Raw genomic sequence first — 72,089 nt, 5'->3', positions numbered from 1 at the left:
TAGCATAAGATATAAGCTCTTTAAAAATACTTTTTCTATAGATGCCTTTATCTATGCTGGTGTATACAGGGACAGTTAGGGAGGGATTAGCAATATACACCCAGAACTGCTCCTGGCTCTGAGTGCAGATTGCACCTGATAGGTTCCCTTTAAAGGAAAACTGTCACCAGAAATTTAGCAAAAAAAATAAAAGATTCCCCTCTGCAGCTCCTGGGCTGCATTCTGGAAAGGTTCCTGTTGCTATTGTGCCCCCTTTGAGACCTAAAATAATACTTTATGAAGTCTTACCTTTTTGTATGCAAATCTGTTTTTATGGTCACGGGGGCGGGCTGCCTGGCGTCCGTTATTCCCCCTCCTGCCGTTGTACGCCGTCCCCCATTGCTCATTTCCATACATGAGGACGCCTTCCTCATGTAACTGTCCTCCTGAAGTTTTGTGCATGCCCAGTGCCACTCTCGCGGGACTGAGCACTGTGCAAAGTGTGAACGCTTTTGAGGTGATTGCGCAGGCGCGAGATTATGGGCGGCGCTGTGATTGTCATCAGCAGCGTCATCCAAGTACCCACCCATAATCTCGTGCCCGCGCTTCTCACTCTGCCTCCACCGTTATGCGCAAGCACTGTCCATATGAACCATGTTACCTATTACCGTGGGCGCGAGATTATGGGCGGCGCTGTGATTGTCATCAGCAAAGTCATCCAAGTACCTGCCCATAATCTCGTGCAAGCAGTAATAGGTAACATGGCTCATATGGCCAGCACTTGCGCATAACGGTGGAGTCAGAGGGAAAAGTGCGGGCACGAGATTATGGGCGGGTACTTGGTTAACGCTGCTGATGACAATCACAGCGCCGCCCATAATCTCGCGCCTGCGCAATCACCTGAAAAAGCGTTCACATGCGCAAAACTTCGGGAGGACAGTTACATGAGGAAGGCGTCCTTGTGTATGTAAATGAGCAATGGGGGACTGCGTAAAGCGGCAGGAGGGGGAATAACGGACGCCAGACAGCCCGCCCCCGTGACCATAAAAACACATTTGCATACAAAAAGGTAAGACTTCATAAAGTATTTTTGTAGGTCTCAAAGGGGGCACAATAACAACAGGAACCTTTCTAGAAGCAGCCCAGGAGCTGCAGAGGGGAATCTTTTATTTTTATTGTGAAATTTCTGCTGACATGTTCCCTTTAACTGGTAGAGGAGCCAGGATAAAGCAGAGCTGAAGCTGTTGGGAAGCTAGGACCCAGCAGCTCTGCTCCACAGGCAGGAGACCACTGATCGGTAATAGAAGCCTGCAGATGCCACTCTGCATAGGTTATTGTCACTGCTATCTGCAGGAGAGAGAAGTGCTGATTGCACGGTCTCCTCAGCTTCCTGACTCCCCGCGTGTCTCCAGCAGTGAGAAGCCGCACACGGGGAGTCAGAGAACAGCTGCAGGGAAACGCAGGCTCCGGGACTGGGGGGGTCGGCTCTGGTGCAGGGGGGGGGTCGCTCTGCTGCAGGGGGGTCGCTCTGCTGCAGGGGGGTCGCTCTGCTGCAGGGGGTGATTCATACCTCAGCAGCAGTCACAGGAGTAGGTGCGCGCTCGGCTCTGTAATGAATAGTAGAAGGGAGAAACAGCGAGGCGGGGCTACAGTGGGTGGGTGGAGCCGGGATAAACAGCCTCACGGGCGGGACCCGGGATCAAAGGCTCAGAAGAGGGACTGTCCCGCTGTATCCGGGACGGTTGGGAGGTATGGTTCTGATATAGTCCTGGTATGTGTAGAGCTTGCTCCACATGCTGGGACCTGGGCTGGTCTCTATCCACAATTGCCTTTTTTGCAACATGGAAGCGGCTATATACAGGTTACAAGTATGTGTGCTCCATTATGGTTCTGATTTTAACTTTATCTAGGAGGCCGCATGGCACATGAAATACAGAATATAGAGTAGGACCCCCCTATTGAGATTTGCCGTGACGTTGGCAGGGGTGGCTCAAAAAATTGATCAATTATTTGCTAAAAATCTCATTTTTTTATTATAGTACAGTTGGAATAAATCTGTGAATTTTCACTTTTTATATGATGCATGCCAATTTCAGATCGTGCTGGTCCCCTTTTTTTTTTTTTTTTTCTCTGTATATATATTTGTCTGCCAGCTACATTGCTGTTGTCTTTGCTATTATATGTGCTTTTTGTATGTCTCATATTTTTAACTGAACTTATTAAAAGTATATCTTTTATTCAACACATCTTTCTCCATTTTTTATGATTGCTTCAGTGGACATGTGGCAATTATACAACACTGGGAGATTCTATATATTCACCTCTAGTAATTATCTAGTTACTTTTAATCAATGGATTCTTTGTTTCTCAACATTCTTAAGTTGCAGTGCTGCCACTCCTTAGGTGTAATCCACCTGGAAATATAGCCAGCAAAGTAGGCAGCTTGTCATGCCTCACATTCGGGACTCGATCCGATGATCTTGTGCTGTGTGGTCAGTTTCCTTCCCTGCTAAGCCACAGCCTGGTCAGTCCCTGTTCAAATGCTGATGGTCTTTTACCTTTGCATCTATCCTTTTGGTTTCTAGTTAGCATTCTCACTTGTTTATTTTCTCTGTCCTAACACATTTCAGGTGGGGCTGTTTATACTCTTCTGATACTAGCCTTCTCTGCTGGCTGTGCTGGCTATATTTCTATGTGAATTCTGCTAAGGAGTTCCAGCCCCACTGCTAGGGATATATTACTTGTTAGACAAAGACCAGGGTGGTATTTGTTCTGTGCTTTCTCATTTATCTAACCTACTGCTTTCTCCTGTTTACTGTTAGGTTGTAGGCTACCCGAGCTTGCATTTGCTATTTCAGCTTTTCCACTTGTGCACGTTTTATCTTTCTCACTTTGGGCCCTGCCTATCTCTGCATGCGTTTCCTATTTTGGTTTATAGTGCATAGCAACCTCCTCTCTGATTCCTCAGGAGATAAAAGGAACAACTTGGTGGTCTTTTAGGCAGATAGGTCTAAATTGTGGGTTTCTAGTATTGCAGCTAGGGTTATTCCAGCCTGTGCAGAAGCCATTATGGGCTGTGCAGCTGAGGATACTAGTCTGTACCGGAACCAGTAGAGCGGCTGCATTGAGATAGCCTTTATTTCCTCTTTTACCCGTGTTGGAATACTTATGTGCATAACAAAGGTGCACATAGCCCCACCTGGAATATGATAGGACCAAAATAAAATAGAAAAGGGAGAAACACCTGACTAATCACAAACTAAGGGAAGGAAAGCAAAGATAAAAGAAGCATCAGCAGTTGGACAAAGACCAATCAGGCTGTGCCTCACCAGGGAAAGAAGCTACCAAGCAGCAAGAGGCCATGGATCGACTCCCGAAACCAAGGCATGACAAACAGGTGGTGGCTGGAATATATATTGGATAATAAGGTTCACCTTTGACAATCCCTCTTGCTTTGGGAGATGGTAAAAGCAGTATTCCATAAGAAAATAATGTCACATACAGTACAGACCAAACGTTTGGACACACCTTCTCATTCAAAGAGTTTTTAACACTGTGTGCAGAATTATTAGGCAAATGAGTATTTTGCTCACATGATACTTTTTATACATGTTGTTCTACTCCAAGCTGTATAGGCTTGAGAGCCAACTACCAATTAAGTAAATCAGGTGATACGCATCTCTGTAATGAGGAGGGGTGTGGTGTAATGACAATGTCACGGGCGGAGGAGGGGACGCTGCGCTCTCCCACTGCACGGGTCCGGCCGCTGCTGCTGCTGCTGCTCGGTGGTGGCTCGAGCGGTGGGCCGGATCCCGGGGACTCGAGCGGCGTTCCTCGCCTGTGAGTGAAAAGGGGATTGATTGTGGGGATTTATTGTCCATGACGCCACCCACGGTTGTGGTGATATTGTGACACCACCGCTGCTCTGGACGGGGAGCGGTGACAGTGAGCAGCTTTGATGTTAGTTCTCCCCTCCGTGGATAGGGGGTTGATGGTCCCGGGGCCCGGTGATGGGGTAGGGATGGATGGCAGGCGGGTTACGGGGCCTGGAGAGGTGCAGGGTCGCGGGGGCAGCGCTGTGCCGCACGGCACGGTGGTACTCACTCAGCCCAATGATGCACACAGAGTCTCTGATGAAACAAACGGCTGGATGGACGGGTCCCACAGACGGCTGCGATGTTTTTCCCCTGACCCCTGGTTGGTAATGTAAGTCCTTTTCTGCACCTTCCGTACACTCCTCCTGCGCTCCGGTTTCCAGCTGGCTCCCTGGTTCGGTACCGGTGGGCCACCGCCCAGCCCCGGCTACCTACGGTTCTACCAAGACTGTCTTCCCGGCTCCTGCAGACGGCCACTACCATCTGCCTGACTCTCTACACGAGGGCCCTAGGCTCCAACCTAGGCCCCAGTCTGCGTCTGCCTCTCTGCAGACCTCCTCTCTCTTCCTCTGCCTGGACTTGTCTGCACTTGTTTCCTGCCTCAGGCCAGCTAAACTCCTCGGTGGGCATGCCCATCTCCTTAACTCTGCCCACCTGGTGTGTCTGTCTGAACCCGAGGTAAGAAATCAGGTCTCACTGGGGATGTCTGTGTGAACTGCTGGGGGTGGGTGTGTGTGTGTGTTGTTACCTGTGGCCCCTGGCTTGTCCAGGGCGCCACAACAACAACACCCTATATAAGGTGTGCTTAATTATTAGGCAACTTCCTTTTCTTTGGCAAAAATGGGTCAGAAGAGAGATTTGACGGGCTCTGAAAAGTCCAAAATTGGGAGATGTCTTGCAGTCTTAAAATTGCCAAACTATTGAAGCGTGATCACTGAACAATCAAGCATTTCATGGCAAATAGCCAACAGGGTCGCAAGAAAAGTGTTGGTTATAAAAAAGTGCAAAATAACTGCCCATGAATTGAGGAAAATCAAGCGGGAAGCTGCCAAAATGCCATTTGCCACCAGTTTAGCCATATTTCAGAGCAGCAACGTTACTGAAGTATCAAAAAGCACAAGATGTGCCATACTCTGGGACATGGCCAAGGTAAGGAAGGCTGAAAAACGACCACCTTTGAACAAGAAACATAAGTGTCAAGACTGGGCCAAGAAATATCTTAAGACTGATTTTTTAAGGGTTTTATGGACTGATGAAATGAGAGTGACTCTTGATGGGCCAGATGGATGGGCCAGAGGCTGGATCAGTAAAGTGCAGAGAGCTCCACTCCGACTCAGACGCCAGCAAGGTGGAGGTGGGGTACTGGTATGGGCTGGTATCATCAAAGATGAACTTGTGGGACCTTTTCGGGTTGAGGATGGAGTGAAGCTCAACTCCCAGACCTACTGCCAATTTCTGGAAGACAACTTCTTCAAGCAGTGGCACAGGAAGAAGTCGGTATCGTTCAAGAAAAACATGATTTTCATGCAGGACAATGCTCCATCACATGCATCCAACTACTCCACAGCGTGGCTGGCCAGTAAAGGTCTAAAAGATGAAAAAATAATGACATGGCCCCCTTGTTCACCTGATCTGAACCCCATAGAGAACCTGTGGTCCCTCATAAAATGTGAGATCTACAGGGAGGGAAAACAGTACACCTCTCGGACCAGTGTCTGGGAGGCTGTGGTGGCTGTTGCACGCAATGTTGATTGTAAACAGATCAAGCAACTGACAGAATCTATGGATGGTAGGCTGGTGAGAGTCATCATAAAGAAAGGGGGCTATATTGGTCACTAATTTTTTGGGGTTTTATTTTTGCATGTCAGAAATGTTTATTTCTAAATTTTGTGCAGTTATATTGGTTTACCTGGTGAAAATAAACAAGTGAGATGGAATTATATTTGGTTTTTATTAAGTTGCCTAATAATTCTGCACAGTAATAGTTACCTGCACAAACAGATATCCTCCTAAGATAGACAAATCTAAAAAAAACCCACTCCAACTTCCAAAAATATTAAGCTTTGATATGTATGAGTCTCTTGGGTTGATTGAGAAAATAGTTGTTGATCAGTAATGAAAAAATCCTCTAAAATACAACTTGCCTAATAATTCTGCACACATTGTATATTTTCACGACTCTGAAAATTGTAGATTTACATTGAAGGCATCAAAACTCTCCTTCTTAGTCAAATAGCCCTTACACAGCCTGGAGGTGTATTTGGGGTCATTGTCCTGTTGAAAAATAAACGATGGTCCAACTAATCGCAAACCGGATGGAATAGCATGCCACTGCAAGATGCTGTGGTAGCCATGCTGGTTCAGTATGCCTTCAATTTTGAATAAATCCCCAACAGTGTCACCAGCAAAGCACCCCCACACCATCACACTTCTTCCTCCATGCTTCACGGTGGGAACCAGGCATGTAGAGTCCATCTGTTCACCTTTTCTGCATTGCACAAAGACACAGTGGTTGGATCCAAAGATGTCAAATTTGGACTCATCAGACCAAAGCACAGATTTTCACTGGCCTAATGTCCATTCCTTGTGTTCTTTAGCCCAAACAAGTCTCTTCTGCTTGTTGCCTGTCCTTAGCAGTGGTTTCCTAGCAGCTATTTTACCATAAAGGCCTGCTGCACAAAGTCTCCTCTTAACAGTTGTTCTAGAGATGTGTCTACTGCTAGAACTCTATGTGGCATTGACCTGGTCTCTTATCTGAGCTGCTGTTAACCTGCGATTTCTGAGGCTGGTGACTTGGATAAACTTATCCTCAGCACCATAGGTGACTCTTGGTCTTCCTTTCCTGGGGCTGTCCTCATGTGAGCCAGTTTCTTTGATGTTTTTTTTCCACTGCACTTGGGAACACTTTAAAAGTTTTGCCCAATTTTTCGGACTGACTGACCTTCATTTCTTAACCCCTTAACGACCACGGACAGTAATATTACGTCCCAGCGGTCATAATGTTACTGCCCGCGGTCTGCTGCCAGCAGCATGCTGCGATCGGCGCACATCTCAGCTGATTTTCACAGCTGAGATGTGTGCTTGCTAGGCACAAGCAGAATCGTTATCTGCTCGTGCCGTTTAATCCCTTAAATGGCGCTGTCAATATGTGACAGCGCCATTATAACGGCATCGGCGGTAAACTTTTACTTACCGCCTGATACCGTAAGTCACGTGATGTGATCACGTGACTTCCGGTGGTTGTCATGGTAGCACAGGGTCATGTAATGACTCCTATACTACACATGAATTACTTTCAGTTTCACTCGGCCCGGAGCCGAGTGAAGCAGAAAGTGAGCATATCTGCGGTTTACAGCTGTGTAACTGTGATCAGCAGATAGGGCAGAGTGATCGGATTGCTGATCGCTATAGCCCCCTAGGGGGACTAGTAAAATAAAAAAACAAAAGTAAAAAAAAGTTTTAAAAAAAAACCAAAAAAACCTAAAAGTTCAAATCACCCCCCTTTCGCCCCATTGAAAATTAAAAGGGTTAAAAAAAATAAAAAATATACACACATTTGGTACCGCTGCGTTCAGAAACGCCCGATCTATCAAAATATAAAATCAATTAATCTAATCAGTAAACGGCGAAGCGGCAAAAAAATTCCAAACGCCAAAATTACGTTTTTTTGACGCCACAACTTTTGCGAAAATGCAATAACAGGCGATCAAAACGTAGCATCTGCTCAAAAATGGTACAGTTAAAAACAACAGCTCGAGTCGCAAAAACTAAGCCGCCACTGAGCCATAGATCAAGAAAAATTATAACGCTACAGGTCACGGAATATGGCATAAAACGTGCGCCACTTTTTTCTGGCAAACGTCCGATTTTTTTTAACCCCTTATATAAAAATAAACCTATAAATGTTTGGTGTCTACAAACTCGCACTCACCTGAGGCATCACATCCACACATCAGTTTTACCATATAGTGAATACAGTGAATAAAATATCTCAAAAACAATAGTGCTATCGCACTTTTTTTGCAATTTTTCTGCATTTGGAATTTTTTTGCCGTTTTCCAGTACACTGTATGGTAAAACATATGGTTTCATTTAAAAGTACAGCTCGTTCCGCAAAAAATGAGCCCTCAAAAGGCAAGATTGACTGAAAAATAAAAAGGTACGTCTCTCAGAAGAAGAATGGCGAAAAAATAAAAAAATGGAAAGCGAAAAATCGGCCGGTCGTGAAGGGGTTAAAGTAATGATGGCCACTCGTTTTTCTTTGCTTAGCTGCTTTTTTCTTGCCATAGTACAAATTCTAACAGTCTATTCAGTAGTACTATCAGCTGTGTATCCACCAGACTTCTGCACAACACAACTGATGGCCCCAACCCATTTATAAGGCAAGAAATCCCACTTATTAAACCTGACAGGGCACACCTGTGAAGTGAAAACCATTTCCGGTGACTACCTCTTGAAGATCATCAAGAGAATGCCAAAAGTGTGCAAAGCAGTAATCAAAGCAAAAGGTGGCTACTTTGAAGAACCTAGAATATAACACATATTTTCAGTTGTTTCACACTTTCTTGTTACGTATTTCATTCTACATGTGTTAATTCATAGTTTTGATGCCTTCAGTGTGAATCTACAATTTTCTGTGTCATGAAAATAAAGAAAACTCTTTGAATGAGAAGGTGTGTCCAAACTTTTGGTCTTTACTGTATTTTTCACATAAGAAAACCACTCAAAAAGGTTTGGTGAACTATTTAGCAAACTAAAGCATGCATACAGACACAAGTCTCTTCTGTCTCACTAAGGCCTTGTGCACACTAGCTAATGGTATTTTCTTAAGAATATTCTGCAGGCTCTGAAAGATTTCCGCACCCGCAGAAAAAAATGCACCGAAATCCGCATGCAGAAAGAAGTAATTGAGAATTCAGCTCACCGAGTTGCTGTGATCCGCTGTCTGTCTGGACCTGCGCACGGAAGGTTAGGCTGCCAGTTTCACAATCAGAAGGAAAAAAAAGTCCAGCGCAGTTTTCAGAGTAGAAGTTAAAAATTGTCACATTTATTTAGTAAATCCATTAAAAATGAGTAATATATAAAGCGGTCGGCTGGAAAATTATAAAGCCAGCTTTACACCTTACAATTAGGGATGCGATCTCGTATGCGATGTGACACGCCCAGGTCGCATATGCGATCTAATGAGATTGCACGTAGGTCGTTCATTTGCTGTCACACGTGCGTTAGTAGCCTATGTTAAATTGATCAATTTTGTGTGCGATCCTTTAGATCAGGGGTGGGGAACCTCCGGCCCGCGGGCCGTATACGGCCCGTCACGACTTTTTATGCGGCCCCCAGGCACATTCCCAGGGACCGCTGTGCTCTGGCAGCAGCCGCGCTTTTCCCGGCTGCCGGCCCTTTAAATCTCACTGCCTGATGCCTTGAGGGTAGATGCTAGAATATACGGGCTCTATCCAGATCCTGACTTCCAGGACCTGACTGCAGCCCATACATTCTAGGCTTAACTCCGGCCTGTGCTAGTGTGCTCTGGTGGGCGGGGTAAGCAGCACGCTGCGATATGTCTCAGAAGAGCTGCAGCAGATTTACCAGCCTCCCGGACCTGCTGTGTGTGTGATTCCTCCTCCCCCTCACTGTGAGTACGCAACCCATCGCTACCCATCCCCCCCCCCCCGGCTAAGTGCTGTGTACTCCCTCGTGTGTACCCCCTAAAGCAGTGTGTACCCCCTACTGCAGTGTGTACCCCCTAATGTTGAGTACACCCCTAGTACAGTGTGTACCCCTTAGTACTGTGTGTGCTCCCCTAGTAATGTCTGTACCCCTTGGGTGAGGTCTATGCCCCCCCAGTGCTGTCCGCACCACCTAATGCTGTCCATGCTGCCACCAGTGCTGTCCATGCCACGGTCAGTGCTGTCTGTGCCCCCTTATGCTGTCCGTGCTCCCCAGTGCTGTGTGCCACCCCTCAGTACTATGTACCCCCCCCCAGTGCTCTGAACTTGCTACTGCTGTCTGTACCCTCCCACTGCTTTCTATGCCCCCCAGTCTGTGCCCTCCTGTTGATGTCTATGCTTCCCCAGACTTCTCTGTGTCTCCCTAGTGATGCCACCTAGTGCAGTCCGTGCTGCCACCTAGTGCAGTCCGTGCTGCCACCTAGTGCAGTCCGTGCTGCCACCTAGTGCAGTCCGTGCTGCCACCTAGTGCAGTCCGTGCTGCCACCTAGTGCAGTCCGTGCTGCCACCTAGTGTAGTCCGTGCAGCCACCTAGTGTAGTCCGTGCAGCCACCTAGTGTAGTCCGTGCAGCCACCTAGTGCAGCCACCTAGTGCTGTCTGTGCCCCCTTATGCTGTCCGTGCTCCCCAGTGCTGTGTGCCACCCCTCAGTACTATGTACCCCCCAGTGCTCTGAACTTGCTACTGCTGTCTGTACCCTCCCACTGCTTTCTATGCCCCCCAGTCTGTGCCCTCCTGTTGATGTCTATGCTCCCCCAGACTTCTCTGTGTCTCCCTAGTGATGCCACCTAGTGCTGTCTGTGCTGCCACCTAGTGCTGTCTGTGCTGCCACCTAGTGCTGTCTGTGCTGCCGCCTAGTGCTGTCTGTGCTGCCACCTAGTGCTGTCGGTGCTGCCACCTAGTGCAGTCCGTGCTGCCACCTAGTGCAGTCCGTGCTGCCACCTAGTGCAGTCCGTGCTGCCACCTAGTGCAGTCCGTGCTGCCACCTAGTGCAGTCCGTGCTGCCACCTAGTGCAGTCCGTGCAGCCACCTAGTGCAGTCCGTGCAGCCACCTAGTGCAGTCCGTGCAGCCACCTAGTGCAGTCCGTGCAGCCACCTAGTGCTGTCTGTGCCACAGCCAAGGCTATCCATGCCCCCCTACTGATGTATATGCCCCAGCCCCCTCCTGTGATGCATATGCCCCAGCCCCTCCTGTGATGTGTACTCCCAGTGTCTCCTGTAATTTATGCACCCCAGCCCCTCCTGTGATGTATATGCCCCAGCCCCTCCTGTGATCTATATGCCCCCAGCATCTCCAGACCGAGACAAACCTGGAAAAGCAGCTGTGAGAAACAAGATGATCAATATCACCGAACACACAGTCACACCAAACAGAAGCAGCTCCTGCCTCCACAGTAAGGGTGATTTAATTAATCGTTTGACCAAATTTTTCAAGTTGATAATGTTGTGCGGCCCCCAAAGGTTAGTAGGAAATTCCAAATGGCCCCCGGCAGTAAAAAGGTTCCCCACCCCTGCTTTAGATCATGTGTTCTGTGACGTATGCATTGGGCACCCTTTTTTTTTTTTATTTATTGACTTGACAAGCGTGTGTAATGTGTAGGGATGCGTTTTTACTATGTCATCTGCCATTCAGCTCTGCTACATGGCCGCTAACAGCAGACACAGACAGCCATGTAGCAGCGGTGAATGGCAGATGACAGCAGACAGAGCCGCACTGTCAGAATGAACTCGGGTGAACCTCACCCGACTTCATTGTCATGCTGCGGCTCTGTCTGTGTCGCGTCCTGATTAGCGGTCACCAGTGAAGACTCATCGGTGACCGCTAATCTCCTGAGTAAGTGAATTGAGCTGCCCTCTCTCATATACTCACCGATCCCCGATCCCCGGCGCTGCACAGCATTCACACTGCTCCGGCGGCTTTTACTGTTTTGAAAAAGCCGGCCGCCCATTAAACAATCTCGTATTCCCTGCTTACCCCGCCCACCGGCGCCTATGATTGGTTACAGTGAGACACGCCCCCCACGCTGAGTGACAGGTGTCACACTGCACCCAATCACAGCAGCCGGTGGGCGTGTCTATACTGTGTAGTGAAATAAATAATTAAATAATTAAAAAAAACGGCGTGCGGTTCCCCCCAATTTTAAAACCAGCCAGATAAAGCCATACGGCTGAAGGCTGGTATTCTCAGGATGGGGAGCTCCACGTTATGGGGAGCCCCCCAGCCTAACAATATCAGCCAACAGCCGCCCAGAATTGCCGCATACATTAGATGCGACAGTTCTGGGACTGTACCCGGCTCTTCCCGATTTGCCCTGGTGCGTTGGCAAATCGGGGTAATAAGGAGTTATTGGCAGCCCATAGCTGCCAATAAGTCCTAGATTAATCATGTCAGGCATCTATGAGACACCCTCCATGATTAATCTGTAAATTACAGTAAATAAACACACACACCCGAAAAATCCTTTATTGGAAATAAAAAACACACACACATTCCCTGGTTCACCACTTTAATCAGCCCCAAAAAGCCCTCCATGTCCGGCGTAATCCAGGATGGTCCAGCGTCGCATCCAGCGCTGCTGCATGGAGGTGACCGGAGCTGCAGCAGACACAGCCGCTCCGGTCACCTCCACGCAGGTAATGAAGACAGCCGCGCGATCAGCTGCTGTCAGTGAGGTTACCTGCTGTCGCTGGATCCAGCGGTGGCCGCGGGTAACCTCAGTGACAGCTCAGCTGATCGCGCTACTCACCGCCGCTCCGGTCAGCTCCAGTCAGCAACTGAGGTGAGTAGCGCGATCAGCTTAGCTGTCACTGAGGTTACCTGCGGCCACTGCTGGATCCAGCGACAGCGGGTAACCTCACTGACAGCAGCTGATCGCGCGGCTGTCTTCATTACCTGCGTGGAGGTGACCGGAGCGGCTGTGTCTGCTGCAGCTCCGGTCACCTCCATGCAGCAGCGCTGGATGCGACGCTGGACCATCCTGGATTACGCCGGACATGGAGGGCTTTTTGGGGCTGATTAAAGTGGTGAACCAGGGAATGTGTGTGTGTTTTTTATTTCCAATAAAGGATTTTTCGGGTGTGTGTGTTTATTTACTGTAATTTACAGATTAATCATGGAGGGTGTCTCATAGACGCCTGACATGATTAATCTAGGACTTATTGGCAGCTATGGGCTGCCAATAACTCCTTATTACCCCGATTTGCCAACGCACCAGGGCAAATCGGGAAGAGCCGGGTACAGTCCCAGAACTGTCGCATATAATGTATGCGGCAATTCTGGGCGGCTGTTGGCTGATATTGTTAGGCTGGGGGGCTCCCCATAACGTGGAGCTCCCCATCCTGAGAATACCAGCCTTCAGCCGTATGGCTTTATCTGGCTGGTTTTAAAATTGGGGGGGACCGCACGCCGTTTTTTTTAATTATTTAATTATTTATTTCACTACACAGTATAGACACGCCCACCGGCTGCTGTGATTGGGTGCAGTGTGACACCTGTCACTCAGCGTGGGGGGCGTGTCTCACTGTAACCAATCACAGGCGCCGGTGGGCGGGGTAAGCAGGGAATACGAGATTGTTTAATGGGCGGCCGGCTTTTTCAAAACAGTAAAAGCCGCCGGAGCAGTGTGAATGCCGTGCAGCGCTGCGCTGGAGATCGGGGATCGGTGAGTATATGAGAGAGGGGGTAAGAGGGATAGACTGACATGGACAGAGAGTGAGGGACAGAGATAGTGACGGACTGACAGAGATTAGTGCATGACAGACATTGTGAGGCGCTTCAGAACGCAGCTTTTCAGCTGCGCTCTGAAGCAGACCTTTTTTAAGCTGCGGTGCAGAGCGCACACCTGCGCACATAGCCTCAGACATCAAAATCGTATGATGGATGTCTCACGTTACAATTGACTAGTTTCGTACTACCAAACGTCCAATGTATGAGGAATAAACGACGTGTACGCGATCACCGTATTTTCGTTCAATATCGATCGCATGTAGGTTTCACACGCAAATACATCACGAACGATGCCGGATGTGCGTCACTTACAACTTGACCCCAACGACGGATTGAAAGATCTATTGAAGTGTGTAAAGCAGGCTTAAGGGACATAGATTGAACCCCACAGAACTACGCGTTTCGACACATAGTCTTAATCATGTTCTGAAAAGGAAAGAGTGTCGGTTTCCTATAAGGTGTAACACACACCCACCTTAATTACAGGCACATGTCAACATTTAGAAATCCATGCCAATAGACGATCACATTAGTAAGTGCATGCAATGCGGTTTTCAGAAAAAATGAGAGTTGAATAAAGAGCAGAAAGGTGAAAAAAAAGGGGAGGAGAGGGGAAGAAAGGGAGGAAGAAAGGGGAAAAAAGAGAAGAAAAACAGCATTTCAAAAATGAATAAAGGGGGTGATGAGTGAGACAAGTACTGTTAAAATATATCATAGATAGATAAATATTTCTAGTAAAGTTTAAATTACACTGTTCTGAAGAATGATATATTAATCATAAATGCATAATGGTTGCAACTGCAAGTCCGATCCCGATCCACATATTAAATATTAATCAATAGAAAGTTATGTCTAATAAATGATTACCTTTTGTCATACATATTTCAGATTGTAAAAATTCCTATATTAAAAATATCAATTTTTATTAGTCATTTTCTAAAAAACTGTCAGTGCAGTCAAAAGAGGAATAGCCACTTAAAAGTGGTTGGGCGGGTGAAAGAGGACACGTGCGCCAGATATCGATATTGAGTATAAAGTAGGGGAAGGGGGCCTATCCTAGTCCTATGAATTTCCCCTACCTACCAGCGGAGTGTAAACACCCTAACACTCGGTGCCCCCGCTCCTCGGCGGCTGTCCCTTACTATCCCTCCAACCATAAAACCACCATCACCAAATAGTGTACGTGCAAAAAACGGTGCAGGTCAAAAAAACCTAAATAGTCTGGGTAACCGCTCTTATATTGTTAGTAAAGTAGTTCCCCTATCAGGGTAAACCCAAATTGCAATGGTTCCCTTAAGGATAAACAGGCAATACTCCCATCCCAAAGGACACAAACCTAAATAGTCTGGGTAACCACTCTATATTATTAATACATATCCAGTCAAGTAGTTCCCCTGTCAGGGTAAACCCAGATTGCAATAATTCCCTTACGGATAAACAGACAATACTTCTATCCTAAAGGGCATGTTAATACAAATACCAGCTTAAACGCCTGCACACCCATCTCAGATTATAATTATTTAACATCTCAGAATGATTAAAGTACTTATCATATCCCTTGTCATGTTATATCATAATGTTTATCATCTCAAAATGATTAAAGTACTTATCATATCGCTAGCATATCATCTCAACGCGTTTCTCCCTCAGGATGTCTGGGGGTTTGTTGTGTCCCATGAATGGGAACAACCTGTTGTATGTAATTTTTGCATTGCATATTTTTCCTCCTATCAGGAAATTCCTTTATTGTTACTAGGTAGATTAGACTGTATGAAGTTTGTCCCTATGTACCTCCCTTAGTTGGCTTCTGTATAGAATGCTCCTCCCTTCTCCTTCAGTTTAGTCTAGAGAAACCATTGCTGAAGAGACATGCCTGAAACCCTGTACAGATTATTCCTTTTCACCTGCATTTACTTTGTACTTAATACAAGATTCTAGAAGAAAACTACAGCGTTTCTCCTTGTCTTCCTACAAGTCATCGTTGTGCTGAGTTAACACTATCTGTGGAAGCCGTAGAGTGAGTAAATCATACAGTTATCTAAGGAACTGATAATTAGAGCGGTTGGATTCATTGCTACCAGGAAGAGACAGAATAGTGAAAAGGATTAGCTGTGACCGGGATTAGTATACATATATCAGTAAATAACCTGTTTCCAGGAGTGCTATACTGCACACAATCCAGAGAAAGGATTACCCCAAGGGGCTGATAACAAGCCACAGCATAAAACTTTATAGCAGCTTCTTACAAAGTGCCCTGTAAAGTATTTACCTGTTATCAGAACTGTGTGCAGCTATAACCAAGAATCTCCCATAAGCTAATTGTAAGCTGCAGCCAGAGACTCAGTAAATACATCCTGCAAAACAGACTGCAGAGATTGCAACATTGTATTGTTTCCCTGACAACCAGTGCAGAGCAGCATTCACTCTTCCTGATGGAGTCAAAGAGAACAATTTCTCTACCTGCTTTAAAGCAACAAGAGGAAGACATGGTCTCACACTCAAATTACAGTGAAAGATCTAAGCGGTTGACCAAACCAACATGGAAGGTTAAAGAGAACCTAGAAACAGCCAGAAGTGAACTGTTTACCCAGACAGCATTATTGTGGCAAAGAGTGCAAAAACAAGTGACTGTTTTATCTGTGCCCGGTGCTCATGAGCTACCATCAGAGGGAGCCCTGGAACAACTGTACTCAGCATACCAGTCCTACAAAGAGATTTGTAAAAAATATTCCTCTACCCTGCTGAGAGCAAATACGTCTGAGTCTGAAAAAGAACTACAGGACTTCCAACAGCTTAATGCTGAACGAGACCGCACCGTGCGCGACATTGTGAGCGAAACTGAAGCAAAAATTGCGCAAATGTCAGGAGCGGCATCTTACAAATCCAGGTCCATTAAGAGCTCAAGGCACTCACTCAAATCAGGCTCATCAAGGTACTGAACCCTCAGCGAGCAGCTTATAAAGGCGCGCGCTGAAGCAGAAACAACAAAAGTACACGCCATCTTCGCCCAGAGAGAAGCAGAGATGAAAGCAGAATCTGCACGCAAGGAAGCAGAGATTAAAGCAGAATCTGCACGCAAGGAAGCGGAGATGAAAGCAGAATCTGCACGCAAGGAAGCAGAGATTAAAGCAGAATCTGCACGCAAGGAAGCAGAATCTGCACGCAGAGAAGCAGAGATGAAAGCAGAATCTGCACGCAAGGAAGCAGAAATTGAAGCCCTTCAGAAGGAATGTGAACATGTGGCGGCCATGGCAAGGCTAAAAGTCTTCGAGCAAGCTCTGGGTGGGAGCCAGGAAGGCAGCGCCAGTTTGTGTGATCTCGACACAGAAGACTCACTTAAGCGTACAAGAGATTATGTGCTGAGCCAAGCCGACGAACCGCCAACTACCATCAACATTCCCGTCAGTGCTAACACTCCAGAGCCTCAAGACACTGATCCACCTACAGCTTCCAGCCTTCCAGGTCAGTCCAATGCACCTCAGACTTTTAAGCCTGAACCAGCTTCATATTCCAATGCACAGCCACACCCTGCGCATCAGCAACCTCCGTATGCCCATGTCTACATGCAACCTAACATGCCGGCAAGGCGCTACACTCCCAACAACTGTGTAGTTCCAGACCCGCATACAACAGAGACTGTACACACCAAACCGGCGGTCACTGGTCTAAACGCCTACGCCACTCCGTACTTTCCCATGTTCCCGAACAACGAAGCTACGAACCACGCAACCAGCATCACGCAGTCAGCAAATGTGCCCCAACTATCGGAAAGATCAGACATGTCCGACTTTGCGAGGTACATGATCCGCCGAGAACTCACCAACACTGGTCTCACAAAGTATGACGACCAGCCTGAAAACTACAGAGGGTGGAAGTGTGCCTTCAAAACCGCAACGCGTGACCTCGGCATTACAGCTGCTGAAGAGCTGGACTTGCTAATCAGGTGGCTAGGGCCACGGTCTACTGAGAGAATCAAGAGACTCAGATCCGTCTACATCAGCGACCCAACAACTGGTCTCGCAACCGCATGGGACAGGCTAGAGAAAGGCTTCGGCAGTCCTGAAGCAATTGAAGATGCATTGCTGAAACAACTATACGATCTTCCCAAAATATCTAGCAAGGATGCTTCAAAGTACCAGGAACTCAGCGACCTGCTGTCCGAGCTCCAGCTGGCCAAAACAGACACACACCTACCTGGCCTCAGCTACCTGGACACCGCTCGTGGGGTGAAACCCATAGTCGCCAAGTTACCTTACAACGTGCAGGAAAGGTGGACTACGGTAGGAACAAACTATAAAAAAGAGCACCAAGTCTCCTTCCCTCCATTCTCCTACTTCTGCGAGTTCATCAACGGCATCGCGGAACGTAAGGCAGACCCCAGCTTCACCTGTGGAGAACCAACCGGCTCCACTTCACCAGCTCCCGGATATGAGAGCCCTCATCAAAATGACAGAAAACGTAGGGGCCCAGTATCAGTCAAGAAGACCGACGTTCTACCACCTACACCATCAGCACCAGACAATGGCACTGAAGGCGGAAAGGCGGAAAATCCAAACCGCCAATGTCCTATTCACAAACTGCCACACCCCCTGAAGAAGTGCATTGGCTTCAGGAAGAAACCCCTTCAAGAACGAAAGGAACTCTTGAAAAGGTTTGGGGTATGTTTCAGGTGTTGTGCCTCTACAGAACACCTTGCCAAGGACTGTAACGTTACAATTAAGTGCATGGAGTGCGACAGCACGGATCACGTACAAGCGCTCCACCCATCTCAGCCTGATCCTGCACCCACACCTTCTCCTACCACAAGTCATGGCGGGGAGAGTACAGGCCAAGCTGCAAACCACCTCACAGTATCCTCCTCGTGCACCGCAGTCTGCGGAGAAGATCTCTGGGACAAGTCTTGTGCAAAAATATGCCTAGTAAGGGTATATCCCAAAGGTCACCCAGAACGAGCTGTGAAGGTGTACAGCATCCTGGACGACCAGAGCAACAGGTCACTCGCCAGGTCTGAACTCTTCGACTTGTTCGGCTTAAAAGGAAATGCCTACCCTTACACACTAGGCACTTGCAGCGGCATCTCAGAAGCTTGCGGAAGAAGAGCCAGTGGTCTCGTGGTAACATCTCTGGAAAATACCGTAGAGATACCTCTACCGACACTCGTCGAGTGCAACCAGATACCGGCTAACCGGGAAGAGATTCCAACGCCAGAGGCAGCTCTTCACCACCCTCACCTGAGAACTATTGCCAGCAAGATCCCACCTCTTGATCATGGTGCAAAAATCCTGATTCTGATTGGAAGGGACATCCTCCGGCTACACAAAGTACGCCAACACATCAACGGGCCACACGATGCGCCATTCGCTCAGCGCTACGACTTAGGCTGGGTGATCATAGGAAACGTCTGCGTAGGCAAAGTGAAGAGTCCCGACGCGATCTCCTCCTACAAGACGCACATCCTCCCAAACGGTTGCGGCACTCACTTTCAACCATGTCCGCATCACTACGGGGTGAAAGAGAGGCTGAGCGACACCAGGTGGCGACAGCAGCCTCCCGACTGCGTGAACGCATACCATCTCTGGGATGACGACTTCGGGTCAACAGCGTTCGAGTCTACAAATGAAGACAACAAATTGGCTTCGATGAGAGAAGACAAAGAATTCATAAAGATTATGGATAAAGAGTTCTCTCAAAATGACTCTAACAGTTGGGAAGCCCCATTACCCTTTCGGTCTCCAAGGTCAAGGTTGCCAAACAACTCCCAGCAAGCAACCGCAAGGTCCTCCTCTCTAAAACGCACTTTGGAAAGACAACCAGAGATGGAGAAATGCTTTGTCGAGATTACGCAAAATATCCTCGACAGAGATCATGCTGAACAGTGGCACCACATTCCCACCGAACAAAATCCAGCTGACCGAGGAACGAGACTCATTGCTGCGTCCAAACTCGGCGACAACATGTGGCTGACACCTCCAAGTATCTTATACGAGGAGACCTGCGATAACTACGCTGACAACATGTATGAGCTGGTGGAACCAGAATCCGACAAGGAAATTAGACCAATCGTCTCCGCTCGCTACACTTCAGTGACATCAAAACAGAAGTGGAGATCTCATCACTTTGAGTGCTTCTCAAGTTGGTCATCTGAGGTACGAGCCGTAGCTTGCCTTGTTCACACTGCTCACTGTTTCACCAACTACAAGTCTTCAACGTGCCACGGCTGGCGCATGTGTGTGATTCGTCCAGTCACCGAACTCGTGCTACTTTTACCAAAGGAGGACGTTACATGAACTAACTTTGTCGTTGGACACTGCCACGGCGGGGAGCGTACCTTTCCTTACCCCTGCTGTACGGAGACACAACTGTCCGCGTCCAATTGAACCTTGAACTTTTCCTTTGGATTAAAACTTTACCGTTGGATTATTGGGTTGGAGGAAGAGTTGGCATGTTTGCGGCTTCCCCAATCTGAAGATGGGTTTGTTGAACTTGAATTCATGTTTAACATTTTTCTACTTTTTCATTTTTTATGCAAGGACAATGCGTCATCAACAAAGCATGGACTTGAATTCAGTGCATTACGTTGCATTTTTTGTGTTGTCTCTTATCTCGTTACAGGTTTCGTGACATCGAGGGACAGGATCGACTCCTTACGTCGTGAAAGGACTTGTGAAATCATATGATTTCAGACGGGGAGTGTTGTGTCCCATGAATGGGAACAACCTGTTGTATGTAATTTTTGCATTGCATATTTTTCCTCCTATCAGGAAATTCCTTTATTGTTACTAGGTAGATTAGACTGTATGAAGTTTGTCCCTATGTACCTCCCTTAGTTGGCTTCTGTATAGAATGCTCCTCCCTTCTCCTTCAGTTTAGTCTAGAGAAACCATTGCTGAAGAGACATGCCTAAAACCCTGTACAGATTATTCCTTTTCACCTGCATTTACTTTGTACTTAATACAAGATTCTAGAAGAAAACTACAGCGTTTCTCCTTGTCTTCCTACAAGTCATCGTTGTGCTGAGTTAACACTATCTGTGGAAGCCGTAGAGTGAGTAAATCATACAGTTATCTAAGGAACTGATAATTAGAGCGGTTGGATTCATTACTACCAGGAAGAGACAGAATAGGGTTCATCAGGAGATTTTCAGTCTGTAAAGCCGATATCACAATGGAGATACGGTTGCTGTGCCTGGTAGCGCCACTCTGGACCACAAAAATCAGGGTCCTAGCTCATTAGTGGTATCAGAGGTAATGCCTTGTTGGGCCATACACCACCTCCACTTTTATCAGCTCGATCAGTGCCGTTTTACCCCGCCCCCATGCGGCTTACCGTCCATATTACTTTAAAGCGCCACGCCATTTCACCGGCGGTCACTTCCGGTATGAGGTCTCTGTGACGTCAGACAGGAAGTCAATATTCCCCACCAGGCCTTGCACACACTTCCAGGCCTCCGACGTGACACCGGAAGTTACGGCGAGTGGAACGCACGCTGCGTTCCACTTGTAAGGAACACCCTCATAGCAACCAGAGGGTCACATGTAGTGGGAGGACAATTAGCCAGTCACGTGACTTACCGACGAGTGGAACGCACACTGCGTTCCACTTGTAAGGAACACCCTCATAGCAACCAGAGTGTCACCTGTAATAGGAGGATAGTTGGCTAGTCACGTGACTACGAGTCTGATAGGGCTATTCATAGCAAATAGAGAAATGCGATATCATTATCTCGCCATAAGATTAACCATTGCTCGTCCTATAGGGACAATAAGCACATAGGCGTCAATGTCAGCTCCACTCAATAACTCATCCCATGATAGTGTAAAGGAGGATTCCCAAACCACCATGAATCATTCCAAAGAAGAATTATATAAAACTGGTGAAATTTAATTGTTCATTAATCCGATCCGGGGACATGCTGCGCAAAAGGTAAATCCACCTGGTTTCCCTCTGGAGAATTGTCCTATTCCAGTCACCCAGCCTCTCATGTTTTTGGACGGTCTCAATTACCTTGAATAGGACATTTTTTGTATCTCCATTGTGGTATTGGACCATATGTCGGGCAAGTGCAGTATCTCTCTTGTGGAGAATGTCCCCTATATGCTCTCCTATCCTTACTCTTAACTCTCTCTTGCTTTTACCCACATAGTTTTTGGGAGATGTGGAAGCCCTGTACAGCAGTATCCCCCATGAGAAGGGTATTGAGGCAGTAGAGTACTTCCTAAAGAGTAGGGGAAGTCATCTTGGACCTCATAACATCTTAATTATTAAACTACTAAGGTTGGTCCTGGGACACAACTACTTCCTGTTTAACAGGAAGTTCTACCACCAACTCAGGGGCACAGCGATGGGGAGCCCTTGTGCTCCCACATACGCTAACTTGCTCCTGGGTTGGTGGGAGGACACAGTTGTTTTCAGGGATGAGGATGTCATCTGGACCCCCAGGATTTTATTCTGGGGGAGATATATTGATGACATCCTCATCCTCTGGTCGGGTGACCAACACTCCTTTAGGGCCTTTGTTGAACATCTTAATGTGAACAATCTGAACCTAAGGTTTACCTCGGAGATAGGGGGGGATAGGATTTCCTTTTTGGATTTGTACATCAAGAGAAATCAGGACGGCTATTCGGATACTACCATCTATAGGAAACCCACAGCAACTAATAGTTTGCTACGGTGGGAGAGCTGTCACCCTACGAGTTTGAAGAGAGGGATCCCCAAGGGACAGTTCCTTCGACTTCGGAGGAACTGTTCTAGTTTGGGAGATTTTCAGGCACAATCTAATAATCTTAGGCGTAGGTTCAGAGATAGAGGTTACCCAATGGGAGTGATTGATGAGGCATATAGGATCGCAAAAGGAAAAAACAGAACAGAGCTAATTGTGCCCCGCCAAAAAACACAGAATGATGGTTTGACGAGACTGATTGGGACCTATGACGACCAGACGGATAAGATTATGGACATTTTGAGGCGACACTGGGACATTCTTCGGGCAGACCCAGATTTGGTAGATACCCTAACCGTAAAACCCTCAGTCACCTTTAGGAGAGGGAGGTCAATAAGGGACCATCTGGTCCACAGTCATTTTGAGCAACCAAAATCGGCAGGGACTTGGTTAGACAGGAGACCTATTGGGACCTTTAGGTGTGGGTCTTGTAGTTTCTGTAGATTCATTGACCCCTCAAAAACCTTCGTAAGTGCAGTGACAGGGAGAGTTTTTTCTAATAGGGATTTTGCGAATTGCAAGACCGCAGGAGTGGTCTATATGTGTACCTGTCAATGTCCCAAAAACTATGTGGGTAAAACCAAGAGAGAGTTAAGAGTAAGGATAGGAGAGCATATAGGGGACATTCTCCACAAGAGAGATACTGCACTTGCCCGACATATGGTCCAATACCACAATGGAGATACAAAAAATGTCCTATTCAAGGTAATTGAGACCGTCCAAAAACATGAGAGGCTGGGTGACTGGAATAGGACAATTCTCCAGAGGGAAACCAGGTGGATTTACCTTTTGCGCAGCATGTCCCCGGATCGGATTAATGAACAATTAAATTTCACCAGTTTTATATAATTCTTCTTTGGAATGATTCATGGTGGTTTGGGAATCCTCCTTTACACTATCATGGGATGAGTTATTGAGTGGAGCTGACATTGACGCCTATGTGCTTATTGTCCCTATAGGACGAGCAATGGTTAATCTTATGGCGAGATAATGATATCACATTTCTCTATTTGCTATGAATAGCCCTATCAGACTCGTAGTCACGTGACTAGCCAACTATCCTCCTATTACAGGTGACACTCTGGTTGCTATGAGGGTGTTCCTTACAAGTGGAACGCAGTGTGCGTTCCACTCGTCGGTAAGTCACGTGACTGGCTAATTATCCTCCCACTACATGTGACCCTCTGGTTGCTATGAGGGTGTTCCTTACAAGTGGAACGCAGCGTGCGTTCAACTCGCCGTAACTTCCGGTGTCACGTCGGAGGCCTGGAAGTGTGTGCAAGGCCTGGTGGGGAATATTGACTTCCTGTCTGACGTCACAGAGACCTCATACCGGAAGTGACCGCCGGTGAAATGGCGTGGCGCTTTAAAGTAATATGGACGGTAAGCCGCATGGGGGCGGGGTAAAACGGCACTGATCGAGCTGATAAAAGTGGAGGTGGTGTATGGCCCAACAAGGCATTACCTCTGATACCACTAATGAGCTAGGACCCTGATTTTTGTGGTCCAGAGTGGCGCTACCAGGCACAGCAACCGTATCTCCATTGTGATATCGGCTTTACAGACTGAAAATCTCCTGATGAACCCCCAGACATCCTGAGGGAGAAACGCGTTGAGATGATATGCTAGCGATATGATAAGTACTTTAATCATTTTGAGATGATAAACATTATGATATAACATGACAAGGGATATGATAAGTACTTTAATCATTCTGAGATGTTAAATAATTATAATCTGAGATGGGTGTGCAGGCGTTTAAGCTGGTATTTGTATTAACATGCCCTTTAGGATAGAAGTATTGTCTGTTTATCCGTAAGGGAATTATTGCAATCTGGGTTTACCCTGACAGGGGAACTACTTGACTGGATATGTATTAATAATATAGAGTGGTTACCCAGACTATTTAGGTTTGTGTCCTTTGGGATGGGAGTATTGCCTGTTTATCCTTAAGGGAACCATTGCAATTTGGGTTTACCCTGATAGGGGAACTACTTTACTAACAATATAAGAGCGGTTACCCAGACTTTTTAGGTTTTTTTGACCTGCACCGTTTTTTGCACGTACACTATTTGGTGATGGTGGTTTTATGGTTGCAGGGATAGTAAGGGACAGCCGCCGAGGAGCGGGGGCACCGAGTGTTAGGGTGTTTACACTCCGCTGGTAGGTAGGGGAAATTCATAGGGCTAGGATAGGCCCCCTTCCCCTACTTTATACTCAATATCGATATCTGGCGCACGTGTCCTCTTTCACCCGCCCAACCACTTTTAAGTGGCTATTCCTCTTTTGACTGCACTGACAAGTTTTTAGAAAATGACTAATAAAAATTGATATTTTTAATATAAGAATTTTTTCTTTTTGGTTTTTTGATAATTGGGTTCCTTCCTTTATTTATAATTTGAGGTATATATTTCAGATTGTACAATATATAGTAAGTATTATCTGTGATGGATGAATAGAGCAGGGCAAGGAACACGGCACCACTATAAATATTAAGTTATTACCTATTTATTATTTTTCTTTTCTTTTCATGGTGACATTTGATATACTTGATTTATATATTCTACGTGTTATATGCATATAGAGCAATATATAGATATGGCATTCTTATTTAATATTTAAGTAGTGAAATCTAATTTTATCACATTTGTTTTATCGTGTCTAAAAAATATATGTATAGAATATATAGAACCATGGGATGGAATGGAAAAAGTGGGGAGGGGTGAAGTTACAAACATCCCATAAAAGTTATTCCATAGTTACTTATATTTAGATAGGACTATATTAAACTATATAGACAGTTATAGTATAAATTGTGATAATGATTTGTCTATATGCTTATGCTTTTATAATAATCAAATGTCAATAGAATAGTGTAATATTTTCTTGTGAGTAGAATTTTCAGCTACCAATTGAAAACATATGTATAAAAATATAGTATACAGTTAGGTCCAGAAATATTTGGACAGTGACACAAGTTTTGTTATTTTAGCTGTTTACAAAAACATGATCAGAAATACAATTATATATATAATATGGGCTGAAAGTGCACACTCCCAGCTGCAATATGAGAGTTTTCACATCCAAATCGGAGAAAGGGTTTAGGAATCATAGCTCTGTAATGCATAGCCTCCTCTTTTTCAAGGGACCAAAAGTAATTGGACAAGGGACTCTAAGGGCTGCAATTAACTCTGAAGGCGTCTCCCTCGTTAACCTGTAATCAATTAAGTAGTTAAAAGGTCTGGGGTTGATTACAGGTGTGTGGTTTTGCATTTGGAAGCTGTTGCTGTGACCAGACAACATGCGCTCTAAGGAACTCTCAATTGAGGTGAAGCAGAACATCCTGAGGCTGAAAAAAAAGAAAAAATCCATCAGAGAGATAGCAGACATGCTTGGAGTAGCAAAATCAACAGTCGGGTACATTCTGAGAAAAAAGGAATTGACTGGTGAGCTTGGGAACTCAAAAAGGCCTGGGCGTCCACGGATGACAACAGTGGTGGATGATTGCCGCATACTTTCTTTGGTGAAGAAGAACCCGTTCACAACATCAACTGAAGTCCAGAACACTCTCAGTGAAGTAGGTGTATCTGTCTCTAAGTCAACAGTAAAGAGAAGATTCCATGAAAGTAAATACAAAGGGTTCACATCTAGATGCAAACCATTCATCAATTCCAAAAATAGACAGGCCAGAGTTAAATTTGCTGAAAAACACCTAATGAAGCCAGCTCAGTTCTGGAAAAGTATTCTATGGACAGATGAGACAAAGATCAACCTGTACCAGAATGATGGGAAGAAAAAAGTTTGGAGAAGAAAGGGAACGGCACATGATCCAAGGCACACCACATCCCCTGTAAAACATGGTGGAGGCAACGTGATGGCATGGACATGCATGGCTTTCAATGGCACTGGGTCACTTGTGTTTATTGATGACATAAAAGCAGACAAGAGTAGCCGGATGAATTCTGAAGTGTACCGGGATATACTTTCAGCCCAGATTCAGCCAAATGCCGCAAAGTTGATCGGACGGCGCTTCATAGTACAGATGGACAATGACCCCAAGCATACAGCCAAAGCTACCCAGGAGTTCATGAGTGCAAAAAAGTGGAACATTCTGCAATGGCCAAGTCAATCACCAGATCTTAACCCAATTGAGCATGCATTTTACTTGCTCAAATCCAGACTTAAGACGGAAAGACCCACAAACAAGCAAGACCTGAAGGCTGCGGCTGTAAAGGCCTGGAAAAGCATTAAGAAGGAGGAAACCCAGCGTTTGGTGATGTCCATGGGTTCCAGACTTAAGGCAGTGATTGCCTCCAAAGGATTTGCAACAAAATATTGAAAATAAAAATATTTTGTTTTGGTTTGGTTTATTTGTCCAATTACTTTTGACCTTCTAAAATGTGGAGTGTTTGTAAAGAAATGTGTACAATTCCTACAATTTCTATAAGATATTTTTGTTCAAACCTTCAAATTAAACATTACAATCTGCACTTGAATTCTGTTGTAGAGATTTCATTTCAAATCCAATGTGGTGGCATGCAGAGCCCAACTCGCGAAAATTGTGTCACTGTCCAAATATTTCTGGACCTAACTGTATATTGTAGATTCTATATTAGCAAAATTTCAGTATATTCTAATTAATTCCGTCATTTTTTATGTGTTTTCTATATAAATTATTTTTACATTGATATTTTATTTTTTTATTTATTTCATTTTTTTTATTTTTTTTATATATTCAAAGGGGTTTATATTATATTGTATATATTTATGTATTTATTTGGAAAAGTCGCACATTAATCATCATTTTTTATTTTTCAATCTGTCGATATTTATGTTACACACTTTTATATCTTTCATCTCACGAGTCTGTCGTGTCACTTAAAATTGAGAGAAAGTGAGTGGAGCAGAGTCGTTAAGTAGAGAAATATATTATTTTATCTCCTCAAAATGATATTAATAATGTAGAATGAGATCTTGTCGATAGTTCATCCCATGTGGTATTCTGGTCTCTAGGGTGAGGATCCAATAGGTTTCCCTATTGAGGAGTTTCCTCCTATGATCCCCACCCCGGATAGGTCTAAAAACCTTCTCAATAGCTGTAAATTTAAAGGAACGGAGATCTCCTCCATGCACTGTCTGAAAATGTCGGGAAGCCGCTGACACAGAGACGGCTTGTGGATTAGTTGCATCTAGTAAGTAACGTCTTATTCTAGTTTTTAATGGTCCCACTGTACAACCTGTATACTGGAGGTTGCAGATGTCACATAGGATAAGGTATACGACATGATTTGTGTTACAGTTTATAAATTGATGGATAGTATATTCTTTACCATTTTTTATTGATTTAAATGTGCGACTTTTCTGTACATAATTACAGGCTTTGCATTTTGTTGCTCCGCATTTGTAAAACCCCTTAAGATTCAGCCAGTTATTATTTTGTGATATTTTATTCTCTGTACTAGTAAAAAGGCTGGGGGACAGAAGATTGCCTAATGTAGGAGCTTTTTTTGCTATATATCCTACTCCATTTTTTATTATATTTTTCAATTTGGGATCTTCATTGAGAATGGGTAGGTATTTTCTTATGATATTAGTAATCAGGGGGAACTGGTTACTGTAACTTGTTACAAAAGTAATATTATTGAAGTGTTTATTATCTATATTATTTTTATTTTTCTCTTTAAATAACAAATCATTTCTATTCATTTTTGCTACAAGGGCAAGGAACATACGGACAGCCTTCTTCTGGCAGTGCCGCGGGGTAAGACAGGGCTGCAGCCTGAGCCCAACTCTATTCAATATCTACATAAATGGACTGGCCTCAGCCTTGGAATCCTCCCCCACCTCAGGTCTCAGCTTGCATGACCGAGAGGTGAAGATCCTGCTGTACGCAGATGACCTCCTGCTGCTTTCCCCATCGAAGAAAGGCCTCAAAGATAGTCTGGCTGTGCTAGAAACATTCAGCACCACATGGGCTTTGCCCATCAACCAAAAGAAGACCAAAGTCATGGTGTTTCAGAAGAGGAAGTATAATGAAACCTCTACTCCCTCCCTCACACTAAATGGCACCACGCTGGAGAAGACCAGCAGCTATACCTACCTCGGTTCTGGAGCTAAGCCAAACTGGGAGCCTTAAGCAAGCAGCAGAGACCCTGAAAGGGAAACCATGCAGAACCTTTTATGCTATCAGAAGACAACTGTACCACCTCAAACCCCCAGTGAGAGTCTGGCTCAAGATATTCGACAGCGTCATCACCCCTATACTGCTGTATGGCAGCGAGGTATGGGGCCCAGTGACCTATCCAGACCAAACAAAGTGGGATTCCAGTCCAACTGAAGTCTTCCATCTGGAGTTCTGCAAATATCTCCTCCAAGTCCATCGTAGCACCTCAAACATAGCCTGTCGGGCAGAGCTGGGCCGATTCCCTTTATGGCTCAGTATACACAAGCGGGCACTATCACACCAGGCACACATACAGAACAGCAACCCCAGCTCCTACCATCATAAAGCCCTGCTGAGCCGGAGCACAGAGCAAGCCAGGAACCCCGGCAGCCAGTACAGCCAAAGTCAGCAACACACCCTGACAAAAGGCCAAATAAAAGAGATCTCAGAGAGCTGCAAGATGCAATACATAGAGGTCTGGAAGAGTGAATTAGAGAATGCCCAGAAACTCACCATCTACCGGTCACTGCGGAGGGACTACACTCTGGCCCCATATCTGCAAAGGTTACGCCACCCCAAAGACAGGCAGACACTTAGCCTGTACAGACTGAGTGCCCACAGCCTAGAGGTGGAAACAGGGCGGCACCGACAGACATACAAGCCGCGGGAGAACAGACTGTGTCAGCACTGCCAGCAGGGGGCTCTGGAGGACGAGGTGCATTTCCTACTGCACTGTGACAAATACTCAGCAGTGAGGGCCTCCCACTTCCAGAAACTTACCGCTCATACCCCAGACTTTCCATCCATGGTCGAGGAGAGGAAACTCCGCATCCTACTGGGGAAGAGGAATCAATGGTGGAGATTGCCGCCCAATATGTCTCCACTTGTCATAAGATGAGGGGTACTAAAGACCTCCAAATGGGCCATCACTCCCTAATTTGTGGCCCCAACACCCCATCCCCACAACCCTAACCCACTCCCCTTTCACACTTCTTTTTTCGCTTTGGCAATGCTAATAGTTTTTTGGTCCAGCCAATAAAGCCTATTTGATTTGATAATGGATAGATAGATAGATATATGTAGATAGATGGATAGATAGATGGATAGATAGATAGAGGGATCGATATTCAATAGATAGATAGAAGGATAGATAATCAATAGATAGAGGACAGATCAATCAATAGATAGACTCCCTGTGAGGACACACTGCAGTTCTCACGAGCGGTAATGTGTTCACATTACCGACCGGGAGAAAGGACCTGTGGTTACCCCTGCATCCTCGTTACGAGGCTGCATTAACTGCAATGTGTCAGACGTGGCTGCAGAAGTCTGCAAGCGTCGTGGGACCTGCGTGGATTACGTCGGAGCTGTGTGTTGGGAGGAGTTAATAAAGGGGTGAAAGAGGGGCTTTTTTTGCTATTTTATTTAAAATAAAGGATTTTTCGGTGTGTGTGTTTATTCACTTTACTTAGGGGTTAATCAAGTAAGCTGTCTCATAGACCATGCCATGATTAAGCCAGGACTTAGTGGCAGCGATCCGCTGCCATTAACTCGTTATTACCCTGATTGCCACCGCATCACGGCAATCTGTAAGAGCCGGGGACACTCCGGGACTGTGGCATAATGGATGCGACAGTCCCGGGGCAGCTGCAGGCTGATATTCTCGGCTGCGGGAGGTGAGGGGCATTAACCATGGCCCTCGCCCTCCCCAGCCTGAGAATACCGGGCCGTCGCTGTGTGCTTACTTCGGCTGGACGGTAAAAATATGGCAGAGCCCGGGTTTTTTTTTTTTTATTTTTTTATTTTTAATATGTACGTTTGATTTCTATGTGTATTCTATATGTCTGTGTGTGAGTGTGATATGTGTGTGTTTACTCTGCTCCGCTTCCTCTTCCTGTCATAATGACATCACTTCCTTGCAAAACGCAGGGCAGTGATGAACATTATGTCCCGAAAAACTCGAAATACCACAGGAAATAACGCAGGAATACGCAATGAAACGCACAGAATTTGCTACCTGCGTTATTCCCGGCGGGATTTCACGATTACATTACAGTCAATGGAGTGAAATCCCACAGCTATCTGCAGAAAAGAAGTGACATGCAATTTTTTTGGTGCGGGAATCCCGCAGCAAAACATGCAGCTGTCAAAATCAGCCTAGTGCGCACAGCATTTTTTTTCCCCATAGGATTTGCTGGTGAATCACTGCAGAGATGTTATGAAGATTTTCTGCAGCGAAATACGCAGCAAATCTGTTGGAAATCCGCGGGAAAATCCGGCTAGTGAACACAGGGCCTAACTCTCTCTCTTCTACATTCCTTTACTACTTTAACCCTATTTTATTTAAAACTGTATCTAAAATTCTCTTCTGTGCATCTGCATTAACCTATATTAACCACTAGATGGCAACGTTTCTATCTTTATACTAAACCTGTCTCATAGAATCACCATGCAAACAGCTCAGCCCACCACGGCCTCCGATTGGATGACGTAACTGTCCATCACCATGCTGACAGCTCCGCACACCCCTGCACAAGATTGGATGGTTGAATTGTCACTCACTGTGTCCAGACAAACCACTAGGAGGAATTGTGACAGATTGGTTGTATGAAGTGCTATTAAAAATGTCAGGCCTTTTTTCAGTTATATACAAAGTTTCAATTGGGCCCAAAAAGTTTAAATATATATGTGCCGCCCCCACGCCTGTAGCAGCCGGGCTGCTCGGATCCGGACCCGCTGTGTGGTTCGAGGGATCCTCCGGACCCAGGGGTCACGCGGACACGCCAAATGAAAAGGGGACGTAGTTGTACGGGCTTGGCCTATTCAGTTCATGACGCCACCCACGGTGTGTGGTGAAGTAGGACACCACCGCTGCTGTTGTGGGACACCCCAGGGAGATGTAGTGGCAGCTGGATGTTAACCCTTCCGTGGGTATGGATGGATGCCCCGGGACCCTGTGTCTCTATGCAGGGTATGGCGATGGCAGGGGCCTGCGCGCCCGGACGTACCAGGGGATGTTTGGTTACTCACAATTAAATGAATCACACCAGTCTTTTGGTAAACCAAGGTGCTGGTGGCCGGCCACCGCGGCTGGTTGTACTCTGGTCCTCCGGCGCTGGTGGTCACCGTCCTTTCCTCTGCACTAGTTCTGTTGTTTGTTTAGACTTCCCAGTATGGAACACAGGAGTCCGCTCCTGGCTTTTTGTGTACCCGAGGAGCCGTGCCCGCTGACGCTGACCCGTGGGATCTATGGACCCTGGCGGTTGCCCTATCCCTCTCTGTGGGTGGTTGTCTGCTTTTGGGACTTTGGTTGGGACAGGACCTATAATCCTACCCTCAATCGGTTGATTAGCTAGGCCGTTGGTTCCAGTCCTGGCTTCAGGGTCCGAGTACCCCCTCTGTGCACAGTTTCCGGTCGGGTCTCCGGTGTCTGTACCGGCGGGCTCCAACCCTGTCCCGGTCCACCTCGGATCTGCCGAGCTGTCTTCCCATCTCCTGCTGACGGAGACCACCGTCTGCCACCTAGCCAAGGTGTCAGGGTTCCGACCCTGGCACCTGTCAACTTGGCACCTCCAACTTGCACTTGAACGTTAACTAATCCCTCTGTTATTCTCACCCCGGGCTGTCGAGACCCCTAGGTGGGCGTTCCCTAACCGCCTGGTCCCACCCACTGGTGTGCCTGTCTTGCCCTGGGGGAGTGACTAGGGTTTCAGGTCGGCTGTATGTAACCCTGTGAGGGAAGGTGTTATGCGGGGGCCTAATGTGTGACTACCTGGTTTTGCCAGGGCGTCACATATACTTTTGGCTACTTAACAAAATCTTTTCCTTTAGAAAAGGGAAAGAGACATACCTGCTATTTATCCCCTCTCGTTTGCAACCTAGCTATAGAACCCTCGGTATGTATTTTATCTGACATGGGCAATTTTAATGGTATTTTGATTAATAAGAAAAATTTCAGGCAGCCTTTTTTGCAGATGATATTATCATGTTTATGTCTGAAGACCACTTACCGAAAATTTACACCCTTCTTACTGAATTTATAAACTATACACAATTCAAACTCAATGTCAGTAAATTTGAAATGCTTCCCCTAACCAAGAGATGAAGAGGAATATTCCAGACTCTCTTTTTTGGAAGTATAGTAATAATATACAGTCATATGAAAAAGTTTGGGCACCCCTATTAATGTTAACCTTTTTTCTTTATAACAATTTGGGTTTTTGCAACAGCTATTTCAGTTTTATATATCTAATAACTGATGGACTGAGTAATATTTCTGGATTGAAATGAGGTTTATTGTACTCACAGAAAATGTGAAATCCGCATTTAAACAAAATTTGACAGGTGCAAAAGTATGGGCACCCTTATCAATTTCTTGAGTTGAACACTCCTAATTACTTTTTACTGACTTACTAAAGCACTAAATTGTTTTTGTAACCTCATTGAGCTTTGCACTTCATAGGCAGGTGTATCCAATCATGAGAAAAGGTATTTAAGGTGGCCACTTGCAAGTTGTTCTCCTATTTAAATCTCCTATGAAGAGTGGCATCATGGGCTCCTCAAAACAACTCTCAAATGATCTGAAAACAAAGATTATTCACCATAGTTGTTCAGAGGAAGGATACAAAAAGTCGTCTCAGAGATTTAAACTGTCAGTTTCCACTGTGAGGAACACAGTAAAGAAATGGAAGAACACAGGTACAGTTCTTGTTAAGCCCAGAAGTGGCAGGCCAAGAAAAATATCAGAAAGGCAGAGAAGAAGAATGGTGAGAACAATCAAGGACAATCCACAGACCACCTCCAAAGACCTGCAGCATCATCTTGCTGCAGATGGTGTCAATGTGCATTGGTCAACAATACAGCGCACTTTGCACAAGGAGAAGCTGTATGGGAGAGTGATGCGAAAGAAGCCGTTTCTACAAGCACGCCACAACAGAGTCGCCTGAGGTATCCAAAAGCACATTTGGACAAGCCAGTTACATTTTGGAAAAAGGTCCTGTGGACTGATGAAACAAAGATTGAGTTGTTTGGTCATACAAAAAGGCGTTATGCATGGAGGCAAAAAAACACGGCATTCCAAGAAAAGCACTTGCTACCCACAGTAAAAATTGGTAGAGGTTCCATCATGCTTTGGGGCGGTGTGGCCAATGCCGGCATCGGGAATCTTGTTAAAGTTGAGGATCGCATGGATTCAAATCAGTATCAGCAGATTGTTGACAATAATGTCCAAGAATCAGTGACGAAGTTGAAGTTATGCAGGGGATGGATATTTCAGCTAGACAATGATCCAAAACACTGCTCCAAATCTACTCGGGCATTCATGCAGAGGAAAAATTACAATGTTGTGGAATGGCCATCCCAGTCCCCAGACCTGAATATCATTGAACATTTGTGGGATGATTTGAAGCGTGCTGTGCATGCTCGGCGACCATCAAACTTAACTGAACTGGAATTGTTTTGTAAACAGGAATGGTCAAATATACCTTCATCCAGGATTCAGGAACTCATTAAAAGCTACAGGAAGCGACTAGAGGCTGTTATTTTTGCAAAAGAAGGATCTACAAAATATTAATGTCATATTTATGTTGAGGTGCCCATACTTTTGCACCTGTCAAATTTTGTTTAAATGCGGATTGCACATTTTCTGTTAGTACAATAAACCTCATTTCAATCCAGAAATATTACTGAGTCCATCAGTTATTAGATATATGAAACTGAAATAGCTGTTGCAAAAACCCAAATTGTTATAAAGAAAAAAGGTTAACATTAATAGGGGTGCCCAAACTTTTTCATATGATTGTAATATATAATATTTATTCACCATTATTACACAGCACTTTACATACAGCAGTAACACTGTCCCCATTGAGGCTCACAATCTAAATTCCCTATCAGTATGTCTTTGTAGTGTGGGAGGAAACTGGAGAACCCAGAGGAAACCCACGCAAACACGGGGTGAACATACAAACCCCTTGCAGATGTTGTCTGTGGGGGTGTGCCGCCCCTACGCCTGTAGCAGCCTGGCTGCTCGGATCCGGACCCGCTGTGTGGCTCAAGGGATCCTCCGGACCCGGGGGTCACGCGGACACGCCTAATGAAAAGGGGGACGTAGTTGTACAGCCTTGACCGTATTCTGTTTGTGACGCCACCCACGGTGTGTGGTCAAGTGGGTCACCACCGCTGCTGTTGTGGGATACCCGGGGGAAATGTAATGGCAGCCGTATGTTAACCCCTCCGTGGGTAGGGATGGTTGCCCCGGGGCCCTGTGTCTCTGTGCAGGGTATGGCGATGGCAGGGTCCTGCGCGCCCGGACGTACCAGGGGATGTTTGGTTACTCACAATTAAATGAATCACACGAGTCTTTTGGTAAACCGAGGTGCTGCTGGCCGGCCGCGGCGGCCGGTTGTACTCTGGTCCCCCACCCGGGCTGGTGGTCACAGTCTCTTCCTCTGCATTGGTTGTGGTTGTGTGTTTGGACTTCCTGGTGTGGAACACGGGAGTCCGCTCCCGGCTTGCTGTGTGCCTGAGGAGCCGTGCCCGCTGACGCTGACCCGTGGGATCTATGGTCCCTGGCGGTTGCCCTATCCCTATCTGTGGGTGTTGTCTGCTTTGGGGACTTTAGTTGCGACAGGATCTGTAATCCTGCCCTCAATCGGTTGACTAGCTAGGCCGTTGGAGCCGGTCCTGGCTTCAGGGTCCGAGTACCCCCTCTGTGCACGGTTTCCAGTCGGGTCTCCGGTGTCGGTATCGGCGGGCTCCAACCCTGCTCCGGTCCTCCTCGGATCTGACGAGCTGTCTTCCCGTCTCCTGCTGACGGAGACCACCGTCTGCCACCTAGCCAAGGTACCAGGGTTCCGACCCTGGCACCGTTCAACTTGAACTTCTCTGCTGGAGCAACACCTAGCTCCAGCCCACACTCCTCTCAACTTGAACTACTACTCAATCTGCTTTAGACTGACTGTTTTCCCGTCCCGGGCTGTCTAGACCCCTAGGTGGGCGTTCCCTAACCGCCTGGTCCCGCCCACTGGTGTGCCTGTCTTGCCCTGAGGGGGGTGACTAGGGTTTCAGGTCGGCTGTATGTAACCTAGGTGAGGGATGGTGTTGTGCGGGGGCCTAGTGTGTGACACCCTGGTTTTGCCAGGGCGTCACACTTTCATCCATTTATTATGGAGAGGTTGTTGTTGACTAATAGAAATAATCTTTTACTATGTCACTAACTTGTTCATTCCATGGTGTTGTCCTTAAAAATCATAGCGGTCATACAAAAAATTAGTTGTAGGAGCTTTTGATGTGGGGTGTACTCATTTTTGCATCAATTAATTTGAGTAATACTAAAGATTTTGCATTGAAAGTTATATTATTAACCTTACTTTTAGAAATGCAATATTAGTGTTTCGTGGTGAGAAAGTAAATTGCAGGTTTAAATGATTGGTATTTAAATAGTTAAGGAGATCTTGTATGACCCATCACTGCAATCTCACACAACATAAGTATGTAAAAAGCCTCTTCAGAAGGAAGAGGACTTGATCTCTGGCTCCAGTCAGTTTCGATCCTTTACCGAGTCTTGTCCTGTGTGTTATGAATTTTCCTTGAACTAGGTCTAGCTCATACCAACATTTTAAACTTCCTGTAAGATTTATCTGTAACCATGGACTCTCCACCCATCACGCTATCTGGATCGGAACCACATGGCTGCTGGTGAGGTTTGCTTCATTATAACTGATGGAATCAAAAGTCTCTTTGTGAAAACCGTTGAAAACCTCATATGGGATCAGGGGCATAGCGAGATATGGCATAGAATTAGAGGATATTGGGATATGAGTTCATATCCCCAACATCATCGCAGTTATCATCCCAACTCTAACCCATCTCTTCAACCTATCACTATCAACTGGTGTATTCCCTTCATGCTTTAAACATGCCTCGACCACACTCATCCTTAAAAAGCCCTCTCTTGACCCATCCTCTGTGTCTAGCTACCGCCCCATATCCCTTCTCCCCTATGCCTCAAAACTACTGGAACAGCATATCCATCTTAAACTGTCCTCATACCTCTCTGCCTGCTCCCTTTTTGACCAGCTACAATCTGGCTTCTGACCACATCACTCTACTGAAACTGCCCTAACTAAAGTCACCAATGACCTACTAACTGCCATAGCCAAGCAACACTCCTCTGTCCTCCTCCTCCTTCGACACAGTAGACCACTCCCTCCTATTACAGATTCTCTCCTCTCTGGGCATCACAGACTTGGCTCTATCTTGCATCTCTTCATACCTAACCGACCAAACTTTCAGCGTCTCCCACTCTCACACCATCTCCTCATCCCACCCTCTAGCCGTTGGTGTCCCCCAAGGTTCAGTTCTCCATCTACACCTTCGGCCTGGGACAGCTCATAGAGTCCCACGGCTTTCTGTATTATCTCTATGCCGATGATACTCAGATCTACCTCTCTCGCGATTCCTAAAGCTTAACAAGGACAAAACAGAATTCATTGTCTTTCCTTCTCCTCATTCAACTCCTCCCCCAACCCTATCCATCAAAGTTGATGGCTGCTCACTCTCCCCAGTCTCACAAGCTCGTTGCCTTGGAGTAACCCTCGACTCTGCTCTATGCTTCAAGCTGCACATCCAAGCCCTCTTCACCTCATGCCGACTACAACTCAAAAATATCTCCCGGATCCGTGCCTTCCTTAACCAAGAATCAGTAAAAACATTAGTACATGCCCTCATCATCTCCCGCCGCGACTACTGCAACCTCCTCCTCTCTGGCCTCCCTACCAACACTCTTGCACCCCTCCAATCTATCCTGAACTCTGCAGTTCGCTTAATCCACCTCTCCCCTCACTATTCCCCATCCTCACTACTCTGCCAATCCCTTTACTGGCTTCCCATTGCCCAAAGACTCCAGTTCAAAACATTAACCATGACTACAAAGCCATCCACAACCGGTCTCCTCCTTACATCTGTGACCTAGTCTCCCGGTACCTACCTGCACGTATGATGCCTCTGGACTATCAGGTCGTCACAGGGTACTGCACGCTCTTTTCCCTTAGTGCAGTATTCAAATCCCTCATGGTTCTGGGTCCCCATCTTACAGTGCTGCCTCCAACAGAAAATCAAATCCTATGAACACCCTGCACCTCACCCACCAGACACACCAGTGGGCGGCTTGAGCGGAATAGGGACGCCCACTTAGGGGTCAGGAAGGGAGGGTCAGGAGAGTGTCAGTGAAGTGAAGTGAAGTGAAGAGGATTGAAGTGGTGGAAGGAGGGAGCGGTGGCTCCCGAGAGAAGCTGCCTAGGTTGCAGGCGGTGACTGGGCCTAGAGGAGTCGGAACCCCGGTCGCAGGGGATTGAGGCGAGGTGCCTAGGACCTGTCAAGGGGACGGTCAGCAGCCTGGTCCTATCTCCGGTCCGGGACCGAAGGCACCGCGGCATTCACGGACTCTAGGTCGGGGAGAAGCTTCAGGCAACCCGGAATTTAACCTGCGGAGAGTGGTGCCTTTATGGACTGTTCCCACTAGCTCCAGAATCGGGGTTCTAGCGCAATGAGGGGGATACGGCCTTCCACATACGCAGCCCACAAGATCCCAAGCATGAGCACTGAGAGCAGGCTCCCACACTTAGCCACAGTGGGGAGCGGGGTCCGGCAAATTCCAAACTACCGGGCCACTTCAGTAAATCTCAATTTTGTGCCAGGAGGCAGGACACAGAACACCAGGCAGCACTGTAGGGAACGGGACCCGGACAAGCTCCCCGAGAGAGGCAGCGGCACCTAGAGACTTGGTTTACCCGGTTGTCAGCGTCTGTTTATTGGCTGAGTGAGTACATGAGTGATCTCCCAGTCACGGCACCTAGAATAACCTTCCTGAGATCCGGGGCCTACCCCTACCCGTGGAGCGTACTAACACCTTGCTGCCCCAATCCATCACCCCGGGTACTCCCAACAATGGCAGCGGCGGTACTCCCAATTGCCGCACACCACGGGTGGCGTCACGAACTATCATTCCCCTGTAAATATCCCCTTTCACTTTAGAGTGTGGCCCTGAGCCCCCAGGTCCGGAGACCCTCGAGCCACGAACGGACATTGCCACGGATCCCAGAGGTTCAATCCGCTGCTGGGCGGCACACACGCAACCTCAGATCCTCACAAGATCTCCTTCTCTACTCCTCTCTTATCTCTTTTTCCAACAATTGCATACAAGATTTCTCCTGTGCCTCCCCCATACTCGGGAACGCTCTACCTCAGCATATCAGTCTATCTCCTACCGTGAAAAGCTTCAAGAGGAACCTGCAGACTCATCTCTTCAACAAGCCTACAACCTACAGTAACTCTCAGTCCTGTACACCACTGCGCAACCAGCTCTGTCCTCACCTATTGTACAATCACCCATTCCCTGTAGACTGTGAGCCCTCGCGGGCAGGGTCCTCTCTCCTCCTATACCAGTCTGTCTTGTACTGTTAATGATTATGGTACTAGTTTTTATGTATACCCTTTTTCACTTGTAAAGTGCCATGGAATTAATGGCGCTATAATAATAAATAATATCCAGCAGTTCTTAGAGTGGTCTCCAGAGTCCATGTCTCAGAGCAAGACTTGGTGATGCTTTATCAGTTTGTTGTCCCAGTCCTCTTTTAGTTCCTCATTGAGAGTCCAGGCAATGGATTCAATTGACATCAGCATGGTCCGGAGGGGCAGGGTCAAAATTTCTGCTTTTGCCGGGGTTCAGGATCTTTTTGCAGTGGCTAGCACAGATCCAAGTGTCTTTACCTCGGAGTTTGACAGAAATAGCAGTGGTTAGTATGAATTAAAATTGCTCACTGTATCTAGGTTCCTGTGGTCTCCTTATGTGTCTCTTGACCATGATCCAGTCTCCTGGTGCCAGTGTGTGTGTGTGTGTGTGTGTGTGTGTGTGTGTGTGTGTGTGTGTGTCTCTTATATAGTTGGGGTCTGGGATGGAGGAAAGACACTGCTCTGCTCCGTACACATCGTACACACACTGCTCCGCTCCGTACACGTCGTACACACACTGCTCCGCTCCGTACACGTCGTACACACACTGCTCCGCTCTGTACACGTCATACACACACTGCTCCGCTCCGTACACGTCGTACACACACTGCTCCGCTCCGTACACGTCGTACACACACTGCTCCGCTCCGTACACGTCGTACACACACTGCTCCGCTCCGTACACCTCGTACACACACGGTTCTACTCCGTACACCTCGTACACACACGGCTCCGCTCCATACACATTGTACACACATGGCTCCTCCCCGTACACCTCGCACACACACGGCTCTGCTCCGTACACCTCGTACACACACGGCTCTGCTCCATACACCTCGTACACACACGGCTCTGCTCCGTACACCTCGTACACACACGGCTCTGCTCCGTACACCTCGTACACACACGGCTCTGCTCCGTACACCTCGTACACACACGGCTCTGCTCCGTACACCTCGTACACACACGGCTCTGCTCCGTACACCTCGTACACACACGGCTCTGCTCCATACACCTCGTACACACACGGCTCTGCTCCGTACACCTCGTACACACACGGCTCTGCTCCGTACCTCGTACACACACGGCTCCGCTCCGTACACCTCGTACACACACGGCTCCGCTCCGTACACCTCGTACACACACGGCTCTGCTCCGTACACCTCGTACACACACGGCTCTGCTGCATACACCTCGTACACACACAGCTCTGCTCCGTACTCCTCGTACACACACGGCTCTGCTCCGTACACCTCGTACACACACGGCTCAGCTCCGTACACCTCGTACACACACGGCTCCGCTCCGTACACCTCGTACACACACGACTCTGCTCCGTACACCTCGCACACACACGGCTCTGCTCCGTACACCTCGTACACACACGACTCTGCTCCGTACACCTCGTACACACACGACTCTGCTCCGTACACCTCGTACACACACGGCTCTGCTAACTGTGTAATTCCCTCCTGACCCCACACATAACCTTCCCCTCATCCAGCCCCATGACAACCAGCACAGCAGAGTCCTGCATACACTGAGGAGCTGACCATGTGACCCCTGACTCCTCCCCTCCATGTGACATCATCACAGGTCCTGTAAGCACAGAGCAGCCATATATCTAGTGTGCGGCTCTGCAGGAGGAGGTATGTGGAGATTCCCCATTACTGGGCTCAGGCTCTATAGGGGGAATTGGCTCCATTGTCCTGGTGTGTGTGGCGTCTGCTGCACATGCTGGGACCTGGGCTGGGCCAGGGGGTTCTTGCCCAGTAGGGTTCCGGGTTGAGGAGTGATCCCGTGCCTTGGGCACTTTAGAAATGGCAGCTATTAAGAATACTGTGCGGTTGGAGGTGGTGGAGGATGACAGGACGGATATTGGGCTGGAGTACATTGTCAGGAATGTGGTGATGGGGCTGGCCGGAGTGGACCTAGACAAGGTGTTTTGCATCCAGGAATTTGCGAAGGCCGGTAGATTTGACATCTCCTTTTACACGGAGGAGGACTGCCTGAACTTTTACCAGCTGCTGAGAGAGAACCAGGCGCACGAGTTTCTGCAGTTTATCCTGGTTAAACCACTTTTTTCTAATGTGGAGAGGCCCATCACCGTCCATATGTACAACCCTTTTGTAGACATAGCCATGATTAGAGCGTTTTTGGCTAGATATTGCTCTTCTGTTAAAGGAGGGATTAAGCAGAAAAATATGTTTGGGGTGTTTAATGGGAACATAAAATTCTGGGTGCGTTTTAAACAAGATCCAGACAACATTGGTGGAATTATGCACCCTCCCGGGAATTTTTCCATTGGGGGAGATAGAGGCTATCTCTTCTATCCTGGGCAGCCTTCTTTTTGCAGGAAATGCTTCAAATATGGACATGTGGCTGATAACTGCGAGGCCGGTGTAGCCTGCAGGAATTGCAAACAAGTGGGGCATGAAGCCTCGGAGTGCCCCTTTTCCCCTATGTGTGACATCTGTGGTGCAGGAGATCACACTTGTAGGTCTTGCCCTGGCTTGCATCGCCAGTCATTTTTGGAGAGATCTCAGTTTGTGCGGCGCAAAGACAGGGATAAGGCTGTGAAGGAAACGCCAGCTCTGGAGAATGTCGCTGTTAACCCCCAGGTGTCTGAGGTGCCAGCTGTGTCTGTAATGGGGGCTGTGGTAGATGATCTTCCCAAGATTGAGAAGCAAGCCATGTTGGTGGACATTGACCTTCCCAAGGTGGACGCCCTATTGGGGGTGGCGGAGCCCTCTGTGTGTGCAGAGCAATTGGGTGTGGTGCCAGAAACCCCTAGTGTGCCACTGCCTGCTTCTTCTGTGGATCTCACTCCTGCAGAGCTGATTGAGGAGTTTCTGAGCCCTGTGCCTGTTTCTCCCTTGAGCCCTAGTATGTATACATTTTCTGTGTCTCCAGAGGAGAAGGAGGAAGCCAGGATGCCCAGGGCAGAGAGCAGTGCTATTTTCAAGAAGGTGCTGGACAAAAATAAAATGTCTCATAAATCTGTGAAGAGGTTAAGGAGTAATCTATTGGCAAGGGTTCATGCGCCTCCAATAGAAACACATAATCCTTATGCTATATTGTCTCCTGACTTGGGGGACGAGTTGCAATCTGAGGCGCTTTCTGCAGTTAATCCTATGTCTCCCAGTGTGGGTTTTTTGGAGGACGGCAAGGTGGCTCTCTTGGAGGATATGCTTGAAGATCCGTCGTAATGTGAATGCTCTGCACCTGCTTGAATGCGGTTTCTATTTCCCCTCTTTGGTTCCCATAAACCTATACCTCTATGGTGTTACAACTAAGGATCCTATCACAAAATGTGCGTATGTTTACCTCTTTGCCTAGGCGCACAGTGGTATTGGATTTTTTGGCCTCAAAGGGCAGTGATATTGTCTGTGTACAAGAGTGTGGATTAAAGAAATTTCCCAAGAAAAGTGAGTGGAAATATGGAGACTCTATCTGGTCTTTTTCTACTTTGAATAGGAATGATGGCATTGGGGTGTTGATACAAAATAAGGACATTACTGTCAAGGAATACACCGTGATTGAAGAAGGCAGATGTGTGCTGGTTTCTTTGTGTTACCATGGATGGGACTTCAGGCTCATATGCATTTACGCAAATGTGGACAAACATGACCGTCTTTTGTTATTTCAGAAGTTAATTTCGTTTTTACACGGTAAAGTTCCTGTTTTTGTGGTTGGAGATTTTAATTGTGTATTTTCCAAATCAGCAAGAGCAAGTGCCTGTGAAAACAAGGTGGATGCAACAGGTATTTTGTGGAATAAGATACTGAAAGATTTTTCCTTAAAGGATGCAGTGGCTACTAAACCAGGACCATTTACTTATCATGCCGCGGATGGTCGCACGGACTCCCGGCTGGATTATTTTTTCCTTTCAGATGCAATTTACTGTACTAATTATGTCCAAGAGAGAGTGTGTTTTTCTGATCATGAATGTTTGATGGGAGTGTTTGAGGTGGATGAATTTTCTTATGGAAGGGGTAGGTGGAGAATGAATGTGAGTGTGCTAGGGGATGAAAGGGTTACAAGAATGTTTGCTATGAGGTTTGCTGGATGGGTGAGGCAGAAAAATGATTTTGGTGATATTTTGCAATGGTGGGAATGGGTTAAATGTAGGATACGTGGTTTCTTTCGGAAAGTTGGTTGCACCAGGGCTAAACAGAGAAGATTGGCCTTTACCCGCTTTAATAGACGGATTGCTTTTCTGCGTAGGTGTAAATCGTTTGGTATGTGTGTGGAGGAAGAGTTGCAGGGAGCGCAGAAAGAGGTGAATGACTGGATAACTGAGAAGGGTCGAGAGATTGTGTTCCGCTCTCGAGTGAAAATCAAAGAGCAGAATGAGAAATGTACTCGATTTTTCTTTAAGAAAATGTGTGGAGGGAAGAAAGATATGAGAATTTTGCTGAATGAGGAAGGTGAAGAAGTGCGTGGAGAAGGTGTGATAAAAGAAGTGGCAAGATTTTATAGAGAGTTGTATGATGTGAAGGAATGTGAGATGGGCAGGGAGAATGAGTTTCTGCAGGTGGTGAAGAACTTTGTGGATGAGGATGCAGGGCTTAGGTTGCTGGATGATATTACTATGGGGGAACTCCATGATGTGATAAGCAAATCACCTAAGAACAAGTCCCCAGGGCATGACGGGATACCATGTGACTTTTATGTCAAGTTCTGGGACATTGTGGGTAAAGAATTCTTGGAGGTGGTGAAATTCTTATTCACAGGGAAGGAGATGCCGGACTCTATGAAGAGAGGATTGGTGGTCTTACTTTATAAAAAGGGGGATAAGAGGAGTTTGGTGAATTGGAGACCTATAACTTTATTGAATGCAGATTATAAAATCTATGCAAAAATTCTGGCAAGTAGAATGAAGGAGGTGATTGCTTCAGTGATAGGTGAGGAACAGGTTTGTGCGGTGCCCAAGCGTAGGATACATGACAATGTGTGCCTGGTGAGAGATGTGATTGAGGACTGTAAGAATAGGAAGAAAAGTATAATTGTGTGTGCATTGGATTTTGAGAAAGCGTTCGATCGAGTGGCCCATTTGTTTTTGTTTAGTGTGTTGATTAGAATGGGTTTTCCTGAGCGTTTGGTTAGGTTGATTGCGTGTTTGTATGAAGGTGCTCAGAGTGTGGTGCAGGTGAATGGTTTTTTCACGGAACCTTTTAGGATTTTGTCTGGTGTTAGACAAGGTTGTCCACTTTCTCCTATTTTATTTATTTGTGTGTTAGAACCTCTGTTACAATTGATTAGGCAAGATAAGGTTGTGAAAGGGTTTTTGGTTCCAGGTAGTGATGGTAAGGTCGTGAAGGCTGTGGGCTACATGGATGATGTGTGTGTGTTGTGTGACTCTGAGTGTGATTTGCAAAGGGTGAAATTGTTGGTGAAATTATTTTGTATTGCGTCTGGTTTCAAAATTAATTGGGGGAAAAGTAAAATTAAGGTTCTTTTTAGTTCTCAGGAGGTGAGGGATGTGGATATGGAATGTGTGAATGAGGGTATTGAGGTGCTGGGTGTTAGTTTGGATGAGGAGTTGAAAGGTGAGAAAAGTTGGGATGTAATGAGTGGTAAGATAGCGAGGAAATTGGATTTTTGGAGGCTGCGTGAATTATCCTTCACAGGGAAAATATTGGTCATTAAAAGTGTAATATTGCCTATGATTATGTATTTGGCGTTGGTGTTTCCTCCGCCGTGTGTCTTTTTTAGGCGTATAAATAGATTATTGTTTATATTTCTATGGGGTAGTAACATAGAGAAAGCTAAAAGAGAGATTCTCTTGAAAAGTAGAAGGAATGGGGGTTTGGGTTTCCCTAACCTGGAGGTTTATATTGGGTTAAATTGCATTAGGTTTTTAATAACTTTATTTGCTAAGGAAACTAAAGCTGCTAGTATGGCCAGATATTTGGCCGGCACTATGGCCAACCGACTACAATGGTCTTTTCAGGACAATAGTAAGCCAATTGCTTTTCTGTGTCCGCTGTGGTATTTGAGGGTGGAAGCCTTTATCAAAAAATTTCATCTGGAGAAAATGTCTGTGTTGAGCTTTCTTAACAAGAAGGTTTTGACTAAGAGAATGTGTATGAATGATATGATGTGCGTGATTGCAGGGTTGAAGTCTGCAGAAGCGGAAGATGTCTGGCAAAAATTGGAGCGTTGTGACTTGTCTAATAAACAGAAGGATTTTGTGTGGATGTCTTTGCATGGGGTGCTGCCGGTGAGGAGCGTGCAGAAAAGAAAGGGGTTGGCTGTGTCTGAACGGTGTCCAAGAGAGCGGTGTGGAAGTGATGAGGAGGTGCATCATGTGTTGTGGTCTTGTAACTTTGCTAAGGATGTCTGGAATAAGATGAGTAGGTTATGTATGGAATTGACCGGGATACAGTGTCTGACTTATAGGATTATTATGTTTGGGTTATGTAAATTAAATAGTACGGAGGATAGATTGTTGTGGATATTTTTGGCTTGTGTGAAGGAAGTGCTCTGGAATTGTAGAAATCTGTATGTGTATAAGGAGGAGGTGATTGAGGTGACTGATTGCGTCAGTATGATCTTAGAGAAATTGCATTTCTATTATAAGTATGATTTGGAGAGAGGACTGGATGCAGAGGGGATGTGGAAGTTTTTGAAGTGGAAACAGATATTTGTGTGATTTGTATATTTGGATTTCATGGTTATAAGTTTGTAACAGTTAAGGTTTTTCTTTTGTGATGACACTGAATTAAAGGAAAACCTTATATGATGATTAAGACATGACCATATGCTGTCTTCCTATGGGAGCACAGGGCTATGGTGGACACTCTATCTTAACCTGAAAGGTTTTATAAAAAAAAAATAAAAAAAAAAAAAAAAAAAAAAAAAAATTAACCCTTTCACTACTGGGATTATGTTGACAAGTTCCCAGATCTATAACGTCTTGTCCCTTTTCTTCTGCTGTTCCAGACACATACACACACAGTAGTTGCCCCATTCATGGTGCCACACAATATAATCCCTCCGCTCCTCCTGGCACAGCTCCCCGATACGGGAATGTTTGTTATGGGACGATTTCTGGAGCAGTCGGAGGGTGTTGTCTGTTATTTACAGCATGAGCTATACATTGTAATAACATTGTTTTCGGGTTCATATGTTTCCTGAAAATATCCGTTTTTAGCTGTTTTGCTTATGCCGTTCTATTTTGTTTTGGGGTTTTTTATGTGTCCCTTCTTTTCCCCCTTGAAACCGGTGTCGAGAACGTCTGTTTGGCCTCTGGCTGCGTATGGGAAAGTGTCCTGATGAGGTGATGGCCACAATCTCAAAGATACCTGTACAATGGGATCAATATTATGCCGGACATTCACCTTCACATACTATCAACAATCTCCAGGATTAGTCCAAATGTCTGTTTATCTTATACACTTCATGAATATAGGGGTTCTGTGCATAAATTTAAGCTGTTAAAAGGCATCTGTCAGCAGGTTTTTGCTATGTAAGTTGAAGACAGCCTGCTGTAGGGGCTAATGCATAGAATTCAGGGATGCCTATCTTGTCAAGGCCGATCTGTTGTTTATTTGCAATGTTTGATTAACCAGCATGACGTATCATTACTAGGACTACAATGATACAAGCATGCTAGTCCGGCATGGCCCCTCTTCCGATTGTACATTAACCGTGAGGTGTTAAGGCCGCTTTACACGCAGCGATATCGCTAACAATTGAGCCCGCCCCCGTTGTTTGTGCGTCACGGGCAAATCGCTGCTCATGGCGAACAATATCACTTGGACGCGTCACACATACTTACCTTCCTAATGACGTCGCTGTGGCCGGCAAACAAACTCTTTTCTAAGGGGGAGGGACGTTCGGCGTCACAGCGATGTCACACAGCAGGTCACCAATAGAAGCGGAGGGGCGGAAAGCAGCCGCATTAACGTCACACCCACCTCATTGCCGGAGGACGCAGGAACGCTGTTTTCCTGCTTTCTTCGGCTCTGCTGCCTCCTGCTTCTGACCCCCGCCAATTATACTCACAGACTACTCACTGCATTAAGGAGCTGGAAGCCGGAGCATCGACGGGGACATCGCCAAGGACAGCATCGGGGACTTCATCGCTGGTGACATGTGAGTATTCAGCAAGCAATGTGTGTGCAGTGATGTCCAGGAGGTTTTGGAGTCTGATAATCTCCTAATGACACCTCCACGACATCCGCGCTAAAGCGGGTGTCACGATGGTGACTTCACAGGTTCTTCAGAGTTCATTGGGAACTCTGATGACCTCCTGGATGTCACTGCACACACACACTGCTTGCTTGCTGAATACTCAGCTGTCCCCGGCAATGCTCCCCCTAACAATGCTGTCCTCAGTAATGCTCCGGTTTCCAGCTCGAAGGTGCAGTAAATATTCTATGAGTATAATAAGCAGGGGTCAGAAGCAGGAGGCAGCAGAGTCGAATACAGCAACGCTGGATAAAGGTGAATATGGAAAATCTTTTTATTTCACAGACACGTTTTCTCCGGTATGTGTCACACAGATCACATCAATGTGCGATTCGTGTGACATCAGTGCTGCCGGAGAAAAAACGGACATGTCTCCGTGCGGAGCCATGCGGGGTCACACGGTCCAAGTGAAAACACAGACGTGTGTGTAACTTTTATAGAATAACATGGGTACGTGTGGCATCCTTGATAAAAACGGATGTCATACGTACCAGAAACACGGACGTCTGAAACCAGCCTTATTGGTTTTCAAGACCACCTAATCAGCATTTGTTTCTACGATCATGTACAGGTGAGACTCTCCCTACAAATCACCTCTGAAGCCTGCATGGCCCATAGACTATGTCAATTTATTGCTATGGAGCTGCAAGTGTTCTCCGGAGGGAGAACAGAGAGAGACCGCAGAGGCCCGAATCCTGATCCTGGACACGTGCAGCTGCAGATTCCTGCGGCGAGCACTCGCGACCCCACAGGAGAGGACATGCTACTTCCAGAACGCAGCGTGTCCTGATGGTAATGTTTGGTAAAAAAAAAGTAATTCTTCTCCATCACTTAGAGTATGTGCACATACCCTAAGTGATACAGAAGAATTACTTTTTTTTTTAAGGTATTCACCAAAAAAGATAAATAAGACAATACTTGCAGACTATAATAGTCATTATAAGAGTGACCTAACTAACATGGTGCAGTAAGTTTGCTTTCCTTATAATAAAAAATATTTCTGTTTTTTTTTTTTTTTTCCCAGCACTGGTATGGTGCTGTAAATCCAAGCCCCCCCAACAAATACACTTACCTTCTGGTGTTTGTATGTTTTACCAACGCCGCTCCGGTTCCATTGCCCCATCTTACGCCTGTAACTTCTGACTGTCCGGAAGTCAGAAGTTACGTCACAAGCTCCCAGTTCATCTCTAGGAGAGTAAAAACGAGGCTCTCATAGAGTTGTATTGAGTTGTCACCTCCAATGCGCTCCAGCAAACCCTCGAGCTGCTGGCAGGTCACAAATCGCAGGTCACAAATCGCAGACCAATCGTAGCAGTGGCAATAGAAGATGAAGCCTACAGAAGGTGAGCATAAGATGAGAGCAGGGGACTAAGGGGCACTTTGCACACTACGACATCGCAAGTGCGATGTTGGTGGGGTCAAATTGAAAGTGACGCACATCCGGCAGGTGATATCGTAGTGTGTAAAACCTTTTTGATACGATTAACGAGCGCAAAATCGTTGTAATCGTATCATCGGTGTAGCGTCGGTCATTTCCATAATTTGGAAATGACCGATGTTACGATGTTGTTCCTGCGGCAGCACACATCGCTGTGTGTGAAGCCGCAGGAGCGAGGAACATCTCCTACCTGCGTCCTGCGGCCCACGCCAGCTATGCGGAAGGAAGGAGGTGGGCGGGATGTTTACGTCCCGCTCATCTCCGCCCCTCTGCTTCTATTGGCCGCCTGCTGTGTAACGTCGCCATGACGCAGCACGACCCGCCCCCTTAATAAGGAGGCGGGTTGCCGGCCAGAGCGACGTCGCAGGGCAGGTGAGTGCATGTGAAGCTGGCGTAGCGATAATGTTCGCTACGCCAGCTATTACCATGATATCGCAGCTGCGATGGGGGCGGGGACTATCGCGCTCGGCATCTCAAGCATCGGCTTGCGATGTCGTAGTGTGCAAAGTGCCCCTTAGATTTAAAGCACCACTTGTACACTTCAATAGTGCAATACAATAAAAGAGCTGGAGTGGTGCTTTAAGGTAAATCCGATTTAATTCTTTATTCAACAATAGTTATTATTGGGATCATACAACCTGCAGGCTTTTGATGCTTAGGTAATACACTGCATTACATCATTGCAGTGTATTATGCCTGCCTGTCAGTGTAATAATAACAGACTGTCTTTCGTTGGATCTAATAGACTTTCATAATAGGCTCAAAGTCCTTTATTAAGACTGGAGATACCATTGAAACCCAGCAGCACCCTACAATTACATAGTTGAGTGGGGCGTAATGGGCTGACTCCATACCTCTGTGAACCTTCTCTAATTGCCTGCAATTGCTTTTGACAAGCGCTTAAGCTGCCAGGATCTGAGTTGCAGCTGTGCCAATGCTACAGCTATGATGTATATGTACATTGTAGTGACCAACAGAAGGTTTGTGAAAAAAAAAAACCACATCTGTAAAGAACTGTGGAATTAATAGCACTACCGTGAAGGAAATAATTATTCGATCCCTTGCTGTAAGTTTGCCCACTGACAAAGACATAAGCAGTCTATAACTTTAAGGGTAGGTTAATTTTAACAGTGAGAAATGGAATATCCAAAATAAAATCCAGAAAATCACATTGTATAAATTATATTAATTTATTTGCATTTTGCAGAGAGAAATAAGTATTTGATCCCTCTAGAAAACAAGAATACCAAACAAAAATATTCCAGAAAATATCACAATTGATTCATAAATAGAAATTTTATTGGTTAAAAACAGACACACAATTAAAAACATGATAAGAACATAAACGAAGGAGGAGAAGGTAGGGAAAAATACACACATATAATATCCGGGTGGCCAGATAATGGATATATTATATTTATTTTAAGGTCTGTAGCCAATGAAAACTTTGTGCTATAGAAAAAGATATTTTTAAGCTGGATACATCAATACAGAGGCAGCTTTCACTCAGTTGATTGCAGAGAAAACTGCTCAAACCTTGTAAATAATCAGAGCACATGAGACACAGACCAAAGGTACATCCAGGCCATACCCATTAGCAATTTTTGTCTCATCTGACCACAGTACCTTCTCCCAGTCACTCTCAGAATCATCCAGGTGTTCATTGGCAGACTTCCAACGGGCTGCACATGGGCCTTCTTGAGCAGTGGGACTTTGCGGGCACTGTAGGATTTTAAGCCATTACAGCATAATGTGTTACCAATGGTTTTCTTGGTGACTGTGGTCCCAGCTGCCTTAAGATCATTACCAAGCTTCCCCTTTGTAGTTTTACGCTGATCTCTCACCTTCCTCATGATACTGGATAGGTGAGATTTTGCATGGCGCCCCAGATTGATATCGATTGACAGTCATTACGTATTTCTTCCATTTGTTTACTATTGCACCAACATCCTTACAAAGCTCTTCGGTGTTGCCCATGTTGTAGAGGTTAGAGTCTGACTGATTAATTGAGTCTGTGGACAGGAGTCTTTTATACATGTGACAATTTAACACTGCCGTCTTTAATGCAGGTAACGAGTTAATTAGGAGCAACTAAGTGGTCTGTAGGAGCCAGAGCTCTTAATGGTTGGTAGAGGATCAAATACTTATTTCTCTCTGCAAAATGTAAATAAATTTAATATAATTTATACAATGGGATTTTATTTTGGATATTCTATCTCTCACTGTTAAAATTAACCTACCCTTAAAATTATAAACTGCTCATTTCTTTGTCAGTGAGCAAACTTACAAAATCAGCAAGGGATGAAATAATTACTTCCTTCACTGTATACAAGTGGGTAAAATAAAAAAATGTGTATCAGGCTTTCAATGACTATTTTAAAGAAAGTATTTAGAAATGCCTCAAAATGTAGTGTGTGTGTGTGCGCATCAGACATGAGATTTACTATGATGAAACATTGCATTGTTCGAGAGGTCAGACTGCGAGATGCCGACTGCAAGACCTGGTAATGGCAGATACTATAACAGCTTTTAAGAAAGGGCTGCATGATTTCCTCAATATATACAGCTTTGTCGGTTATAAATGATTTAGTGATGAATTGTGTAATTGGTGGAAGAAGATTCAACTAGTTTAAACTAGTGACCAACATAGCCACTGATTGGGGACATGGAGGAGATGTCATTGTAAACTATTCCAACCATGTTCCAGTCCTTGCGAGAAGAGAGGATACAACATCTAAATGTTTTATCTCATCATATGTTTTATCTTTTATTTTATTCAGGTTCCTACAATATAAATTCCTCCTAGTGGATATCATCTAAGATAATCTTCCTGATTGACCCATCAAGGATGGATAGGGACAGGGACAAGATGACGGAGAAGATATTACACCTCACCCTAGAGATCCTCTTCCGGCTTACTGGAGAGGTGAGAGATACTGATGACGTCACATTACATCATTCTTATCTATGGGAATAACAGATGGACAGACCTGGAGAGGTGAGGACTCTGGAAATGTCTGTAGTGAGATTTATTACTGTGTCTCTCCATAACCAGGATTACACAGTAGTGAAGAAGACCTCTAGTGAGCGCTGTCAGGACCCTGTATCTGAGGGATGGGGAAGACCTCTAACCCCAATCACGGGGCCTCCACCTCTCCCCCTGATACATGAGGACATCAATGAGCAGAAGATCCTGGAACTCACCTACAAGATGATTGAGCTGCTGACTGGAGAGGTGACACTGCTGGGAATGGTGGGACATTATACAGTAATGCTGTGAAGGGATTGGGAGGATGACGGTATCATTGTATGTGTCAGGTTCCTATAAGGTGTCAGGATGTCACCATCTATTTTTCCATGGAGGAGTGGGAGTATTTAGAAGGACACAAAGATCTGTACAAGGACATCATGATGGAGGTACCCCAACCTCTCACTTCACCAGGTAATGGACAGGATTAAATACACACGGCCTATAATTATCTGTATGCAAGGAATGAATTCAGTCCCTGTATGTGTTTCCTCCAGTTCTATCCAGTGAGAGGACAACACCAGAGAGATATCCCCATCCACTTCTTTCACAGGACTGGGGACAAGAAAATCCCAATGTTACTTGGGATCATCAGGTAGATAGAGAAGAAGGTGTTATGAAATCTCCCCTATGATGTGTAGAATGTGTAGACGGCTGTGAAGGTCTTGTGCTCAGTCTTGTTTTATCCACCAGCATTTTACACACGTGGTCAAAATTGTTGGTACCCCTCGTTTAATGAATGAAAAACCCACAATGGTCCCAGAAATAACTTGAATCTGACAAAAGTAACAAATAAAAAAAATCTATGAAAATGAACAAATGAAAGTCAGACATTGCTGCTTTTCTGCTTCCACGGATTTTTTTTTAAAATAAAACTCATGAAATAGGCCTGGACAGAAATTATGGTCCCTTAACTTAATATTTTGTTGCATACCCTTTAGAAGCAATCACTGCAATCAAACGGTTCCTGTAACTGTCAATGAGACTTCTGCACCTCTTGACAGATGTTTTGACCCACTCCTCAAGAGCAAACTGCTCCAGTTGTCTCGTGTTTCAAGGTTGATTTTTCCTGATGGCATGTTTCAGCTCTTTCCAAAGATACTCAATAAGATTTAGGTCAGGGCTCATAGAAGGCCACTTCAGAATAGTCTACTATTTTCTTCTTAGCCATTCTTGGATGTTTTTAGCTGTGTATTTTGGGTCATTATTCTGTTGCAAGACCCAAGCTTTCCGACACTGAGAAGCACATTTCTCTCTAGAATCCCTTGATAGTCTTGAGATTTCATTGTAACCTGCACTGATTCAAAAGACCCTGTGTCAGATGCAGCAAAGCAGCCCCAGAACATTACTGAGCCTCCTCCATGTTTCACAATAGGGACAGTGTTCTTTTCTTGATATGCTTCATTTTTCCGTCTGTGAACAGAGAGCTGATGTGCCTTGTCAAAAAGTTCAATTTCTGTCTCATCTGTCCATAGGACATTCTCCCAGAAGCTTTGTGGCTTGTCAACATGTAGTTTGGCAAATTCAAGTCTGTGTTTATTATGATTCTTTTTCAACAATGCTATCCTCCTTGGTCGTCTTCCATGAAGTCTACTTTGGCTCAAACAACGACGGATGGTGCGATCTGACACTTATGTTCTTTGAGTTTGAAGTTCACCTTTAATCTCTTTAGAAGTTTTACTGGCCTCTTTTGTTACCATTCATATTATCCGTCTCTTTGATTTGCCACGTCCAGGGAGGTTGGCTACAGTCCCATGGATCTTAAATTTCTGAATAATATGTGCAACTGTGGTCACAGGAACATCAAGCTGCTTGGAGATGGTCTTATAACCTTTTACCTTTAACATGCTTGTCTGTAAATTTTTTTTTTTTTTTAAAAATCTCCTGAGACAACTCTTTTCTTCGCTTTCTCTGGTCCATGTTGAGTGTGGCACACACCGTATCACCACACGGCACAGTGAGTATCTGTAGCCCTATATAGAGGCACACTGACTGATTACAATATTGTAGACACCTGTGATGCTAATTAGTGGACTCACCATGATTTAACATGTCCACTTTGTCACATTATTTTCAGGGGTACCATCATTTCTGTCCAGGCTTATTTCATGGATTTTCTTTTTTTATAAATTTTGTGGAAGCAGAAAAGCAATGTCTGACTTTCATTTATTCCTTTATATAGATTTTTTATTTATTATTACTTTTGTCAGGTTCAAGTTATTTCTGTGACTATTGTGGCTTTTTCTTTCATTAAAGAAGGGGTACCAACAATTTTGACCACATGTATATGTTTTATACTTGTGTAATGAGAACGGAGGAGATGGCAGGATTAGAGCTGATCATACATATGACTTCTCCATCTGTCTGTGACTTTTACAATATCTGTTTCAGGGTGAAGATCTGACCCATATTAATACTACAGAGACATATGTGAGGGGTGATGAGTGGTGTAAAGAGGAGTTTCCTACAGATGTGTACCCAGGTTAGTAGTAGTAACTACTCAGTGGCAAAAAATTGAAATGTAGTTTTTCAATTATGTTACATGTCCAGAAGAGGAAGTACAGAGATTGGTGGGATACATTAGCAGTATAGAAAGATGAGCTGCTGTGATTAGTAAGCTGATTATGCTTTATTCTATTGTATTAATGCATGCTGGACTACAACGTGACAGAGGGACTGCTCAAGAAACAACTTGGAATTGGTGGCTTAAGAAGGAACACTATCTACTGTAATAGTACAGTATTTCTGTATATGAACTAAATGTAAATAAACTCGGGACTACAGAACAGAAGTACTTGTACTTGTATTCTGGTTACAAGTACGCTGAGCAGCAGCACTCAATGTCAAAAGGCAGCTGCAAAAGCCAACAAGATTTTAGGGAGTATAAAAACAGAGATAAAATCCTGTGATTGTAATATGTTACTACTCATCATTAAATCACTTGTGAGGGCACATCTAGAATATCGGATGCCATTTTGGGCTACACATTTAAAAAGGTAAGTTAGAGTCAGTTCAAAGCCGGTAACTAGATTATTACAAGGAGTGGAAGGCTTCTCCTAAGATGAGAGGTTGGAAAAGTTGGGCTTGTTTACCTTTTGAAAAAAAAAAAACGCCTCAAAGAAAATGTAATTTATATGTATAATTACATGTGTGGTCAATACAGAGTTCTTTCCAAGAACCTTAAAAAAAACCAGGGAGTCCGGCAGCTAAATCAGAATGGGTTCTTTACAATTCAAGCAGTCAGACTGTGGAATACCATACCGCAAGAAGTAGTAATGGCAGACATCTTAACAGCATTTGGTCTCGGCTCCACTTGTGCATCGCTTCCAATGCAAGATCATCTGAAGCGTTATTCTAATGACCGTCCGCTCATGCTCTGCTGCGAGCATAAGCCAAGGGTCATACGACTGTGATCCGATCTTGCTATCGGATCACAGCTGCGGAGGAGAGGGAGAGATTAATTTCTCCTTCTTCTCCTCGGCCTATCTCGCCGTATATCACACTGCACTCAGATGACATCTGAGTGCAGTACAATGTTTCACTTGCACACACAGACTTGTATGGGTGCGTGTGAGCCAAGACTCGCTAACAAACGCAGCATGCTGCGATTCTTTTATCATGCTGATATGGCATGAGAAAAAAATTGCAGATGGACACTGCTTAATTAATTAACACTGGTGCGAGTGCAATCTGATGTTTTATTAGATTGCACTTGTCCATGATAATCGCAAGTGGAACCGAGCCCTTTTAAAAAGATCTGGAATCTTTTATGCCCCCAAAAATGTTACTGCGGGTTATAGATAATATAGGAATAAAAACTGTAGAAGAAGGTTGATCTTGATGTGTTTTTTGTCATCCTATGTTGACAAACTATGTTTGACCACCGCGCACCTCGTACTGGAGCAACCTGCTTGCCTGCTTGGTACGTATTGAGCAGAGTCAATCCTTGTCTCTTGCCAGAAATTATTTCACCTGTTCAACTTTGCCTTTGGCCTGAAGGAGATAAGCTACAAAAAATAAAATCAAACTTTACCTGTGATTATCTACAAAGCACTTGATAGAACCTTGATGGTGATTGTACACCTGTAGAATAGAATAAAACTGAAAGGAATGAAGAACTGAAGTTCTGTAGCTTGATTTGAAAGTCAAAATAATGAGATAAGACATCCACTTCAACATTTTCATAACAATGTGAAAGTGTGAATAGACATCAGAGTAGAAGAACAGACTTGTTGAGGATTCAAGTGATGAGCATTTGTGATTAGATAATCAAATCAATATTTGGCGTGCCCTCGCTTTTTCTTCAAAACAGTATCAATTCTTTTCTGAAAACTTGTACACAGATTTTAAAGAACTTTGCTAGGAGTTTGTTCCAAACATCATGGCAAATTAACCACAGATCTTTTGTGGATATTGGGTTCTGCAAATCCTTCTGTCTCTTCATGTTATCCCAGAAAGACTCCATGATGCTGAGATTGGGGCTCCGTTGGATCGTATCATCACTTCCAAGATTTGTTGTTATACTTTTATGCTGAAGATTGTTCTTAATGACATTTGACTATGTTTGGGGTGGTTGACCTGCTGGATGGATGGTATAACTTGATGGTATTGCATGATGGACAATTATTAGCTTGCATTTCTAAGAGTTGAGGACACAAAGAAATTAGCAATTTTGAGGACCTTAGACACAGTAATCTGCTAAAAAAACCTTTGTTCATCAGATGAAAGACACATGGTTACTTCGCTTTGAAATTGGAAGAAGTCCAGCATTGCCATGAGCTTAGAACTGAGGCCATCAGTTGAAACCACCTAAACCTATTAAATGTTTGTAGAAATCTGGCCAGAACTGATCTTCGTGAAAGAATTACAGCCAAACTGCCATACCATGTTATCCCGAAAATAAGGCCTAGCAGAAGTTTTCAGCAAGGCTTATATATAAGACCTACCCTGAAAAAAATAAGACCTAGTTGTGGTTCAATAATGAAGTGTCCATGCAGCTAAAAAAGTTAAAGAATATTGCAGGACCCTTCATTATAGAAAGCAGACACCCCCAAAAGAGAGAAGAAAAAGACAAAAGACGCCACGATCATACTCACCTGACGCAGACCGGGAGCAGTAGAACGCATCAAGGACCTGCGGTGGAACGCTCACCAACACACATCAGATCACACACATATGAAATTGCACACACACACAATTACACATCAAATTGTACACATACATTCACCATATCCAGCGATATCGATTGCTTCTGGGCGGTATAAGAACCTGGGACGCTGTACGGTGGAGTACCAGGACCTGCGGGTGGAATGCATGGAGGATCCAGCGGTGGAACGCATTATAGAGACGAGAGCAGAGAGTCCCCTGCTAGCTGGAATCAAGTGGTATCACCGGATGTGGTGAGTGTGTGCGCCCGTGATTATATGTGCGATCTCATGAGTGTGTGTGTGTGTGTATGCAATCTGATGTGTAAGTGTTGACCAGGAGGAGGGGAGGACAGCGTGCAGCATACCTGCTGGGATAGCCCGCTGAGGATCAAAGGAGGATCTGGGAGCCACGCAGACGCCCGGGGTCTGGTAAGTATGACGATCCTGGGAAGAGGGACCTGCATTTTTTGAAGGGGTAAACTTTCCCTCAACATTGTTTCCCTTGAGAACAAGCCCTCCCCCGAAAATCAGAACTAGTGTTTTTTTTTGTGAAAGGTACAGTGTTTCCCCGAAAATAAGACAACGTCTTATTTTCGGGGAAACTGGGTACCTTTCACAAGGAAACAACGCAAATGACTTGACGTTGCACAAAAACACAGGGCTGGAGGGTGGTACAAAAATGAGTGTCTGCCGGAGAGCAGTAAGTCATGATCGAAGTTTCTTGAAAGTTTGGGACAGAGCTTCAACAAATAGAGTTGTTTTTTTTGGTCAAGATTAAAGGTGTCGTCAATGGTGAAAAATATAATCTGACACTTATCCATTATGTAATATTATCAGGGAGTCTGAATGACTCCAAATTTATCCGCAAGAGGGGAACAACCCCAAACATACAGCCAATGTCATTAGGAAATACAGTATGGTCACAGAAATATGGTCAAAGTAAAGAAGAACAAGATGTTCTGGAAGTGATAATGCTGCCCCTATAGAGCCATGATCTCTAGATCATCAAGTCTGTCTGAGATAACATGAAGAGACAGAAGGAAATGCACAAGGCTCACACACAGACGATTTGTGGTTAGTTCTCCAAGGTGTTTGGAATAACCTCCCTGTCAAGATCCTTGAAATTGTACCTAGAAGATTTGAAGACAAATATTGATAGGATTCAGACTTCTCTTTTAATCGTATCACTTTGCATTTCGTTAATTGATAAAATAAACTTATTACCTTTTCTATTTTTTAAAGCCTTCTTATTTTGCAGTATTTTTTTTTTCTCACCTTCTTAAAACTTGTGCACATTAGTCTACATATTATAATGAATAATATTGTATTATATAAAAGTTATACTGCCACTTTTTGGTATTCTTTTATTTCACCACCAGTTAGGTATCAGTAATATATGTTCCCTGTGTGTAAATAAATTCTTGACCACTACCGCTTTCTGCTGTTTTTGGCGCCACTTCAGTCCTCTTTTGCACCTTTTCACTGGAGTTGTAACCGGCTGGATCACTCCAGTCTGTAAGACGCAGCATAAGGTTCTCATAAACACATTAAGAGAGAGAGAAATTGTTAATGGTGACTTTTGGCCAGTCACAGATGGTGAAGAGGGACCAGAGCCAGAACCAGTAGAAGAGGGACCAGAGCCGGAACCACTAGAAGCGAACCGGTAACTATTAAACTGTTTACAGGAAACATACATTATTGATACTATTACGGTGGTGAATTAAAAAAAGATACCCCAGAGTGGTACTTAAAAATAAGCTTATGTTCGGCAAGTTCACTTGAGCAATTTGAGAGTAAATGAATGAAGGGAAATTAGTAACTGTACAACCATAATACATGTACTCTAAAACAGCAAATTTTCCCTTCTAATTCTGTGTGTGACTAGACTGAATCAACATTCAGAACAAGAATTGTATGCATTTACTTAAGAATTTGTTTTCTAAGTCTTCTAAGTATTTATCTTCTAAGATTATTTTTCTTTTTTGGGAGAAGGGGTATTTTTCCGTTTTCTTTGGTTACTTGGCATTCATTTTATATTTTCCTTTGATTGCATTCAGCTAGATAATAATATTGATTTTATTCTTTGCAGATGACTACACCAAGAGCTCAGAGGTAGAACTGATGTTTGCAGGTTTTAAAGCAGAAGAACATGGTATAGCACCAGATATATATGAAGAGCATGCCATTATCCCAGAAATTCCTTTAGCCCTTTACAGCAAAAACCTGTCATCTTATCCATTTAAACAGATCCTGCCCTTTGATACATTGCAGACTGCAGAGTCAAATAAAAATGACAGAAGGGATGTTGAACATCATAGTCCTCATACAGGGAAGAAGCAATTTTCATGTTCAGAATGTGGAAAATTTTGGTTTAAAAAATCTGATCTTGCCAAACATCAGAGAGTTCACACTGGGGAGAAGCCATATTCATGTTCAGAATGTGGGAAAAGTTTCACTGAGAAATCAAGTCTTGTTAAACATAAGAGAAATCACACAGGGGAGAAGCCATATTCATGTCTAGTATGTGGGAAATGTTTTACCTACAAATCAGTTTTAGTTAAACATCAGAGAATTCACACTGGGGAGAAGCCATATTCGTGTTCAGAATGTGGGATATGTTTTAGTGACAAATCAGTTCTTGTTACACATCAGAGAATTCACACAGGAGAGAACCCATTTTCATGTTTAGAATGTGGAAAATGTTTTAAGCAAAAATCAATTCTTGTTGTACATCAAAGAATTCACACAGGCGAAAAGCCATTTTCATGTTCTGAATGTGGGAAATGTTTTAAGTATAAATCAATTGTTGTTGCACATCAGAGAACTCACACAGGGAAGAAGCCATTTTCATGTTCAGAATGTGGGAAATGTTTCACACAAAAAGCAGATCTTGTTAGACATCAGAGAGTTCACACAGGGGAGAAGCCATATTCATGTACTGAATGTGGGACATGTTTTACACAGAAAACAGATCTTGTAAGACATAAGAGAATTCACACAAAAGAAAAACCATTTGCATGTTTCGAATGTGGAAAATGTTTTAGAGAGAAATCGAGACTTGTTACACATCAGAGAAGCCACACAGGTGAGAAGCCATACACATGTTCAGAATGTGAGAAATCTTTTATACAGAAATCAGATCTTGTTAGACATCAGAGAACTCACAATTGAGATTGACCATGTTCATGTCCAGAATGTGGGAGATATTTCAAAGAGGACCTTTCCCTAGTTTTAGCATGTGGCCAGTTCAGCATCATGGTATAGTGGTGGCAGAGCTGAATAAAATAAAAAAAAAATTCTCATCTGCGTTGCAGAAATATTACCATTTAAATTATGGTTATAATTTATGGTAAGCCCAAAAGAGCGTTATCCGCCTGCTGATCTCACAGCAGTCAATATGACTGCTAATCTGAGCATAACTGAGCCGAGTATGATAACAATATACTTCCAGCTTTCATTTCACAGTAGTCAGTGTGGGTAGGTGGAGTAGAGTTGAGCGTCATTACAAACACTTCTGCACCTGCATCATTTTTTCACAAGTCTGTTAACTCTGCCCCTTTCCACACACAGAATACCATAAAATGGAAAGAGAAGGTATTTGTAAACACATTCAGCTCTCCTGTATTCTTTCCACTCTGATTGCTTTGAGATGAAAGCTGGAGGTATTTGGAATCACACTCACAACTTATGTACTCTACAAAGTAGGAAAGTAGGAGTTAACACCGCGCTGCTATAAAGAAAATTGGAACACAAATTAATCTTGATGGTGATCTTTTTATTCAACGCATTTCAGAGCTAAAATCTCCTCTTTCTTCCGGAATATGATCACAGTTGTACATTGAGCCACAGAGGTAAGGTATGTGTATATATAGAGAGAACCACATTTTGAATTTCTAAACACCCACAGGCAAGTAACGAACAGGTGACATGGGTGAATGTTATTTCACAGTGGTGGACAACAGAAATACAATAAATAAGATGTTGTGACTATAGACCATAGTCACAACATTTTATTTTATTTGTATTTCTGACGGAGACTTTATCTCCCAAACACGTTTAATGAAAAGGTCACCATCGAGGACAATGTGTGTTCTGAATTTGTTCGTGGCAGCGCGGTGTTAACCCTTATTTCCTACTTTGTCATTACTTCATATGGGGACTCCTGCAGCCATTTTCAAGCCTTCATAGTGGTTGTGCCTTCTCACAACCATTTCTGGTGAGCAAATCTGATTAACCCCTTAATGACCAAGGACGTCCTAAATCATTAAGAGGTAATCACTGCAGACTGCTGCAGTGAGGCAGCAGAGATCCCCGCGCATATCTGCTGATGTGTACAGCAGACGTGTGCCTCGCAGGAGCAGGTGGATCTTAGATCCACCAACGCCCGTTATCCCCTTAAATCGCGCTGTCAAACTGTGACAGTGCGATATAAATGCCCACAGCTGGCACTTACCCACCACCATCGGAAGCCCCGTGAGGTCATCACGGGGAGCCGATAATTGCAATGGTAGCACGGGGTCATGTGATAACTCCTGTGCTATTATAACTCACTTCCTGTTACAGACAGCAGAGCGCTGACTGTAACAGGAGAGCAGCCTTTCTGCCGATCTGAGCTGTGCAGCTCTGATCTACAGAAATGAATGAGCGATCAGACTGCTGATCCTTATAGTCCCCTAGGGGGACAAGTAAAATAAAAAAAAAGTAAAAGAAAAGTTTTAAAAAACAAATCTAAAAGTTCAAATCACTCCCGCACTCACCCCATTAAACATTAAAGGGTCAAAAAAATTAAAAAATATACATACATTTGGTATCGCCACTTTCAGAAATTCTTAGGCTATGTGCGCACTAGAGATGTGAAGTTTCTCAAGAAAATTTCTTGAGAAACTTCTGCCAGTGAAAGATTTCCGGACCTGCGGAAAAAATCCGCACCAAATCCGCATGCGGTTTTGCCGCGGATTTGCCGCGGATTTGCCGCGGATTTACCGCGGATTTACCGCGGATTTACCGCAGGTTTGTCCCTGCAATAAATAATAAAGATAATCGATAGACAGATAATGGATAGAGGGAAAGATGGATAGATGAATAGATAGATAGATAGAGGGATAGATAGATAGATAGAGGGATAGATAGATAGATAGAGGGATAGATAGATAGATGAATAGATAGATAGATAGAGGGATAGATAGATAGATGAATAGATGAATAGATAGATAGATAGAGGGATAGATGGATAGATAGATAGAGGGATAGATAGATAGATGAATAGATGGATAGATAGAGGGATAGATAGATAGATGAATAGATGAATAGATAGATAGAGGGATAGATGGATAGATAGATAGAGGGATAGATGGATAGATAGAGGGATAGATAGATAGAGGGATAGATAGATAGATAGATAGATGAGAAAGACATATATAATGTTCCACCTCCCTGCATTTTCTAAGCTGGCACCCTTTAGTGACTTTCATGTGGCACTAAAGGGTGCTTAGCCTTGTATTTAGCCATAAAATAAATAAATAATTAAAAAAAAACGACGTGAGGTCCCCCCATTTTTTGTAGCCAGCTAGGGTAAAGCAGACGGCTGCAGCCTGCAGACCACAGCTGGCAGCTTCACCTTGGCTGATAATCCAAAACAGTGGGCACCCCACGCTGTTATTTTAAATTATATAAATAATTTAAAACAAAAAACGTGCGGTCCCCCCCATATTGGATCACCAGCCAAGGTAAAGCGGACAGCTGGGGTCTGATATTCTCAGACTAGGGAGGTCCACTGTTATTGGACACTCCCCAGCCTAAAAATAGCAGGCCGCAGCCGCCCCAGAAGTGGCGCATCCATTAGACGTGCCAATCCTGGCGCTTTGCCCCAGCTCATCCCGCGCCCTGGTGCGTTGGCAAACGGGGTAATATATGGGGTTGATGCCAGATGTGTAATGTCACCTGGCATCAAGCCCTGGGGTTGGTGAGGTCAGGCGTCTATCAGATACCCGACATCACCAACCCAGTCAGTAATAATTAAAAAATAGACAACAAAAAAAGTTTTATTTGAAAAAACACTCCCCACATAGCCTCTTTAACCAATTTATTGAAAAGAACAATCAATCCACGTCCGGCGTAATCCAATAGGGGGGGGGGGGGTCCCACGGCGATCCATACCATAGTCGCTGTCCCAGTCAATGAAGAACAGAATGTTCCCCATTGGCTGGGAGAGCTGTGCAGTGACCTGAGCTAACATCAATAGGTCAGCTCAGGTCACTGCAGGGGATGACGAGCTCTGCCATCAGGAGCATAGATGAGATCATTACCTTCTGTGATCATCTCCTGTACTGCTGACGTCAGCGCTGTCACTGACTGCGTTGTCAGAAGTATCGCGAGAGCCCGTGACGTCACCGCTAGTGACAGTCTCGGGCCTCTCGCGAGACGGGCATATACAGCAGTGACAGCGCTGACGTCAGGAGGCAGGAGATCGTCACAGCAGGTAATGATCTCACCTCCTGACAGCAGCGATCGTCATCCCCGCGGCTCCCAGCACTGCAGGATGTCAGTGTCTGCCTGCGCTGCTGCGTGACAGGCTGCTGACACTGCGGGCAGACACTGACACCCTGCAGTGCAGTGTCAGTGTCTGCCTGTGTCAGTGTCTGCCTGCGCTGCAGCGTGACAAGCTGCTGACACTGCGGGCAGACACTGACACCCTGCAGTGCAGGCAGCCGCGAGGCCGGAGCAGGACACAGACTGCACGGGACAGACCTGGAGGTCGCACGGAAGTGCTTCTGTGCGGCGTCCAGGGAGTGTGACGTCTGCTCCGCTTCCTCTTCCTGGCATAATGACATCGCTTCCTGCAAAACCGCAGGCAGCGATGATCATTCCCGCAGGTAATTCGCGGCTATTCCGGGGGTATACCGCACATCATTGCTACCTGCGGAATACCCCCGGAATACCGCAGGTACCTGCGGAAATTAATGGACATGCACATTTTCTCAAGAAAGTTTCTCGAGAAAATTTTCTCAAGAAATTTTCTTGAGAAAAATCCGCACAGTGCGCACAGCTATTTTTTTTTCTCATTGAATTTCATGGGAAATGTCTGCACAAAGATTGCAGACATTTCTCAAGAAATTTCCGGGGCAAATCCGCGGGTAAATCCGCAGGTAAAAAGCTCTAGTGCGCACATAGCCTTAATCTATCAAAATAAAAAATCAATTAACTTGATCGATAAACGGCATAGCGGCAAAAAATGTAAACGAAAAAATTACGTTTTTTGGTCGTTGCAAATTTTGCGCAAAATGCAATAATAGATCAAAACTTAGCATCTACACAAAAATAGTACCATTAAAAATGTCAGCTTAAGAACCAAAAAATAAGTCATCACTGAGCCCAATATCCCAAAAAATGAGAACGCTACGTGTCGTGAAAAATGGGGCAAAAAGTGTACTATATTTTTTTTTTGGAAAGACTTGTGATTTTTTTAACCCCTTAGATAAAAGTAAACCTATACATGTTTGGGGTCTACAAACATGTACCGACCTGAGACATTACACTGACACATCAGGTTTACCATATAGTGAACACGGTGAATAAAATATCCCAAAAACCATCATTTAATTGCACTTTTTTTGCAACTTTTTCTGCACTTAGAATTTTTTTGCCGTTTTCCATTACACTATATGGTAAAACTTGCAGTTTCATTTAAAAGTACAACTCATCCCGCAAAAACACAAACCATCACATGGCAAGATTGACGAAAAAATAAAGTTACGGCTCTTGGAAAAGGGGGAGCAAAATATACCGAAAAACGGAAAATCGCCTCGGGGTAAAGGGGTTAATCCCCTCCTTATCCATCATCTGTGATAAGACACCATCTTCACCTTTTTGTCTTTCCAGTTACTTTCTGAAACTGCTGTACTCTACACAGTAGCTGATGTGGCAGAGCTGTGCGTCATAAGGGCTGTCTGCTATCACATGTCTCAAAGGAAATGGCGTATTCTTCTGATTTTCTGGAGCTTGTTCATTTTTCACTTGCTTATGAGTGGTCAACATCAAGCAGGGGAAGAAGTACATTCCCCCAAGAGCAGATTCTCTTGGAACAGCGTTGGGATGTAGCATAAATTGTACTTTATGAGCCAATATCTCCGCAACTGATATGAGAAATTAAGAAAAAGAAAAAAAACAAAAACTTTTCAGCCACCGTTACTTGATATGGTCAGTTTAACTTGATAAAACTGGTTAAAGATTCTCTTTAAGCTGAAGTCAAACGTTGCAGATCAGAGAATTCACTTGTGAGAACCCATTTTCATGTAGTCACATTATCTTCCATGTTTGGCTGATGTGCGCACTTACAGTATGGAGGAGACGGGAGCTGAGCCCATTCCATACTTCTAGGGATGCCAGCTGTATAATACAGCTGGCACACAAAGGTAACTGCTGTTATTGGAGCTGCTGAGGAAAATTACATAGATAAGTAAAGTTTACTAATTTTACTGCCAAATTGTGAAACAAAAAAACTCCAGCAGTTACAGTCAAAGGAAAAGCATTATCGAGCATTAGAAAATGTATGAAATTACCAATAAACATTTGTTTATAGCAGTCAAATAAATTACCTATGTATCAACCATCTCTGTAATATTCAGATATATATTTGTATTACAACTACATATAAAAAGGAGTTATCTAGTGCTTTTCTTTTCCACCCATATAAAATGTGTTGTAACCACTGATGTTCAAAATATTATCGATTAAAACCAGGTGGGCCCCACTCCGAATACTGAAAATTGGAGTGCTAGTATGATATACACAAGATTTACAATAAGCACAATTATGAGTATATGCAGAACAAACTGCACATCCAAAATATATGGAATATGGCTTTATTAAAGGGATCCTGTCACCAAATTTTGACCTTCTAAACTAAAATTAGCACCTTAAGCAACGCCTGTGCTGCATTCTATAAAGGTGCACTTTACTCCCTGTAGACCCCAGAAATGCCTTTATAAAATCTCCCGCCTTGTTTGTAAATTGTCCGGTGTGATGGGTGTCCTAATCTGCGCCTCCTGTCCCTCCTTTCGCTGTGCTCTTGCGCTAATCGACGTGGCTGACACCTCAGGGGTCATCCACATAGGTGGGCAAAATCTCGTGTGTGCGCAGACACATTCCCGACTCGCGTAGGCGCACTTCGCTTTGCCGGGCCGAAAGCATAGGTACACTTGCATGAATCAGTGAGTTCTCTGCGTATGAGTGGTATTTTGCACGGCGACGTGGCTAACGACACCCGCTTCATCCACATCCCTGGGAAAAATCTTGCGCCTGCGCAGAGAACTCACCAGTTCGCGCAGGCGCACCTATGTTTTCGGCTGTTCCTTAATAGGGCAGAGCGAAGTGCACCGGCGTGAGCCAGGAATATGTCTCTAGATGCAAGATTTTGGCCGCCTATGTGGATAGCACTCGAGGTATCATCCACGTCAATCATCACAAGAGGACGGCGAAAGGGGGGACTGGAGGTGCAGATTAGGATGCCCATCGGACTGGACAGGACAATTTACATATATGACGGGAGATTTTATAAGTATTTGTGTGGTCTACGGGGGGGTGGGGGGGTAATGTGCACCTTTCATAGACTGCAGCACAGGCGCTGCTTTAAGGTGCTAGTTTTAGTTTAAAATACAAAAATCTGGTGACATGTTCCCTTTAATACATAGATGTAGAGAGAAACAAGTAAAAAGAAAATATTAAAACACACTAATTGGTGTAAATCACAAACTTACACAAGACCAGTGTAATTTAGCACAACGCTATTCACATCTCCCAATACAATAAATCTATATCCAGAAAAAAGTAAAGTATGGAGGAAAGCAATAGTGAAAGTCAAAAAAAGAAAAAAAACAATGTAAATCTACAATGAGGGTTCGGCTGTTTAATTACAATAAGAGTGAATAGATATGACATCAAACTCTGCAAAGGGGAAAAGTATGATGATGATATCAGAAATAATCCAGCCATGCCTAATTGATAGAGAAGAACATGGAATAGATGCCAATGCTTTTCGCTACACACACTGGCTTTGGCAGGAAGCAGTGTCTCACCATACACTGATGAGCAAAAGGGTAACGATCTTTTGAACTTTTGACTTTCTGACTCCATATCTCACCATCCACTACAACTCCGAATATGAGACAATATTCATTTTACAACAATCATCTTGGCTATCTCATATGGAAATTTGACTTGCAACTATTTAGCATATGATAAGTTATGCAAATTCTTGTCATTTCACTCCATTGTTAATATTTTGCTCCTAAAAATCTAAATTTTAATTTTTAGTATTTTGTTAATCCACCTTTGGCATTCAACAGTGCCTGAATCCTGGGCATACTTTCATCAGATTTAAGTATGTCTCGACCAAAATCTGATCCCAGGTCTTTTCTACACTTTCCAGTGTTGGTGTATACTGGTCAACTCCCTTGAGTATACAGCTTTTTCTTCAACTCTACCCACAAGTGTATAATTGGGTTCAGATCCGGGGATTGTCGACGCCAATCCAGCACCTCTACTTCACATAACTATACGTATTTATTGGTATGTTTTGTTTTTTTTTATTTTCTTTGCTCTTTGTGGGGAGTTTGTACCATATTTTTACAATTTTTTTTACTTAGTCCCTCTCTGTGACATTAATTTTTAGTACATTGATTGCGGTTATAATCCATTGCAATGCACCAGGATTACAATGGATTATAGCTGTCAGTTGTACACTGACACAAGTATCTAAAGGCCCCGTCACACTAAGCAACATCGCTAGCAACATCGCTGCTAACGAACAACTTTTGTGACGTTGCTAGCGATGTTGCTGTGTGTGACATCCAGCAACAACCTGGCCCCTGCTGTGAGGTCGTTGGTTGTTGCTGAATGTCCTGGGCCATTTTTTAGTTGTTGCTCTCCCGCTGTGAAGCACAGATCGCTGTGTGTGACAGCGAGACAGCAACAACTAAATGTGCAGGCAGCAGGAGCCGGCTTCCGCGGAGGCTGGTAACCAATGTAAACATCGGGTAACCAAGAAGCCCTGTCCTTGGTTACCCGATATTTACCTTTGTTACCAGCCTCCGCCGCTCTCACTGTCAGTGCCGGCTCCTGCTCTGTGCACATGTAGCTGCAGGACACATCGGGTTAATTAACCCGATGTGTGCTGTACTAGGAGAGCAGGGAGCCAGCGCTAAGCATTGTGCGCTGCTCCCTGCTCTGTGCACATGTAGCTGCAGTACACATCGGGTTAATTAACCCTATGTGTGCTGTACTAGGAGAGCAGGGAGCCAGCGCTCAGTGTGCGCTGCTCCCTGCTCTCTGCACGTGTAGCTGCGTGAGCTGGTAACCAAGGTAAATATCGGGTTGGTTACCCGATATTTACCTTAGTTACCAAGCGCAGCATCTTCCACGCGGCGCTGGGGGCTGGTCACTGGTTGCTGGTGAGCTCACCAGCAACTTGTGTAGCGACGCTCCAGCGATCCCTGCCAGGTCAGGTTGCTGGTGGGATCGCTGGAGCGTCGCAGTGTGACATCTCACCAGCAACCTCCTAGCAACTTACCAGCGATCCCTATCGTTGTTGGGATCGCTGGTAAGATGTTTAGTGTGACTGGACCTTAAGATCAGGCTCCTGACAAGATTAAGAGCTCACCATAGCTGAGTGACCTTGTGTTGCAATGGCAACGATCGGGCTCCCGTGATCCTATAGCGGGAGTCCTGACTGCATGGTAGAGGGAGCGCTATACCTTCTCCCACACCCTAGATTCTGTGATAGTTATTTATCACAGCATTTAGGGCAGAGGCCTCACACACGCAGACCGCGGGCCGCATGTGGCCCCTCGGGCTCCTTCGTGCGGCCCTCAGGCCCGTGTCTCTGTTGACTATCGCGGCCGGTGCAGGGGCCGCAGCCACTGTCATCGCTTTATGTCAGATGAATGTTTAGACGGCGCTGCGCTCATAGAGTCAAGCGCTCTGTGCACAACTATTCCTCCAATGGAAAGTGCCTGACCTCAGCTGCTTACCTCTGATTGGTGGATGGCTACGGCTGCATTGGAAACGTTGTGCACAGAGAGCTTGACTCTGTGCGCGCAGCGCCAGCAAAACAATCAAATGACATAAATCGCTGACAGGGGCTGCAGCCCCTGCACTGGCTGCAATAGACAATGGGGGCACGGGCCTACAGACAGCAAGAAGCAGAGATGAGGAAGCCGAGGGAACACGGGACAGGTGAGAAGAATGTTTTGTTTTTTTATGTGTATGTGAAGGACGGCACATTAATCCCTTAGCGACCTATGACGTACTGGGTACATCATGGCTCCCTGGTACTTAAGGACCCATGACGTACCCAGTACGTCATGGCGAAATCGCAGCCTCGGTGGCTGCGATCGCTTTGCAAATCCCTTAGATTCGGGGAGGAGGGGACCTCTGCCTGACCTCAGGAGGGGTGGTGTCTCCTCCCCGGACCTACGGAGGCTGTGATTGGCTGACTAACGCCGCTCAGCCAATCACAGCCACTGTAATGTTTTAGCCATTGAAAATGGCTTAAACATTGAAATACAGCCATGATCAGTGCAGCTATAGCACCGATCATTGGCTGGAGCTGGGTGACATCTGTTTCACCCGCCCCCAGCTCTGATTGGCAAGTTCGGTCACAAGGCCGGTCTCTCCAATCAACGTGGATCTGGGGCTGGAGACCGCTCCCCTCCGCTTTACTCCGGCATCTGTGGAAGCTGAGGAGAGCGATCGGTAAGTTATAGTGCCACTGCCCCCTTTCAGCCGCACCGCATTACTATAGGATGGGGACATTACTATAGGATGGGGACAAGGTGGGCACATGACTATAGGATGGGGACATTACTATAGGATGGGGACATTACTATAGAATGGGGACAAGACTGGGGACATTACTATAGGATGGGGACAAGGTGGGCACATTACTATGGGATGGGGACATTACCACATGATGGGGACAGGGCTGGGGACATTACTGTAGGAGGGGGACAAGATGGGCACATTACTATAGGATGGGGACATAACTGTAGGATGGGGATAAGGTTGGAGCATTACTATAGGATGGGGACTAGGATGGGCACAGTACTACAGGATAGGGACATTACTACAAGGGGACAAGGATGGGAAACATTACTATAGGATAGGGATAAGGCTGGGGACATTAATATAGGATGGGGACATGGTGGGCACATTACTATAGGATGGGGACAAGGTTGGCACATTACTGTAGGATGGGCACATTACTATAGAATGAGACAACTATATGATGGGGACAGTACTACAGGATAGGGAGATTGCTCACAAGGGGATAAGGATGGGGAACATTACTATAAGATGGGGACAAGGATGGGGCACATTACTATAGGATGGGGACAAGGATGAGCACATTACTCTAGGGTGGGGCACAATTCTAAAAGGGGACAAGGATGGGCACATTGCAACAAGATGGGGAACATTACTGAAAGATGTTGGCCAAAATTTCTATATAGTGCTAATTGTAACACTATTAGTTATAAGAAAAGGATAAAATGTAAAAAAAAACAAAAAAACAAGAACAAAAAAAAAACCTCAAAATAAGGCATGATTTTTTTTTTTACCATCAAATTTTTTTTCATTTATATTTAAACAAAGAATGTGCACATTTGTTATAATAAACAAGTGAAAAATGTTCAAAATCAGTGATCCAAAGGTGTGTGAAAAAAAAAAATATATATGGTACAAATAAAAATGTCACTTTGTCCTGCAAAGAATGCGGCCCCCCAAATTATTTTTTTTCCTCTGTGCGGCCCACACACCCAGCCGAGTTTGAAACCCCTGATTTAGGGAGTTAAATAGCCAGAGGCAGTATGGGCGCCTTGAAACATCATTACCAGTAGATTGTAATTCCTATTTTCCAGGTCACTGTCATGACAGCACCACAGGAGAATACCCAATAAACCTATACTAGGGTGGGATTATGGCCTGATGGACCTTTCTGCCATATGAGGTCTGGTGACTGGACAAGACATCTAGTTTGTAGTGCCTACAGAATGTATTTGGAGCTGACTAGGTGACAGCTTTACAAATCTGCTCTACAGATGCACCCTGCTTTTTCTGCCATGAGGTGGATAGTGCCCTGGTAGAATGGGCTCTAACGTGTGCTGGGGGAGACTGACCTGCTAGTATGTACAGTAAGTCGAATGGATAGTGGTTCTGATCCATCTAGATAGGGTCGCTTTTGAGACCTTCCATCCCCTATTTTTACCCCCAAACTGGATAAAGAGGTTAGAACCCATCCTCCAGGTCCGGGTGACCTCCAGGTATGCTAGTACTTTTCGTCTGATATTGAGGGAATGTAAAACGCATTGTTTCTGGTTCTTATAGTCCTGGCAGAAGGAGGGCAGGATGATCTCTTGTTCCAATTTTAAGCAGAGACTACTTTGGGCCGAAATGTTGGGTCCAGCCTAAGAACTATACGGTCCTCCATGATACGTAGATAGGAATTCCTTGTGGATAAGGCTTGGATCTCTCCTAACCATTTTGCTGTTGTCATTGCCACTAGGAATACTGCTTTGGCAGATAGCTTCTGAATTGTGATACGGTCCACTAGTTCGTATGGGGGATCACATAGTCCATCTAGGACCAAACCTTGGATCCCAAGGAGGCAGTGAAGCTCATAGGGTAGGTCGTAGACTCTGGGTGGCCTTCATAAACCTTGAAATCCACGGCTGGGCCGCAAGGGAGACACCAAAGAAGGTGCTAAGGACAGAAATCTGAACCCTTAGAGTACTTCTTCTTAGGCCTTTGTTGAACCTGGCCTGCAGGAAGTCCAAAATTCAAGGGATATTCAGATGTACTCCGTCTGCTGGTTCCTTACCTAAAAAGGTGCAGAATCTTCTCCAGGTCTTCCTATAAATGACTCTTGTGACAGGTTTCCTGCTTGCCTGGAGGGTGGAAATAACTTCATCCGACAAGCACATTTCCCTCAGGTATCTACCTTCAGGATCCAGGCCAACAGGTGTAGATGTTGCATGTTCTGGTGCACCACTAGTCCCTTGTGTAGAAGATTCTCCTTCAAGGGAAGAAAAACGGGTCCTTTAATGGACAACCTTTTTAGCAGAGATAACCAGCTCACTTGGGCCAAAATGGGGTTATTATCTCATCATCACTCTGCTTCCATCCGCCTGGATATTTCTGAGCACTTTGGGAATCAGGGGAATTGGTGGGAACGCATATGCAAACTTCATGTCCCAAGTTTGCAACATGGCATCCACTGCAATGGGATTCTCCCGAGGGTTCAAGGAAAAGAATCTGTCTGTTTTTCTGTTCTTCCTGGAGGCAAATAGGTCCACCTGCGGCAGGCCACATTTCTTGACCAATTCCTAGAACATGTCCTCGTTCAGCTCCCACTCCGATGGATCTATTTTTTGCCTGCTGAGATAATCTGCCACTCTGTTTTCTGTTCCTTTTAAGTGAACTGCTGTGATGGTCAGGTCCGATTTTTCTGGCCAACAAAAAATTTCCATGGCTAGAGTTTGCAAAGGGAAATGTTTTGACCCTCCTTAGTGATGGATGA

The 72,089-nt window shown here is 45.1% G+C and overlaps 1 protein-coding gene across 1 annotated transcript; it reads left to right on the top strand.

The window, feature by feature from the left end:
- The first annotated feature begins 40,303 nt into the window (after positions 1-40,303).
- On the top strand, positions 40,304-61,991 carry LOC142312130 (uncharacterized). The gene is made up of 7 exons (XM_075351021.1): positions 40,304-40,355; positions 51,124-51,269; positions 51,399-51,578; positions 51,662-51,785; positions 51,869-51,966; positions 53,763-53,853; positions 58,608-61,991. The coding sequence occupies exons 2-7, from the start codon at positions 51,192-51,194 to the stop codon at positions 59,687-59,689; spliced, it is 1,653 nt and encodes a 550-aa protein (XP_075207136.1). The 5' UTR covers positions 40,304-40,355; positions 51,124-51,191; the 3' UTR covers positions 59,690-61,991.
- Positions 61,992-72,089: the final 10,098 nt, after the last annotated feature.

This window comes from Anomaloglossus baeobatrachus, chromosome 5 (assembly GCF_048569485.1).
Source record: "Anomaloglossus baeobatrachus isolate aAnoBae1 chromosome 5, aAnoBae1.hap1, whole genome shotgun sequence".
Classification (NCBI taxonomy): domain Eukaryota; kingdom Metazoa; phylum Chordata; class Amphibia; order Anura; family Aromobatidae; genus Anomaloglossus; species Anomaloglossus baeobatrachus.
This window is presented reverse-complemented; position numbering and strand designations above follow the sequence as displayed.

What these genes read in the sequence shown, in the direction of transcription:
- LOC142312130 (XM_075351021.1), top strand. Translation starts at nt 51,192, where the DNA reads ATGGATAGGGACAGGGACAAGATGACGGAGAAGATATTACACCTCACC. An exon ending in TCTTCCGGCTTACTGGAGAG is followed by an intron (nt 51,270 to 51,398) that starts GTGAGAGATACT and finishes CTCCATAACCAG; the next exon opens with GATTACACAGTAGTGAAGAA. An exon ending in TTGAGCTGCTGACTGGAGAG is followed by an intron (nt 51,579 to 51,661) that starts GTGACACTGCTG and finishes TGTATGTGTCAG; the next exon opens with GTTCCTATAAGGTGTCAGGA.